This window comes from Akebia trifoliata, chromosome 12 (genome assembly GCF_017979445.1).
Source record: "Akebia trifoliata isolate Shusen 1 chromosome 12, ASM1797944v1, whole genome shotgun sequence".
NCBI classification, from domain to species: Eukaryota; Viridiplantae; Streptophyta; class Magnoliopsida; order Ranunculales; family Lardizabalaceae; genus Akebia; species Akebia trifoliata.
The window spans coordinates 4,077,491-4,143,825 of record NC_141386.1 but is presented as its reverse complement, the minus strand read 5'-3'; the positions used below and the strand labels follow the sequence as shown (position 1 = coordinate 4,143,825).

The 66,335-nt window shown below is 33.9% G+C and overlaps 4 protein-coding genes, 1 long non-coding RNA gene and 2 other non-coding genes across 9 annotated transcripts; 1 reads left to right on the top strand and 6 right to left on the bottom strand.

Annotated features, from left to right (window-relative positions):
• Positions 1-1,810: 1,810 nt before the first annotated feature.
• On the bottom strand, positions 1,811-1,942 carry LOC147388701 (small nucleolar RNA Z247). The gene has a single exon (XR_015171079.1). It is a non-coding gene; the product is annotated as a small nucleolar RNA Z247 (small nucleolar RNA).
• A 3,882-nt stretch (positions 1,943-5,824) lies between these two features.
• Positions 5,825-23,547, top strand: LOC147388700 (arginine--tRNA ligase, chloroplastic/mitochondrial-like). 3 transcript variants are annotated; one of them, XM_086417637.1, is made up of 18 exons: positions 5,825-6,012; positions 6,263-6,327; positions 6,434-6,567; positions 6,727-6,802; positions 7,843-7,944; positions 8,047-8,262; positions 9,409-9,489; positions 10,209-10,292; positions 10,530-10,634; positions 11,515-11,693; positions 19,156-19,240; positions 19,625-19,811; positions 19,974-20,043; positions 20,738-20,807; positions 20,978-21,067; positions 21,813-21,881; positions 22,087-22,185; positions 23,215-23,547. In XM_086417637.1, the coding sequence occupies exons 1-18, from the start codon at positions 5,919-5,921 to the stop codon at positions 23,323-23,325; spliced, it is 1,917 nt and encodes a 638-aa protein (XP_086273763.1). In that variant the 5' UTR covers positions 5,825-5,918; the 3' UTR covers positions 23,326-23,547. The 3 variants fall into 3 exon arrangements, with proteins under 3 accessions (XP_086273763.1, XP_086273762.1, XP_086273764.1); XM_086417636.1 differs by having other exon boundaries at positions 5,825-6,020; positions 6,259-6,327; XM_086417638.1 differs by having other exon boundaries at positions 5,855-6,012; positions 6,259-6,327.
• A 1,820-nt stretch (positions 23,548-25,367) lies between these two features.
• Positions 25,368-25,512, bottom strand: LOC147388699 (small nucleolar RNA snoR135). Its single transcript, XR_015171081.1, has one exon. It is a non-coding gene; the product is annotated as a small nucleolar RNA snoR135 (small nucleolar RNA).
• A 4,895-nt stretch (positions 25,513-30,407) lies between these two features.
• LOC147388698 (E3 ubiquitin-protein ligase RING1-like) lies at positions 30,408-30,854 on the bottom strand. The gene has a single exon (XM_086418372.1). The coding sequence runs from the start codon at positions 30,852-30,854 to the stop codon at positions 30,408-30,410; it is 447 nt and encodes a 148-aa protein (XP_086274498.1).
• Positions 30,855-34,227: 3,373 nt separating this feature from the next.
• On the bottom strand, positions 34,228-37,919 carry LOC147388697 (putative disease resistance protein RGA3). Its single transcript, XM_086417488.1, has one exon. It carries the CDS (start codon positions 37,858-37,860, stop codon positions 34,402-34,404), a length of 3,459 nt encoding a protein of 1,152 aa, XP_086273614.1. The 5' UTR covers positions 37,861-37,919; the 3' UTR covers positions 34,228-34,401.
• Positions 37,920-47,140: 9,221 nt separating this feature from the next.
• On the bottom strand, positions 47,141-49,829 carry LOC147388696 (uncharacterized). Its single transcript, XR_015170806.1, has 3 exons — positions 47,816-49,829; positions 47,315-47,723; positions 47,141-47,217 (listed from the first exon to the last, which is right to left on the bottom strand). It is a non-coding gene; the product is annotated as an uncharacterized LOC147388696 (long non-coding RNA).
• A 3,246-nt stretch (positions 49,830-53,075) lies between these two features.
• On the bottom strand, positions 53,076-56,282 carry LOC147388695 (putative disease resistance protein RGA4). The gene has a single exon (XM_086418371.1). The coding sequence runs from the start codon at positions 56,280-56,282 to the stop codon at positions 53,076-53,078; it is 3,207 nt and encodes a 1,068-aa protein (XP_086274497.1).
• Between the last annotated feature and the right edge of the window lie 10,053 nt (positions 56,283-66,335).

Sequence of the window (66,335 nt, the reverse complement as noted above, 5' to 3'; positions counted from 1 at the left end):
AGAAAATGACAAAAATATTCTCATCTTCAACCCTCGATTTTCTAAAGAAAAAATTAACTATGGTCTTCAACGCATTTGTCAACATTTAATTCTAGGTTTTTTTTAAAACTTTTTTGGTTTTAAAAACTATTGATTTGGTTGAATAATTTACCTACCCTTATTTCAAAAGTGTAATGATTTTATGACACCCCATAACAAAAACGTAGACCATTTCCTCAGGATACACATAATCATAAATCATTGTTTATGTATCCCGAGGCAAATGATCTACGATTTTGTGATGGGGGCCTATGTCAGAGAGGGTGTCATATTATCATGGCTCATTCAAAATTGACGATTCTCTTCCTCAATCTTTTAACTATTTAGACATCTCTCTACCAAATTAGTCCATATTGAAATACTCGTGTGTTTTCAAACTAATGAGATATGCCCCCTTTGACTATGTTCTTTCCTTTTAGATTAACAAAAAATAACCTAAATACCTTCATTTTCATCTTATAATAAAAAATCTTGAACTTTCTCTCAATAATACTACTCTTTTTTAACTTCTATATTAAATTAATTTTAATCTATTTAGATTGAAAATGAGAGGAATGAGGTCATTTGACATTTAGAGAAGATTGAAGTAAATGGGGAATGTAGATTTTGATGAATATTTTATATTTTTAAATTGATCAGGACATTACCTGCAATGACTTCAATCTTCTCTTGTAGAGTAAAAGGAAATGACCAAAATGCACTTTTTCTTTAACAAAAAAACTTTTAAAAATCTTCAAACTCCTCAACCTTAACGTTAACTATAGTCCTCTCATCATAACAATTTGAAACTCCTTATATAAATTACTCCATCATAACAATTTAGAAATCTTCTAAAACATCAAAAAATAACTCTCCAAACATATCCATAAATATAATACTAACTTTCTAATCCTATTAGAATTCAAATTAGACATTTCTAAAATTGGACATTTCTAAACAGTTTTTATTATAGCTTAAATAATAAAAATGAATTTTAAAATAAATTAAAAACTAACAAAGAATTGTACTCTTAACATAATTATGAAATATAAATCCCACTGGAACTAGAAATAAAAATCCTATTAAAATTAGAATTACAAAGACTAACTAGAATTGTAGATGTCCTACATCAAGTTGCCTCCCCAATTTATGATCCTTAGCACAAAAATAATTTGGATGGAATTCAAACATCATGTTATTATCACACGTTAATTGAGAAACCGTAAGCAAGTTTCGATTAGTTTCTGGAACGTGTAATATATTTTTAAGGAATATCTGAGATGAAGGTGTAGAAATATAGGAGGAACCAATGTTAGTTATACGCAGACCTGAGCCATTGCCCATTGTTACAGTGTCTGATTCAGTATACTCATGTGAAAATGACATTGGCTAGATCAGCCGTGAGATGATTTGTGGTGCCAGAATTGGAGAACCACTCTTCAATGTTTTGAGTCATGGCTTGATAAGCAGCAAATAGAAAGGGCGTGTCGACTTGGTAAGCATGGTTGAAACGGGGACGACACATGACTGTTGAGTGCTCAATGCGATTACAGAGTTGGCAAACTGGTTTTGATGTGGGCAATCCAGTTTGTGATGGGTTGATGAGGTGAGATCGTTGGTGTTGATGTTGAGTACGACCCCCAGATAAGTGATTTCGACCACGGCCTCTACCACGTGAGAAGCCATGTCCCTATCCACTATTGGAGTTTTTGTTGTTGCTTGAAACCAAATTTGCAGATGCAATGGCAAGTTTAGGATGGGCTACAATCTCATCATTGTTTCAAATTTCTTGGTTCACAAGCATGCCATGGAGTTCAGCAAAGGAAACATGATCACTATGAGTTGTGACCGATGTAACAAATGCCCCATAATCAGGACCAAGACCTCCAAGAGTATGGAGGATAAGATCTTATTCACTAATTGGTTTGCTGACAACTACCAATTGGTCAGAGTCTTTTAACCTTACAAGAGGTACTATAAAATAGATGAAGAGCCACATTTTACATTTTGAAGTTGTAGACACAGTTGCATAATCCACACCTTTGAGTGATTCGGTTATCTCTTACATATTGGTGTGCACTTTTAGAAAAGGGATGCAATGAGTGAGACTTTTTTATTTGTTTTGAAGTTTCTCTAGTAAAATGAGTGATTTTGATTTAATTACAAAGTGCTGATTCTTGATTTTGGTGAATATTTGGGAACTCCACGTATTCTCAAATTGTTGGCATACATCTTGTGGACTCTAAAAGAATCTTTTGTAAAACCATGCAAATATTTCATCAATTGGAAGTTTACCAACTCATGAGCTGAGTTTTGTTGAAATTATCCTTGAAGTATTTACCAAGTTAAGCTTTCTGGGTTCATCAAATGTTTCTAATTTTTAAGATGGTAAAATTTTAAAGTAAAATATCCTAAATATTCCTAACCATGTGTTGAACATCCTAAATATCCCTTTCTCCATAGTCCATTCGATAGATCCCCTTTGGCCCTGTTGAGACATCTATTGGGAGAAGTTGAACATAGCTTCGTATTTAATGGGCGTTCGTGCAAAACCATGACTTAACATGTTTAATCATCTAACATGTTCAAAGCACTTTTGCTAGCATCCCGATTTATTTTCTTTTGTTGTTCTCCATACCCTTCGGCTTGGAGACTTTTATTGATAAACTAATGAGGGACTTTCCACAGAAAAATGACAAGGACATCACTAGAAAGTATTAAATGGTGAAATGAAAACTAATTTGAGTTCTAAAAAGAAAGGGAGGCCTGGGGATTAAGGGCTTGAAAAAAACAAATAAAGCTCACTAGGCAAGTGGTTGTGGTATTTTGGGGAGGAAAAAGGAAATTTATGGAGAAGAATAATCAAAGCAAAGTATTGGGAGATATGATTCGGTTATGAGAGTGGGGAAATGAGGTCTTCTTATGGATGTAGTATCTTGAAGGAAGTCTTAAAAGTGTCTCATTAGTTTAATAGAGGGACCAAATTTAGAGTAGGAAAATGACATAAGTTGCACTTTTTGGAAGACAGATGGTGTGAAGGTTCACCTTTATCATTGCAATTTCCATGTGGTGGGAATGTGCAATCCTAAACTTTGAGGTTCATGAGGAACTATAATAATTGGTGGTCAACGAGGTTGCTACACTTCTAGAAATCATCAACTCTACCCACATTGTAAGGGTTAAGAAAAATAAGATAAAGTTGCGCAAAAATAGGGAAATAATCTTTTTAGTAGTCTTTTCATAAGGCCTTATGACCCACTTTTAAGTTTGCCTTCTACGAAGCGGCCATATGGCTCCTCGCATACCTTCAAGGTTGCTTTTTCATCTGGTTAGCCCTCTAGAAAGAATTCTAACTTTGGATAGCTTGATCAAATGGGGTTGGCTGACGCCAAATTTTTGTTGTCTTTGCAGGGCCAATGGAGAATCAGGGTGTCGTATCTTGATACATGTCTCCTATGTCTCTAAGATGTATAATTATTTCCTCTCTTTTCCACCTCGATTGGGTTTTCCCAAATTCTATTTTGTTTTTTTCCTTGAGATGGAGCTACAATATTTTCTCCAAGAGGAAAATATACCTTTTGGTACATCCCCCCCCCCCCCCCCCCCCCCCCTCCCCCTCCCCCTCCCCCTCCCCCTCCCCTTGATGGAGAATTTGGAAGGAAAGGACTAGAAGACTAGAAGAGTCTTTCAAGGGGAGGAGAAGTCGGTTCATGATGTCATCACATAAAAATATCTCTATTACTAGTGTAAATTGAGTAAGGACTCTGAGGGGTGTGTTCTTTGAGGACTTAATTTTCAGATGGGATGGGCTTTGCTCTTTGTATTGTTGAGCTTAATGGAGAGTTGTGTTTTATTGTTTTTCTTGTTTTTTTCCTCTTTAATTGCTTTGTACTTGAGACCATCTCAACCTCTTTTTTGATTTTTTTAATAAAATTTATAATTACAAAAAAAAAAATTTGTTGAGGATAAATTGTTGTATGAGTTGGATGGCTCAACTTGGCACCCATACTTATCTTAGTGAAACTCTTTCCTTAGTAAGATTTTAAGCATTGCTAAGGATCGTTTTGTTTGAATAGATTACCACATTAGTAATCCAACACAACCCTCTAAATCTCATAAAAAAAAAACCGAGATCAAAAAAAGAATGTTCAAAAAACAATTTGTTTTGGACTTAATCCAAGGTTTTGAAAATGGATGACTACCCGAACTTTCACATAAGTCCCAAATTTAAAATTGAATTCAATAGTGAAAGATAATCTTTTTTTGGAATTTTTTTATGTCAAAGTTCTTAGATTTTTGTCCTCTACAATCATGAAGCATTAGATCATGTTTTTGAATGCTGCAAGGTGATTCCAAAGACCCTTAGTAAGGGTGAAACTCCTTACTAACCCAAGAAAGCTATTTGGACTCTTTATTTTATATTCCCTTCGTGCACAATCCTTATAAAGGCCTATAGGAACAACATTTCGGATCATCCAATCGTACATTGAGTCATTATCAATATGATGGTTATTGTCTCCAAAATTGGTCCATTACCTATATAAATATTTTTTTTTGCATTGAATGTTTTTTATTTTTTCTTGTCATGGGTATTTGCACTCTTCAGGTGAGACTAATCCGACGGTTACATGCACTGCCCCCTTGGAAAGTCCTACGTGCAACTAGTTGAGTGGAGGGTTAATTCAACTAGACCCTGGAGGGTGGCCCCAAGGAATTCATTGCTTTGTGGGGTTTTGAACACGTGACCTACTTTTCTTGAGTGCACTGGATGTTACTTCTGCACTAGATTTGGGAGTCAGTCTCCATTATCTATTTTCATATAATGAAGCCTAAATTTGAAGCCACATAAATTGTGTTGGATAGAAAAGTTGTATTTGATCAACCCAAGTTGCATCCCTATTACCATAGTCACAACTCACAAGGTTCATAGAATTTTGACAATATTTGGAAAAATGTTGAAAAAAAAAGAGATAAGGTTTGTCCAAAAAAAAATGTTGATTAATCAATTAGTTAAAAGACCTAATCAAATTAACTAAATTAACCCCATTGATTAATTGCTGAGTACGAACTTCATTAATATGCCTATTACTTTTGGATTCGCTTTATCTATGTATTTTTAGGGTCAAGATTTATAGACTCGTGAATAGTGAAAACATATGTTCATACACAATCTTGACCATGTATGAACATAATTGATTTATCTTAGAGATTCGTAGATTTATCTTAGAGATCCATAATTGATTCTCTAGATACATATTTTCTCCCAACAGTTGGATCTCACATATACACGATCAGATGTGTGAACGTATGAATTCACTTTGCATGAGTCTACAGATCTTGACCCTTATCTTTCTTGCACGAGAAGTATTCAACATTCAACTCCATTAACCCTAGTATCTGAATTATTTTTTAATTAAATAATAAATATATATTTGTTCTTCACATTTTTTTTTAATTTGGTCAAATGGTGGTATATTAAGGAATGGAATTTTCAAATATTTGTTCTTCACTTTTTTTTATTGGCAAACATACTTGTATTCCTTCCTGTTTACTTTTAAATATTCATCATGTCACAAAGATTTGATTTGCCTAGATATATATATTTTTTTTCATTTTAAATTTGTTTAAAAAAAAAGTAATCAAATATTCCAAAAGAATAAGATTTGATTTGCCCTAGGTACTTTTTTTTTTCATCTTAAATTTGTAAAAATAACAGTAATCAAATATTCCAAAAGAATAAAATTAAAAAAAAAAAGGAATAATATATTCTTTTTTCCAAAAAGCCCTAACTAGTTACTAAGCACTAGTAGCAGAAAGAGAGGAAACCTCAGTAGTCAGTAGAGGTAGAGAGAGAAAAAAAGGAGTCGTGGAGAGAGAAGTATTTATTTGGGAATAAAGATATGGGCGGGTCGTCTGCCCTTTTCTTTCCTTCTCTCCCCCTCAGTCGCCTCTCTCATTTGCATCCTTCACCATCTCTTTCTCTCCCCAAAACCGGTAAAAAAGTCTCTCTCTCTCTGTGCGTGTGTGTGTTAAGTTAGGTTTAGATTAGTTTAACAAAAAAAAAGGAAGATTGTTGTAAATTGCGTCGGATTTCTTTTTTATCTTCTGCAAAACCCTAGCTTTTTCGACGCAATTTAACAACTTTATGTGTTTTTTTCTTCCTTTTGAGCTTTAATTTATTCTTCGTTTGTATTTGTGGGATTTCTTGAAGTAATTTAGTTTTGGGTGTTGTGAAACTAGACAGATATTTTAAGAACAAGTTCTAGAAGATTTGTTTCCACTACCAACACACCATCAATTTTCACCATGGTTAGTAAATTCCAACTTCGAACAACTCTGTTTTTCAAATTTTTTTTTCTTTCAAAAACCCAATTCAATGGCAATATTAATTTATTTCTAAATCACATTAAAACAGGATGAAGAAATTGTGGGGAGTGTCAAGCAACAGCTCTCAAAATTATTTGAAGTATCAATTAGAGCTACACTCCCACCTGAGTTAGTCGTGGAGCCATTGGTTGCAGCTTCAGCAAAGTTTGGAGATTATCAATGGTATTAATGAATTTTATATTTCTTTCTTCGTTTAGATTTACTATTTGTTTCTTGTTTAATTAAGTACTTGTTTATGTAATAAACAGTAGATTTGTAAAGTTATTCTTTTTTTTTGGTTAAAAAATCCAGTATGAGTTTTTTTTTTCTTTCTTGATTCAGTAATAATGCTATGAGTATATTTGCGAAGATAAAAAACAAATCATCTGAATTCAAAGGTCCTGCCGCAATTGGACAGGTAAGACTGATCTTCTTTAAAGGTCTCTTTTTTGTTGTTGTTTTGAATATAATAATTTGATTTTTTACTATCCGGGTGGTGGAGTAGTGGTTCAGTGTCCTGGGTTGCTTTTCAGCATAGTGACAAAAATCTGCAATTTTTTTTAAATCGCGATTAAATCACAATTTTAATAGTTATCGATTAAAGCACGCTTTTTTTCCTTCAAAAAATCGTCAACTTTTTGGAAAAATCTTGGTTAATCTAGATTTATCATTTTTAGCATTTTTTTAAATGTTATTTTATCATTTAATATATGAAATACATATATATATATATATATATATATATATTTTTATGCTTATTATTATTTTATTTTTTTGGTTTATCTGATGTTTTATTGACTTTTGCCAAATTTTTCGGAAGTTTTCTCTTGTCGAATTATTTTTGAACCCCGATTTTGTCACTATGCTTCCCAGAGACGTTAGATCGAGTCCTTATATTATATGTAGGGTCCCGTTCAGCAGCCAACGTTAAGGAGCCAACGCCTTTGTCTTATATGGGTTAGAAGTTTTGGAATGAGCTGATTTTTTGTGGTTTAGAATTGTGGACCGTTGATTTTTTTAGGTTAATTTGTGAACCAATTTTTATGGCGTTGGAAGTTTCAAATTGGCCTGATTTTTTTTAGGGCGATCTTCTCACCATAGAGACTACTCTCACAAAAGATCAGCCCAATTCAAAACTTTTAAGCCATATAGGACAAATTTTGGATCCCAATGTTGGCTGTCGAACGCTACCATATATATATATATATATATGGGTCGCCTTCAGGGGACAACTACAAGTGACAAATGTTTTTACATCTATCGGATGCCATCCATTTTACAAGATCCGAAAAAATGGATGGCATCCGTGTGGTTGTGTAAAAATAGTTGTCAGTTTTAGATGTCCCCCGAACACGTGCCATATATATAAAATTTGATTTTGGGAATTCACAATTTTGCGGATAGGATCTGGATTGCTTACTGTAAATTATTGTTTCTGTTCTTATGTTTTTTATGTAGGCTTTTGTGAAGAACCTTCCTCCATCTGAAATGATAGAATCCTGCTCTATTGGAGGACCTGGGTTTGTGAATATTGTCTTGTCAAGCAAATGGATAGCTAAGGTGCTATTGTACTTTACAAAAAAATTAAGTGATTTTTTTCTGTGTTATTTCATCATTTTATGAGATTTTATTTTTATTGGGATGATCCTGTTTCTTGTACAGAGTATACAAAAGATGCTAACAAAGGGTATTGGAATTTGGGCACCGAGGCTCCGGGTGACTAGAGCAGTGGTTGATTTTTCTTCTCCCAATATTGCAAAAGAAATGCATGTCGGTCACTTAAGGTCTACTATCATTGGAGATACTCTTGCTCGCATGTTGGAGTTTTCAAATGTTGAAGTTCTTCGGCGAAACCATGTTGGTGATTGGGGTACACAGGTGCACTACTTGTTGAAACTCTAACCATTCTTAGGTTAAATTGTGTACCAGTTTATAGCAAAGGCTTAAGCCATGTGCTTGTACTATCATATTTTTATTCCTTCATGCACAATAGAGTTGTTCTCTAGCTTTTTTATGGTCTTTCAGATTGTCTATATTATCATAAAGGTAGATACAAAATTTGACTGTAGGTCAAGTGTTCAGAACCTCACGATGCAATGAATTCCTTGGGGCCACTCTCTAGGGTCCGGTTGACCCTTGACTCAACTAGTTGCATGTAGGACTTTCTGAGGGGGTGGTGCGTGTGACCGTGGGATTAGTCTCACCCAAAAGGTGGGGATACCCACAATAAGAAAAAAAAAAAAAAAAAAAGTAATCAGTTTTTGTTATTATCTCTTTAGGATATAAAGTAATCAGTATCATAGTCACCAAATTTGACTACTTATTGAAAAATCCATGATTAAATTGTGAATTTTTTCCTTCACCATTTAAATTCCGGTTTATTGACATTTTCAATAGGCCACGACTTGTCAAACTTTGAAATTAGATCAAGAACTTCACAAGTAAATTGTGAACTTCGTAAACAAATTAGAAAAAAAAATTAATAGCACTATTTTAATATTGTTTTGGTAATCTGGGGGTATGTCAGCTTGGATAAAATTTCAGCATTCCCTTATCCATTCGGATGATTAATTAGTAAGAGGAGATGACATTGATAAGATGATGGTGACCATTTTACCGATGAAGCATTAGAGGATGAGGATGCTAATGAGGTTGACATTAAATTTGATGATTTTTGGTCAGTTGATCAATCCTAACTTGTATTCACGATTGTAATTTTTTTAAAATATTTTGAACAATATAAATCTTGAATGTGTTGCAGAATGTGGTTGCATTTTGTGGATGTATGGATGATATTTGGTGATTTATCAATATAGTTTAATATAGGGATTTTATGATATAATATAAGAACACTACTTAGTAGGAACTACTGCACAACCTTAACCCTAGCCTGATATTTTCCAAATTTTCTCGATTTTTTCCCATTCCCCTTGCCAACTTGTGAAACCCAACTTGGTTACTACGGTCTGTATGGATGCATATACCTTTTATGTCCGTGTTTAAATTATTACTTGTGTTTTGCAGTTTGGTATGTTGATTGAGTTCCTCTTCGAGAAATTTCCAAACTGGGAGGATACAAAGGGACAAGCCATTGGAGACCTACAGGTGAGCCAAGAATGTTTCTAAATTGTTTGGGTTCAGACATCTTGTTGATTTTTATTATTTTCTCCATGAAACTTAACAATCATGTTATCAAAAGCATTTCTTTGATGTGAATTTGAATTTTGAATCAGGCTCTTATGAAGAATATGTGAATCATGCTCTTAGAATGAGTGGAGTTTGGCCCTTTTTTTTTTTTCCTTTTGTTTTGTATTGAATAAGTATGAGTGGAGTTTACTTTGAAAATGACCCTCAACTGACGTGCTCTCAAACTGTAAATGATTTTGGAGAACACCAGTGATTTCATAGGGACACCACATTGTCACTTTTTAAGTGGTTCCTGACAGGAGTTCTTTGGGGCTTAGGAATTCTATGGTGGCTGGTATGTTTTCTGGTGGCTGCCTGGGCAGTTGTCCGTAGTAGTTGTCATCTCCTCTCACTTGTGGGAGTGAGATTTCACCGGATGACTTCTAGTTGGCATTGTGCTTGAGGGCTTGTTGGTAGAGTGTTGAAATATTTGTTGTTGGGAAGCTTTGTCATCGTTGTTCTTCAGGAAATTTGCAGCCAGGGCTGCAAATGTTTCTGTTGCAGTGGCAGCATCGGTGGGTTTTGGGTTGTTTTCATGTAACAACTATATTTTATTGTTCTTGCAATTATTAGCAATCGGTGAACAGTTGGAGTTATTGGATTGTTATTGTTTTTCTAATTTGATTAGTACTTCACAGGCATTCTACAAGGCATCAAAACAGAGGTTTGATGCTGATCCTGTATTTAAGGAAAGGGCTCAACAGGCTGTAGTTCGCCTACAGGTGAACAACTTACTTTTGTGACATAGATTTGTATGAAATTGATCTTTGTGATACTAACCATATATTGTACCAATTTCTCTATTCATGTCTTAACGTCCCTGAATTACAAATATGCTTAATGACAAGTACTATTACTATTCTTTTAAAAGAGAAAAGGATCAATGCTTTTCATTGTTGTTTTTTGTTGAATTTATCAAACTTTCTTAATATCTTTCCATAATTCAACATGTATCATAGGGTGGAGAAGCCAAGTATCGCAAGGCATGGCTCCAGATTTGTGAAATCAGCCGAAGGGAGTTTGATCAGGTCTATCAACGTTTGGGAGTTCATCTGGAGGAGAAGGTATTATTTGTTTTTTTCTTTCTTTTTGGTATAAGTATAAATTTATTAAACCAAATCAAAAAAGAAACAAAGCTAGAGGATGAGAAATCCACAGGAAAACAAGCAAAAAAAGAAAGGAAAAAAGAAACCCAAAGCAACAAGAAGATTTGTTGGAATTACAAAGAGCTCAATCCATGTTGTTCTCATCGCTGCACTCTTTTGTGTTGGCTTCAAAAAGTACCTCTACAAAGATTTTGAAGGGATCTGTTCTCCACCACCCCCCCCCCCCCCCCCCCCAACACGCACACACACACACACACACTCTCCCCTTCGAGTTATGTATATTGAGCAAACGAAAATGTTGTATTCATCTGATCTTAGATAATTAGAGAAGGGTGTTGCAATCATAATTTACATTTGGGAACAACATGGTGATTATGACTGTTAGGTGATGGTTTGAGTTCCTTGACTGTGCTTTTGTTCGTACCAAAGTTGTATCCTACTCTCATGGCTATAAAGATGAAGATGTCACATTTGAAATACTTCTTCTTTGAACTGTGGTAGATTTTTTATTCTTTATTTTTATTTTTCTTTTCATTTCTTTTTTGAGGTGGTGGTTATCTATTCTCTGTTGGAAAGGTTGGTACAAGTGTTGATATGACATTGGTTTAGGTACTTAGACATGCTAATGTCCTAAAAACATGTATAGTGTACGTTGGTATGCATATTCAGTTATTTGGTGGCTCTCTTTAATATATTGAGAAAAAACTATTCATGAATGATCGTGCGGTCATACTTTCCTTGTCTCATTATAGTTTGGCTGCTGATGTTATTTATTCGATTTTTTGGAAAGAGAACAATGAAGTGACGTGTAAAATTTATTTATTTATTTTTTGGCTAGGGTGAAAGCTTTTATAACCCATACATTCCTGGGGTTATGGAGGCCCTGACTAACCAAGGGTTGATTGAGGATAGTGAGGGTGCTCGTGTTATCTTCATCGAAGGGAAAAATATACCTTTAATTGTTGTGAAGAGCGATGGTGGGTACAACTATGCTTCGACTGATCTAGCAGCTCTTTGGTTAGTTTCTGACAATTAAATTGCCCCCTATTGATAGTATACTTTAAATTTGTAATGCTCATCCCTGTTCTTATTTGTCTTCTTAAGACTTCTGTGCAACAGGCTCACATATTAGGGATTATCAGTACACTCCTATGGTGGCTTTTATTATTTCTTGTCTGTTTCACACAAGGCATAAAATGGGTCAGATTTTATCTGAAATCCGAGTGTTCCAAATATATAAAAAATATATTATATTTTTATGTTTTTCAAAATATCTTTTTCCTACTACTTTAACATAACATGAATTCTTATAGAATAAAAGAAAAAGAATTATAGTAGTAAAATAGAATAATATTGTAATTAGAAAAGAATATAGCAATATTCTACAAAAAAAAAAAAAAAAAAAAAAAAAGAAAAGAATATAATAAGAAAATGTTGAAAGGTCTGAAATTATCCAACTTGAATCAAGTAAGTTGGTCAGGTTGGATCCAGATTTAGTGAAAGCAAAATGGTTCGGAGATGGTTTTAGCTAATAGGATCCGAGTCGGATTCAGATACCAATATGAATAAAAAATTTGGATCTAGATATGGATATACTCAGATCCGCCCCGAATCTTACCCATTTTAAGCCCTAGTTTCACGCCCGGGTTATATCATGAGCAATTGCAATTTCCATCAAGCATAACTGTTTTTTGTTTCGTTCACGTGTTTTTCATTTTATGCATTCCCCAACTGTCGCGTATTACTATTTACTAGTGACTAGAGCTTAATATATATTCATCGATTAAAGATGGATCAAAGTCATCTTGAATGCTTTTGGAACTTGCAGTCAAGTTGTACATCAGAAGTGTTGATGGTTTCTCAGTTGCTCCAATCTGTGAATTGCATATTGAGACATTGAACTTTATCTTTGACCCGGATCATGTTGGTTGAAGTAAAATCACGAGTTTCTTATATGCATAAAATTTTAAATGTTCTGTAGATGTGTTTGTCCATGGTTCAAAACAATGAATATATATTGGGTCTTGGAGATAATTCAGCTGCAATGACCATGTAAGCTACCTATGGAATTATATTGGATGGATGCATTTTCTAATGCCACCAGAAAGTAGTTTGATTAACTTTTATTCAATGTTGTGTAAGGAGCTAAGGATGCTCATGGTAATTCCACACTTGGGTTAGACCTGTACTTTTTGTTTTTTTTTTTGCAGTCTGCACCCTTTTGCAGATCACATTATAAACTTTTACTCACATGTTGCGGAGCTTTATAGACTCATTTTTTAAGACATTTCTTTTTGGATAAGTATAAATTTTATTGAAAGAAAAACAGAAGGAGGATGAGATTGTTAACATATATAATGTTTTATCTCTGTCCTTTTTGGTCTTTTCCGATTTCTATGTATCTCATATAAATAGGAAGTAAAGGAATAAAGAAAAAAATCTTTTCTCTGGAATTTTTCTCTTCTTCGCTCACTCTCTTTTTCTCCAAACCCTAGATTAAATCTTTACATGGTATCAAAGCACAAGAAGATCACGAGGGACCAAGAATCGAAGAGAACTGTACTTGAAAAGAACCTTAGGGCTGTCGCTCTCCATTTTTCAGATTTGTAGGGTTGTCTCCCTCCATTTTCCAGATCTCTAGAGCTGATGCCCCCCATTTTCCAGTCAGCAGGGACTGCTGCCCTTCACTGTTCAGACACTAGGTGCTGTCCCACTTGGATCTCCAACAAATAGGGCTGTTGCCACTCATTTTTGGTGCTGCCGACACCCAGTTTTCAGCCATAGGGGCTGTCTTCACCATCAATAGGGCCCTTGCACCCCACCAAAAATAAGATCTCTGCTGCTAAATCCTTCAAAGGTCAGATCTCTTCTTCTTGGGCTCCGTAGGACTGATCTGAACTCATCTTTTGGCTGTTAGAACCCATGTCACGGTTGTAATAGCCCTAAAGATCAATAAACAATTGTTTTTTGTTACCTAGAATGGAGAGTAGAACCAAGTCCAATGTTGGAGTAGTTGCTTAGTGTTTCCGAGTAGTACACACTTGTGATTTGGATTTTTTTTTAGAGTTGCTTTTCACCTGAAGTCATGTCAGAAGTCACTTTCGGACAATGGGTTTGGATCCTCACAAGTCAGAAATGAAAATCCCAATCTCCAGATCACCACAATCAAACTCGATGCCACAAATTATTTGGAATGAGCTCAGTATGCAAAGTTGACTATCCATGGGAGAAGAAAGGCCCATTATCTTAATGGGTAAGAGAAACAACCTAGTCCTTTACATCCCAAGTACGAACAATGGGATGCGAAATTTTTTTTGCTTGTCTTGGTTGCACTTAATGCAACCTCAGATTAGCGGAGGATATTTCTTCTTGAAAACATCCCAACAAATCTTTGGGTCAGTGACTCAGACCTATTCCCAGGCTCAGAATAGTGTTAGGATTTATTAGTTGGGACAGAACATATCCCATCTCATATAGGGGGATAAGACATTGTCAGGCTATTTTTTTGAGTTGCGCAATATGTGGGAAGGCTTAGATGACTGTGCACAATTCAATAAGCATGTTGAGAAACAACGTACCTTCCAGTTTCTAGCCGATTTAAATACCGGGTTTGAGATGGTACGAGTTCAAATTTTGAATAGAGATCACCTTCTTTGAATACAGTTTACTCATATGTTCAAAGTGAGGAAAGCTGACGATTGGCTATGGGACAATTGAATAACTTTGTGAGTGACAGATTTGCCATGGTAGCCAACAGACAGAGTGGAGGACAATTTTCAGGGGGTAAAATTTGGTAAATCTATACAGGGTGCATCCACACAGGGATTCAATGGTAGAGAGACTGAAACGTGATAATTGTGGCAAATTTGGTCACATTCGAGTAAAGTGTTAGGACTTGATAGGTCTTCTCGAATAATTTTAGCCTAAGAGTCGTTCCTCTGCAGCCCATCATGCTTCTAGTGTTGACGTGATAGATAATCCTCATAGTTTTGAGATGTTGACTTCGATGGTAAATTCACCATTCTCTCAGGATGATATTGTTCGACTTTGGGCTCTATTGGATGGTTCCACTGCGACTTCTTTTGCACAAGCAAGTATCTTTGCTTCCGCTCATCATGTTTCCTCATCTCAGTCCACTTCCTGGATTATTGATTCAGGAGCTTCAGATAACATGACAGGTATATCATCTTTCTTTCAGTTTTATGGTCCTTGTTCAGGCAAGGATAAAGTCCGTCTAGCTGATGGTTCCTTATCATCCATAGTCGGTAAAGGAATCATTACAGTTCCTAATAGTTTTCTTTTGTCTAATGTTTTACATGCTCCTAATCTTACTACTAATCTCGTGTCCGTTAGTAGTGTTACAAAAAATCTTAATTGTTGTGTTACCTTTTTTCCTTCTCACTTTGTCTTTCAGGACTTAGCGACGAAGAAAGTGATTGGCAATGGTTGTGAAGCAGATGGTTTGTATCTTCTCGACATTCCACTATCTCAACATCTTTCACAGACACATGTGTCTCAGAGTAGTGGTAATAGTAGTAGGGAAGTCAATAAATCCCGGACAATGCCATAACATATTCGATTGGGTCATATCTCTTTTCAGTATCTACATTGTTTATTTCCTTCTATATTTCAGTCCATGTCTTTGTTAGAGTTACAATGTGAAGTTTGTGAATTGTCTAAACATTGTTGCTCATCTTACCCAACAAGTTTGAATAAAAGTTCTTCATTTCTCTTATACATTCTGATGTTTGGGGCCTTTCTATGTTATTTATTTAGTTATTTTGTCACTTTTGTGGATGACTATAGTAGATGTACATGGGTGTATCTGATGAAAACTAAAGATGACGTCTACTCAATATTCACAAACTTTCATGCTATGGTCCTCACTCAGTATGGCAAGAAGATCAAGGTCCTTCGATTATACTTCAAGAATTTTGTGTTGGTCAAGGGATCGAATAACAAACCTCATGTGTCTCTACACCCAACATAATGGTATTGCGGAAAGAAAAAATCGTTATTTGTTGGAATTAAGGAGGGTCCTGTTGATTGGGTTACATGTCCCAAAACATTTTTGGTCTGAGACAGTCCTTATTCTGTACGACTTGTTATACCATTAATTGTACTCCCTCAAGTGTCTTGAACTTTCAACCTCTTTTGACAACTCTTAATCCAGATCGACCTTTATTTTCAGTGGTTCTATGAGTGTTTGGATGTATTTGTTTTGCTCATATCTTTGGCCATGCATGTACTGAACTTGATTCTAAGGCTATGAAGTGTATATTCCTTGGTTACTTCAATTCTTAAAAGGGCTATATGTGCTATCATCCACCTACTTGTCGTCGTTTTGTTTATGGATATCACATTCTTTGAGGACCAGCCTCACTTTCCTAGTTCTTACCCTCATCTTATTCAGGGGGAGTGGTTTCTTCCATCCATCAATTGAGAACCTCTTCCCGAGGTATCTTCTTCAATTCCATTGCCCATTATTCCCGACTCTACTGTAGAACATGTGCAACCAACCACATCAGCACTTAATTTTTTTGGACGCACCTACACAAGGAAGGGGAACAAGCCATTGTTGATGCACCATGTCTCCATAACTTCATCTCTGACATCTCTAGCTCCTAATGTGAATGTTTCGATTGCTTGCCGTAGAGGTAAATGTTCTTGTACATTGCACCTTATTTCTTAGTTTATTTCATATCATAGTGTCTCCTTATCGTTCCTTTGTAGCTACCTTGTCTTCTATTTCCGTCCCCTCTAGTGTGAAAGAAGCTCTCTCTAATGCCAAGTGGAAACAAGCCATGAATGAGGAAGTGAGAGCCTTAGACAAAGACAATACCTGGGTGTTAGTGCCTTTACCACAGGGGAAGCAATCTGTTGGGTGTAAAAGGGTTTTTACAGTGAAGTATAAGTCAGATGGTTTGATTGACAGGTACAAGGCTAGGTTGGTTGCTAAAGACTATGCATAGACTTATGGCATAGACTATTAGGAGACATTTTCTCCTGTTGCAAAGATGAATTTCATTCATGTTCTACTCTCTTTACCTGCAATTTATCTTGAGAACTTTACCAATTAGATGTGAAGAATGCATTCTTGCATGGTGAGTTGTAAGAAGAAGTATACACGGATGTTCCTCTGGGAGTTAGATTTTTCAATGCTGATGGAAAAGTGTGTTGGTTAAAGAAGTCATTATATGGTCTCAAGTAGTCACCGCGAGTATGGTTTGAGAGGTTCAGATCTATTATGTAGGATATGGGCTACAAACAGTGTTAGTTTTATCATACATTGTTTGTGAAACACAATGGCAATAAGACTATAGTTTTTATAGTCTACGTTGATGATATTGTTATTATAGGGAATTGTCCCCCTGAGATACAAAATTTGAAGAAAGGGAGAACGATTTTAAGTTAAATATCTTGAACCTCTCTATTTTCTGGGTATTGGGGTGGCTCGCTCCAAGACATGCATTTTTATCTCGTAACGGAAGTATGTCTTGGATCTACTTCAGGAAACTGGAAAACTTGGAGCACCGATTGGGAGAAAGTGATGGTGAAGTTTTGGAGGATATCAGTAGTTAATAACGTCTAGTTGGAAAACTGATATACTTATCTCTTACAAGACCAGATATTGCCTATACAGTGAGTGTTGTCAGTCAGTTCATGCATGCTACTCGTATGAGACATCTCAACGCTGCTTTACATATTCTTCAATACTTGAAAGGGTGCCCAGGAAAGGGGATTATTATTCCGATCGCATGGCCACATGAGAGTGGAGGCATGTACTGATGCTGATTGGGCAAGTTCAATTACTGATCGACGCCCAATTTAGGGGTGTTGCACTATGGTGGGTGGTAATTTGGTTACTTGGTGAAGCAAAAAAAATAATAATCTGTGGTTGCTTGCTCAAGTGCAATAGTCAAGTTCCGAGCAATGGCACTTGGTATATGTGAGTTGCTTTGACTGTAATTGTTACTACATGAGGTAGGATGCTAACCTCCCCAACCATTCCAGTTATACTGTGATAACAAGACAACCATTAACAAAGCTCATAATCTGGTACAACATGATCGCACAAAGCATATTGAGGTCGATCGTCATTTCATCAAAGAGAAGGTTACATCTGGCGAAATATGTACTATCTTTGTTACTCTCTTTGTATCTACGTCCCAACAATTAGCGGATGTCCTCAGTAAAGCCGTGGGTTGTGTTAGTTTTGATCATCTTATTAGCAAACTGAGTATGTGTGATATCTTTGCACCAGCTTGAGGGGGAGTGTTAACATATATAACATTTTATCATTGTCCTTTTTAGTCTATTCTTATTTCTATGTATCTCATATAATAGAAAGTAAAGGAATAAAGAAAAAAATCTTTTCTCTGGAGAATTTTTTTCTTCTTCTCTCACTCCCTTTTTCTCCAAACCCTAGATTAAATCTTTACAGAGATGTCTTCCTAAAAGAACAAGAAAGAAACCAAGAAGAACAAGCAAAACTAAAAAACACAAGTAGGCCTCTACACAACAAGAAGCTCCTCCCATCTAAACACAAAATCCTCGAAGAAAACCCCATCAAGATTTTTACTCAGTTAATGCCAAAAGAAGAGCAAGCCCAAAATCTCTAAAATCACATATCCTGTAGAATTCTCCTGAACTAGGACAACCCTTTTGTTCCTCTCTTTCCACAATCCCCAAGTGATGGCCCGTGGGTGGATCACTCCAAACTTTTTCTCCCTATGTTTGAAAGATGGGGAATCCGTAGATCATACTTTAATCCATTGCTCTTTTTCCCAAGGTATTTGGGCTTTATTTCTTACCTTGTTTTAAATGCATTGGGTTCTTCTTAAATCCTTCTTGATGATGTTAAAAGGGTGGCCTTACAATATCTTCTCTCATAAAAAGAGACATTTGTAGGATATTCTTCCTCCAGCCATTGCTTGAGGTCTTTGGAAAGAGAGAAATAACATGGTGTTCCATGGCAAGGAGAGTAATGAGCACATGGTGTTTATGGAAATCTTAGGGTTATTGTTTCTTTGGGCGAAGCTAAACAAGGAGTTCTTCGGGGTTTCTTTTGAGGATTTTGTGTTTAGATGGGATCATCTTTGTAACTTGTATTTTTGTTCTGGTGGGTCTTGTGTTTTTTCATCTTTTTTTGTTTTCTTGTTTGAGGGCTATTGCATCCTCTCCTTTGAACTCTCTTTTTGGTATTTATAAAATCTTTATACTTACAAAGAAAAAGGTGATGACAAAAGGGAGGATGACCCAAAGATAACTTTTCCTACCAGGGAATATGTTATTATTTCACTCAAGAAAAAGAGACTTGATAGACTTAGGAAGGACCCAATGCAACTGGAAGAGGAGAATAAAATGAGCCCAAATTTCTGAAACGAAAGCACAATTAATTATAATATGATTTCCACATTCCCCACTCTGTTTGACCACATTCTTCACTGTGTTTGATAACATGGGCTTCTATTTTCAGGTACCGTCTTAATGAAGAAAAGGTTGAATGGATAATATACGTCACTGATGTTGGTCAGTCGCTACACTTTGAAATGGTATTCAGTGTACGTATCTTCCGCCATCTCTACCTATGGAGCTGCTTGAATTCTACTTCTTGAACTACTTTTCTTTTTCTTCTTTCCTTATTATCCATCATAAGTAAGCTGTGATTAAATCTTTCATCTTGACATAAGGAGCATACTCCATTTGAGCTTTTGGCCTTAGTCCTTTTCTTGCAATTATTGATGCTTAGTATGTTATTGATTTTTGTTGACGTCTTTCTCTCATTTGATACTGTAAACAATTTTTATGTTTCTGGTGGTCATGTTATAGTAGTAGAAGCAGTTCTGCTTGTGTGAATTGCACTCTTCTGCTTAATAAAAATTGTCTCAATGCCGTCTGCACTTAAGGGTTAAAGGTGAAACTTACTTGGCACTATCCTATTTTAGGCTGCCAAACGTGCAGGTTGGCTTCCATCTGAAGATAATTCGTACCCAAAGACAAGTCATGTGGGTTTTGGTCTTGTTCTTGGAGATGATGGCAAGCGATTTCGAACTCGTAGCAGTGAAGTGGTTCGGCTAGTTGATTTACTTGATGAAGCCAAAGACCGCAGTCGAGCAGCACTTGTTGAGCGTGGTATATAACTGATCTATGCCTTTATTATTATTATTATTTTCATTTCTTGACATTTGGTTCTCTATATCTCACATACATTTTTAAATCAACTACCAATTTTTTATCACTCTTAACTTTTGACGCTACTGAATGTTGTGTATAATGTGTTCTATCTTTGACCAGGTAAGGCAGCAGAGTGGACTGCTGAGGAGCTCAAACAAACTGCTGAGGCCGTCGGTTATGGGGCTGTTAAGTGAGTTCCCTACACTTGTGCCCATTTTCAATTATACTCACTCTAGGAACTAGCCAAAATTTGTTTGTGGTGGCTTAATGGTTCTCTTATATTTATCATATTCATAGAATCCACATCATTCATCAAAAAAGTTTTTTTTTTTTTTTGGATAAGTATTATGGCTTAAGTTCAGATGGTAAATTGTTGTAGGAACCTTCTACCCAAGTCGCCATTCCTACTACTGCTTTGGAATCTTACTCTTGACCTTAGTGTCAAAAATGTCTTTCTTTTTTAAATCACATTTAAATGTGTTTTATCCATCTAGCAAATAAAATGTTTGCTCTGTAGACGTGTTTTTAACGTCCACGGCAGAAACATCTTTGGTGTTTCTGTGAGGTGAATTGTTGCTTTCTTGTTTGTTATTAAATATTACTGCAGGAGGCACATATTATATCCTTATAAAATTACTCATTATAATGGGATGCCAGGTCAATTTTCTTTATGTGATTAATTTTTGGAGTCACCTAATTTTTATTGTGGATGTTTATATTACAATATTCCTGAAACTGTTTCACACCCGAACTTTAAACGCATTCACTCAAGGACTTGGTTAATTTGTGTACAGCATTGAAGCTCCTTTTGTATCTGAGCATGTTTTCCTTGATCTGCTTGTCTTTTCCGTTTCTGACCTCCCTGTAATTTGTTGTTGCAACAGGTATGCAGACCTGAAGAACAACAGACTCACAAATTATACATTTAATTTTGATCAAATGCTTAGTGATAAGGTGTGTTTCTCTTCATTTTCAATGTACGATTTTGTAGGAAATTGTAGTAAAGAAGCGCACACAAGCACCTATACATCATTCCTAAATAGCAGTACTCTTTGATTCTTGTTTTTAAGTTCAAATTTTCTTTCATTTTCTTCTTAGCAATCTCTTCTTATTTCGGTGAACAGGGAAATACTGCTGTTTACCTTTTGTATGCACATGCTCGTATTTGTTCAATCATTCGGAAATCTGGTAAAGATATAGAACAGTTGAAGAATGTAAGTTCTTTCTTTAAGATATTTCCATGTGAAAAATTTATGTTGCACTCTCTTTGTTTGCAAGGGAATTGATCTTGGTTTTGGTTGCTGATTCGGCTATCACTGAAACTGATAAAATTTCATTCCTGCTTATAGCTAATATGCTGCCATGTTTATATGAACTGACCCATGATCATGGTTGTAAATCTTGTCCAAGACCGAGATGGCTCACCCGAGTCATCTCGGTATTGTTCAGCAACGAGACGGATATACAAGGGGTCCCAGCCTTCACACCATCTTATGAGATAAACAAGATAACTCGGATGATATTTTGAAAATCTCAGATGAGTCAGTAAAACACGGCTGAGTGAACCAGGATTTTGTAGATTTTGATTAAAATAATTGATTTTTTTAGAATTTAATTGTTTATTATATAAATAAAACATGATTTTATGATCAAACATCTTATATCTATCTTATTTTATAATAAAAAAAATTATAATTATTTTCATTTAAATATAAATAAATAAATCATTATAAACCAAGTTAAATGGCTTGTCTCGTCTGAGACAACTCGGTCTCATCCATGGACGAGAAGAGATGTCAAACCGGGTTTTGAAACCATGCCCATGATTGAGGCTAAAATATATTAGCAACTTCTATTGGTACTCACAAATCTAGGCAAACTTGGCTGAGATTTTAGACCATGATTGAGGGAAAAAGATTCTATGTTGTGAATTTGTTTCTCATATTCTATTTTGGACAGACCGGAACCATTGCTCTGGATCATGCAGATGAGCGCGTCTTGGGGCTACATTTGCTTCAATTTGCAGAGGTAGGAACCTGACCAACAAAGAAAATATTTGAATTTTCCGTCAATTCGTATTTTTCTTTGATTTATTTCTTTAGTTTGCATATTGGATTGCACTTTACTTAACCTATGTGTCGTACCACTGTATCCTCTCGAAGTAATTACATGGTCACCATGGCTTGCATGTAACTCTATATATGATTTCCAATATTTTAACTTTAATTTTCAGATCGTCGAGGAGGCTTGCACCAATCTCCTACCAAATGTGTTGTGCGAGTACCTCTATAATTTGTCAGAAGACTTCACAAAATTCTATACTAACTGTCAGGTAAGATTTCTCCATTCTTAAATCTCTCCATAACATATTTTTCTGTTTTTGCCGCTTGTTTTCCTCTCGGTCATGGTTTTGTTTTCTATATTATTGCTTTATGTATTTTAAGCGGGTCATCTTGTCCTCCTGTTTTCAAAATAAAATTTTGTACTTATTTAGAAAATAGAACACATACAGTTTAGTTGCTTGTAGACTGTGACAATTTCTTAACTAGGATTGGACAAACTAAGGAACTGAGAAGTTTTCTGATTCTTGCTTTGTTAAATTTAGAGAGATTCTATTGTCATACCAATTCATATGCAAGTCACCAAGAATTAGCACACATTTGGTGTGGGGTTAGGAAAAGTTGGTGTGGCAATAAAAGCTCTCTAAATTTAATGTTAGAAGTTCATACTGACGTAGTGGAAGCGTGTGAATCAATAGATTCGATAGATCGTGTTCAATGGAACACTCAAAATAAATTTGAATCAATAGATTTAATTGATAAACAAGCAATAACTTGAAAGAAAATAAAATATAAAGCTAAAAAAAGTAATTAAAAGAGAAAAGATAATTGAATTGATTATTTTCGGATTTGGAACTCTTTATATAGATAACTCCATCATGACAACTTGTAATCCAACTAAAATACTAAAAATTAATATTCCTAACCTATTTATAACATAATACGAACTTTCTAATTCTATTAGAACTCAAATTGGAGATTTCTAAGTACTAATTATCGTCTAAATAATAAAAACGAATTTAAAACAAATTAGAAACTAACAAAGAATTATATTCCTAACATAACTGTGAAATGGAAATTCTACTAAAAGTAGAAATAAAAATCATACTAGAAATAGAAATAGAAATTTAATAAAATTAAAAATTACTTAGAACTGTAGATGTCCTGCATCACATACTTTTCTTGAATATATCTATGAAAGAGGAAATGGGTTTTTATTGGGTCGGGAACGTGTTTATGTGTACATACTGTTAATTCTATAGCTTATTGATTCTTCTCGGGTATTTGGATGTGATGGGCAGGTTGTTGGGTCCGACGAGGAAACGAGCAGATTGTTGTTATGTGAAGCAACGGCCATTGTCATGAGGCAGTGTTTTTATCTCCTTGGAATTACGCCAGTCTACAAAATATAACAATATTATCATTTGAATTTTATTTTTGATACATTATATAATGTTTTATTACATTTGATATGGATTACATTATACAACACATGGTTTGTTAGAGAACTGCCATTGTTGACTTGGGAAAATTTTGGATTTGCAATCCATGATAGTTTTCAGGCTTGGTTATTAATTTTGGGGATAGTGGATTTGATTGAATGATTTAGAAGTGGCTTGTAACATTTTTTGAAATTTTGACTTCTCTCATGAGCATGAAATCCATGCCATACATCTAATTAAATTGATCGTATTTTGTAGTCTCTTAGAGCGTTCTCTTGATTTTTAATTGCTATACTCCTATGGCAGTATGACCCAAGAAGGTCAATTTAGAGCATGGTTTTAAATCTCAATCTTGTTCAGTGAACGATATGAATATACAAGGTGTCTCAGCATTCACATCATCTCGCGAGATGAACAAGTTGTCTCGGTTGATATTTTGGAAATCTCAGAGGAGTCGGTAAAATTTGTCTGAGTCAACTTGGATTTTGTTAGTTATTATTTTTGGACGGTAAACCCCCCATCGGATTAAATAAATAAACTTAGTCCTTGCAATGGTCATCCTGTTCCAAGATGCATTTTATTAAGGCCAGGGGAAATTCCTGAGGATACAAAGTAGTAGTTACTGTGGTAACCCCATGGGAGGCAAGGAAGTCAGTCGCTCAATTTGTCTCCCTATAGGTAAAAATTGGAGGGCCTTGATTTCATGGAGGATTCTTCTAACCTTCCAAGGGGTGATTCTGGCATTAATGATGCTTATTATATCAATAAAACATGATTTTATGAGTAAATATGTCGGCTTGTCTCATCCATCAAACTGAGTTTTGAAATCATAATGCTCCTGATTTTATTTTTATTTTTCTGGTTCTTGCTTCTAATTTAAATTTTTTTCTATTTATTGTAACTTTTATCATTTCTTTCAAAGGTGAGAAGTGCGAAGGCTGCGTTTGGATTGAGAGAAAAGGAGAGAAGGGAAGAGAAAATAAATGAATTTCTCTCTATTTCTCTTGTTTGGATTGTTTATTTAATGGGTAGAGAAGAGAAGAATCGAAGAGAATAGGAGAAAAAAAAGGCAAATTTTCTCACTCCAAAAATGATGAGAAGTGGAGAGAAATCTTTTAAAATATTTTATAATTTCAATTCTGCCCTTAGATCTCTTTCTATGGTATTTTTAAAATTTCAAAGTTGCCCCAAATTCTCTCGTCAATCCAAAAATGGTGAAGAGAAATTTCTCTCTTTTCTTGTTGAGTTTCTCTTCTCTCAACGCCATCAATTGTTTTTGTTTCCAATGGTAATTTTATTGAATTTTCCTCTACATTAACAAATGTTCTCAGGTCTCACAAAATCTAATGAAAGCTTCAATAACAATAACACATCACAAATTCATTCTTTTATATGGGAATGAGAAGCCAAGGACTGATCTTAAAAAATAAAAAAAAGAGCTACTTGTTTCCTTCTTCTCCCTCTTTTTTTTCTTGAAAACAATTCTCTTCAAAAATTGAAATCTTCATTTAGTATTTGATTTAAGATCCTTAATTACTTATAGTTAAAAGTTATTTTCAAGAGAGAGAGATTAGGAGAGACTTATAGAGCACCATATCTCGCCCAACACTCGTTTTTAATCTTTTTTTCATTAATTTGTTAAAAAAAATTAAAGAATATGGGAAATCACCCTATCTGTTTCTAATAATTCTTGCAAGAGACTTTCATTCCGATTTGAAAGAGGATTTCATTTGGTTTACAATGAAAGATCACACCACACCATACCTTAATCACCACCATGTAAGTGTGTGATCTGAAAAAGGATAATATACTTCTCTTCTATATTTCTAAAATCTTCATTAATTTTTATCAGACCTCAACCATTTGATCCAATTCAAAGTCACAAAAATATCCACTTCTACTGTAATTTTAAATCCCAAAAAGATAAAAAAAAAAGAAAAAAAGAAAAAAAAAGGGTAATCCAACACCATTTAAATGAAAATCATTTATTAATCGTAAAAATAAAAGAAAAGGAATGTAGGGAAAATGATTGTTGAGAAATCAATTAGATGAAATGAAATACAACTGCCCATTTTCCCAAATGAATATTGCAGAGAACTCTTTCAGCTACAAGTGCATTTTATTAAGCACATTGCCGATACACACAATCTCTGCTTTTCTCTTTTCAAATTCAAACCAAAAATAACTTTTTTATATAAATATGAGAAATTAATCTTTAGAGATAGTGAACATCGTTTAGAGAAAATAACAGAACGAAACAAATTAATCGAAGAGAGAAAGAAGATACGATAGAGAAGTATGGAGGGATGCTGAAGAAGGAGGAGCTCTAGGGTTTCTATGATAGATAAGGAGTGTATTGGAGGCTATATATAAGATAAAGATTATTTAGGGTTTTGTAGGTCTCACCTCCTTTTAGTAAAATTACCAATATACCCCCCTATATTTCGAGAAAATACAACGCCACTCGTATTGTTTCGTCTCGTTCATTCGCCCGAGTTAACTCGTTTCACACGAGATGCTCCATTTAACTCGGGTTATAATTATTTATTTATTGACTGCTAATTTTCTAATCAGAAAGTCTTCACTCGGTCAATAATATTAAACTGACGTGGCATGGATATGGAATCATCATAGATAGTTTTAGTTAGAAAATCATTATTCTAACTATCTATGATTTTGTGTTCATGCCATGTGAGTTGAGTATTGATCGGGTGAAGACTTTCTAATTGGAAAATCATTATTTTTATTTATTAGTAGATTTTTCTATTCAAATAATAATCAATAAGTTTCCAATATGAAAAAAAAAAAATCTTAATAAGTAAGAAAAGTTTTTTGACATCATCACCTTGTGGTAACAAAAAACATGATTTGATGAGGTTGTAGTCTTGTAGATTACAAATATTGTAAGAACTTTGATTATTTTATTTTTCCTTTAAAAAAAAAAATTTTATTTTCCATAATTTGAATTTTAAATTTCGATAACCATCCATTTTCAAGTCATGGATCTCAAATATGATTTTTTTTTTCTTCTTAAATTTGAGTTTTTCCATGAAATTTAGAAATTTGTGGTGTTGGATTTACAATGTAATAATCCATGTAGGGCCAACAACCCTTAGTAAGATTTGAAATCTTCCAAGTTAGTAAAGCTAACTAGGTTCTTTTAATCAAAGAACTTATGTTAAAAAGGGGAAGTGGTTGGAGGAGCAACCTTAGGAAAACCCTAATTCTCGTCCATAGTGATCCAACCAAAGTCGCCATTTTTTTTTTCTACAAGACACTACGCAAATTCGAAGATGATAATGAGATGGGTATTGAGTTGCAACCCAACTTCTGCCTCCTTTGTGGTACACTTAACACAATCTTTTGGGCAACATAAATCAACTTTATCATATAATTCTATCCGTTGGTTTAGAATATTTGATAAATATTAGGTTGAGGAAAAAACACAAAGGAAAATTTCAATCCCACACATGTAATGATGATTCCAATGACCAAAAATGATGATTTAGAATGATTTTATCTAAAATAATTTTTTATTTTTAAGTTAAATTGCACGACAAAGGCATCATTGATTCATCCTATCTCATACATGATTTCAAAACTCCTTCGAGATCGAGAGATATCGTCCAAGTCGTCTCGATATCAGGTATGGACGAGAAAGACAAACAAGTCAATTTTTCGAATTAGATTTAAGACCCCATATTCATTAATCAAATTTTGGAGCAAGACATCTCAAATGTATCGGAAAATCATCCGAGATGACTTGATATCTGACATGAACGAGATAAGACGCGAAATTGAATTTTAAAACCATAATCTCATATTAAGGGGTATTAATGGGATGGTTTTGGTTCTGAGTCCTTTAGGAGTCCTAATCGAAATCGTTAAATTTTATAGGCTTTAGAAATTAAATTGAAATCGTTAGAAATTTTTTAAAATAATTCTCATTGTTGGTTCTTATTAATTTCTCAATTGACTCCATTCCAATAGATTGTAATAGCTTCCAATAAAAAGGATTCAAAACCTGGGTGGGTACCCGTTAACACACCTATCCCAAAATCTTTAGATAGAGATTTTTTTTTTAATAAAAACATTGATGAATCAGTAGATCAGATAAACAGAGTCCACGTGGCACTTAAATAAGCCGGGAGCACAGACCAGCAAACTCTCCTCCAAAAACAGAAATGTAAAAAATTAAAAAATTAAAAAAATTAAAAAATTAAAAATTAAAAAATTAAAAATTAAAAAATCGAATAAACCAAACTCTGCGATTCTCAGAGTCTCACTGTCTCAGTTTCTCTTTCTTATTTTTTTTTCCCTTCCCCTCTTTCGTAGAAAAGAAAGAAAAACAAAGGAACAAAGGATCAAAGCTTTGAGATGGTTCGAGGCTTGTAATGTGGAGCGTGTTAGGAACCAAATCTTTGTTGATTTTAGTCATATTTTCATGGTTTTCGTCTGTCACAGCTTCTGTATCTTACGACGAAAAAGCTATAATCGTAGATGGGCAGCGGAGAATTCTTATTTCCGGATCCATACATTACCCACGCCACGAAGCACTCCTGAGGTATTTTATTGTAAATGTGGTTGATGGGTCTCTCTAATCTTCTTGTTTTCTGCATTTTTTGAAGTTTTTGGCCAATGGGGTTCCTCTACTTTTCTTGTTTTATGCAATTTTTTTTGTTTTCCTGGAATATTTCTCTAGTGGATATCTCTAATCTTCTTGTTTTCTGCATTTTTTCTTAAGTTTTTGGTCAATGGGGTACCCACCTCTGTTTTTATTGTTTTATGCAATTTTTGGTTTTTTCTGGAATTTTTCACAAAGGGGTCTGATCATCTTGTTTCCAGCATCTTTTTTTTTTGCTTGTTGACATTTTGCCCATATGGATACTTCTGTTTTTCTTCTTCTTTTTTTCCTCCAATTTTTCTTGAATTTTCACACTTGAATTTTTTTTCAAGGTTTATTTATTTATTATTATTTAAAAATGATGTTTTCTGGCTGGGTTGCAGATGTGGCCAGATCTTATTCAGAAGGCCAAAGAAGGAGGTTTAGATGTTATCCAGACCTATGTTTACTGGAATGATCATGAGCTTTCTCAAGGAGAAGTAATGGAACTATTCTAATTTTTCATTTATTTCTTAAATTTTTGGTCCAGAGTGATTAATGGGTGTTTTTTTTTTGAGAAAATACTACAAACTATAAATATAATATTCATGGATCTAGGATGATTTGATTTTCAACAAAAAAAAAAAAATAATAATAATAATCGAATTGAAAAATAATAAATATTAAAATACCTGAATTCGCTTTTCCGATAATTCACGAATAATATTTTGATCTTGATCTGCGAAGAATAGGCGTACTACCCCAACTCTACCTATACCTTTAGTGATGAGAACCTCTATTTCAATAATAGAATAATCTGTGTGTGCAGAGAGGGGAGACGATCACTTATATTTATAAAAGAGGATACTAGATTTTTTATCCATAGTAAAATTCTAGTATTAAGTGAATACTACTTAAACTTTGATAGGATGTTCAATAACACATCATATTTGATGTTGGTAACCAATGACAGACCACAAACATGATTTTCAATTTTATCCTTAATGTTTTGAATCAATTAGTATTTATATAAAATTTGCATATGTGAAAGGGCTACAAAATAATTTTAATAATGAAAATAATAATAATAATAATAATTCCAACATTTTTTCCTTAATTTTTTAATATTTGTAGTACTATTTTGAGGGGAGATATGATCTAGTTCAGTTTATTAAGCTGCTTAAGCAAACAGGCCTTTATGTTCATCTCAATATTGGTCCCTATGTTTGTGCTGAATGGAACTTTCGGCAATAATAATTCCAACTTTATGTTTATTTCCCTTTATAACTATCTTTAAAAAAGGAAAAAAAAAATTAATCTATTGGTGTTCTTGATGCTGAACAATCTGTTCTGTTTCTAATTTAGGGGATTCCCAATTTGGCTCAAATTCATTCTTGGTATAGCTTTAGAAGAGACAATGAGCCATTCAAGGTTGGGTACTTAGGCTCACCTCCTTGTCTTGCTTCTTTGTATCAATTATTTCTTGTTAATTTGGTTGTAATTCTTGAATGCTTGTATAATAGGCCGCAATAGAACAATTTACAAAAAAGATCGTGAACTTAATGAAAGAGGAAAGGTTGTTTGAATCTCAAGGAGGTCCAATAATTCTTGCTCAAGTAAACCAATCAATTGTCTAAGCTATCTATTCTCCTATTTCCTTGTTCTCAAGAAAAGGGGTTGTGATTCTTGGGTTGCCCAAACTCTGAATTACTCGAGCTCAATACGAATTAACATTATGCGAAAATTGAAAATTTGACTGGTCAAAGCTCACAAATTTTAGAAATTGAATTTTGATAGCCCACGACTGTAGAAATTTTTTATGTTCCCTAATTCGACGGCGTAGAGTCGACAAAATTTTGCCATCCTCATTAATTTGACGGTTTCAATCCTTCAAAAAATATATTTGACAATGAAAAATTTGATGTTTTGGTCAGTCAAATTTTATGAGATTCGATGGCCTTGGGCTGTCAAATATAGGGTTTTTTTTTCACATTGTGACTGTATCTTATGTGGGTCCTATCCCTGTTGCTTATCTTAAAATGCAAAATCTTTGTTGGATTTTCTTCTTTGTAGCTGCGGATATTTTGTTCCACCCTTTTCATCCGTAACAGTAGAATAATATTGCTAAAGCTATTAATCGAATTCCCAAATTAAGGATGTCAATGTGTCAGTTTTGGGTTGATTTCACATATACCGAGAACACGAACCTCAAAAAAATCTCGCTTCTAGTTCTTATCGATTTTGATTTCAAGTATGAGGTCCTTGGAATCAAAATCGACCCGATACCAATCGGATACAATTACTTATAAATGTAATAATTAAACTTGTAATCACTCAATTGAAAGTTAAGATCAACAACAAATTCTTTAAGCAAATTAAATCAAACATTTATTTATTATTGAAATTATATAATACATGGAAACAAAAAATGAATAAAAAACACTAATAATCAAATAGGCATCCCAAAACGACAAGTAGGGCATGTGTATCTCTTTGCCAACCACTTGATGATGCAACCTCTATGAAACAAATGCGAGCATGGCATACTTGTAACATCAACACCCACCACCAACCCATCTAAGCATATGGTGCAGCACATCTCTTCCAACTCGTCTGCTTTCTTGAATTTCTCTGTCTCTAACGTCTCAACGGAAGATTTTAATGCAGGAATCACACTTTGTTCATTAGTTCCAATCAATTCTGTCAGTTCTCTCACAATTTGTTGCATTCTTTCGTATTCTACGTCTCCAACGTTAATGTCGTGGAAAGTAGTACTAGTTAGAACTTCTATCTCTACCAAGATGTCTACATCTTTATAAAGTTTTTCCATGGCACATAATGCAGCTTTTTTAGCAAAATCGGATACAATTTCGCTGAAGGTATCCCAATAGTACATAGGAATAAGATTTGAGAGATAAAGATCAACAAAGAGACATATAGATCAGTTCATTGTCATGATGGATCAAAATATTGGGAAAATTTATTGGAAATGTTTTGATCACTGCAGCATCTTCAAATGGTCCAAGGATTAGGATGGGTAATCAGATGTGGATTCCACCCATTGATACATCCTTTTAACACTAACTACGATCTTCGCTTCGGCTTCGGTTTATAAAAATGGCTTCTCTGCATGTTCTTTGTATGACTATCCATGGCTTCTTCACGCAAACTCTCTCTCTCTCTCTCTCTCTCTCTCTAATTTCTATATTAGAGAAAGACACTTATTTATTGGGAAACTGATGAACTCCTTTTTCCATTATAATTCTAATCTTCTAATTTTATTTTTATTTTTCAATATTTTTAGACAGTTCTAGTTGTGATAGAATCGACCTGGTAATATTTAATTTTTTTGTAGTAAGATTATCCTTACTAATTTAGTAAGATTTCAAAACTTACTGGTCGTTTATCTCGTCTTGTGGAATCCAAATACATGATCCGATGTCACAGGGCCTTAGAGAGAAAATTCTTTTAACTTGAAAAAAAAATTAATTAATTTTCACCTTTTTAATTTTTAAGGATGTGTCATTGTGTATCCTGAGGGATACATTCTATGGTTCTAGCACAAGTCACGTCAGGGGAGTATTTTGAGTATGCCACATGAAAGGAGAGTCCAATTATTACGACTCTTAAATTTTTTAGTAAGATTATCCTTACTAAGAGTTCTTTTTATGGGATCCTTCGTTGAATTTTAATTTTAACATAAATAGTTTTCTTGATTTTTTTTAATTTGAGTTTTTCCATGAAATCTAGAGGACCTAGTGTTGGATTGTTGATGTAGAAAAAGTAATGATTTTCTCGCTCCCCCATGTAGCATATTCAAAATACTCTCCAGATGTGACATATGCTAGAACTGCATGTAGATCTATTTTTCTCGGGATACATAACTGCACATATTTATGGGGATGTGCAGATGTGTAGTTTGAGCCATAAAATCTATGGCTTTAGCACATGCCATGTCAAGAGAGTATTTTGAGTATGCCACGTAGGGGAGTTAGATTATCACGACTCATGTAGAAATCCATTTAAGTTCTACGTCGTGAAGAAAGTATTTTTCTTAATTTTTCCGAGTTATTAGAGTCCACCAAGTTCGTAAGATTTCAGGGTTGTTAGCCTCACCTCGTGCCAATGTAAACGACAAGGTTCTATGAACTTTGAAAAAAATATTAATTTTTTTATCATTGAATTTTAATTTTAAATTTGGGAGTTTCATGGAAGTCCAATTATTATCCATTTTGAAAACCATGGATCAAGCCCCTTTTGTTTTTTTTAATTATTTTTATTTCAATTTTTCCATGAAATCTTAAGGGTTGTGGTGTTGGATTGTCAATGTGATAATTGATTTGAGCAAAACGATCCTTAGTAAGACTTAAAATCTAACTAAGTTAGTAAGGAAACTGCTTTCCAAATTATTTATTATTATTATTATTATTATTATTATGATGAATTTTTAATCATTTAAATTACTTTTAAACATTATTAAATTTGAATTCACGTTTATCGGTCACCACTAAGATGGATTTACACCGCGTCTCAGACTTCACACCATCTCATGAAACAAATTAGAACTCAGATGTTATTTTGAAAATGTCAGTCGACATAGAGAAACTCAGCCAAGTCAACTGAGATTTTAATTTTAATTTTTTAATTAAAATAACTATTTTTTATGGTCTAAATTTTATTTTTTTAATAGAAAACAATCTTGTCATTAATGACCTTATAATCTTATTTATTTTAATAAAAATATTATAATTAATTCTATATAGATATATTTTAATAAATAGTTGTGATTCGAGTTTTATGATTTCTCTCGTAAAGCATGAGATGACTTATCCAAAATAACTCGGGTTACTAAACATGCCACTCCACGTTCATACCATGTGTTTTCAAACTAAATCGTTCATTCAATATGACCAAATGTTTGAAATCATGTTCTACTTATTTTATCTTCTTAATATTGAGTTCCAACTAAAACAAATCTTGAATGAGGACATGTTTTAAAATCCCTAATAGAAGATTTCAAAGCCGTAAATAGGGAAAAAGTTACAAAAATATTGGAAGAAATCACAAGTTAAATCTATTGAATCTCTCTTAATTGATTTATGGTCCATTACCACTTATTAAAATACAAGACACAAACATAACAAATCAAACATCATAGACGAGTCTTGAACATGATGATAGTCATGAAATTTGTGTCAACAACTGCTACTTCTTCTTTAGGAACATCTTCTATAAAATTCAGATCTTTTTAATTTGTTCTTTATCCTGGACAAAACAAATATTTTTTATGATTGTTAATGACATATTATAAAAACTATACAAAAACATTTTAAAGGTTTAAACTACCAAACATAGAGAAGTCATCACTTTAACTCTTAGCCAATGTGCCTTATCAAAAGAAGTTGAATGCTTCTACTATGAAATTCTCAACAGATCATAGATAGGTCACCTACTAATTCCATAGGTTCTATTTCATTGTATGAAATTCGTTTTTAAGAGAATAAGAATTCCTTGAAAAAATGATCATGGGAAAATGACTTCCGTTGTTTGATTGAAACCTTGGAAAATGCCAAAAAGAGAGTTGATTTTAGCATAGTTACAAAATCATCGTGTTAACTTCAAACTTGGTTGAGTCAACTCGAATTGATCGTATTTTGAGGGGATATGGCCCCAAAATTCAAAGAAACCAACTTGGAGGGTGTAATCAACTTGGTAAAACTTGAAAATGCACCTAGTCAAATAAAAAACTCGATCGTGTTATTTGATTATACATAATATTTTTGTAGAGAAATAAAATTAAATCTTTTATTTAGCTTAAAATAGAAACTAATTTTTTTTTTAAAATACTTTTATAAGTCAAATTTTATATTATTTTAAGTTGTTAGGCTTGACTCCACTGGATGGCCATCCAAGTCGAAATTTTTTACTTTTAAAACCTAACGTTTAGTAGGTCTATCAATGGATAGTCAATTATCCAAGTTCATATTCAAATAATCAAATATTATTCAAAGATTTTGAATATAGATTTGAATTTGGATGGATATATATATATTTTTTTTGTAAAAAAAAATAAAAAATTGACTTATTACATTCAATTTTTGTATAGCACTCAAATCAAATCCAAATAGATATGATAGTTATTATATAATATAATATACTTATTTTCTTATATACATATATATATATCAAATCCGAATCCGATAAGTATCTTATCAAATATGAATATTGATTTAAAATGACCATCCCATCATCTGAACCGTTGGCATGTGATATGATGTGATGATGAGAGCAAACCTCAAATCAACCAATTAGGAGTGGATTTAGTTTCTTTTCTTAATTCAAAATTCAAATGTAAAATCTTACTTAATAATTAAAAACGAACTTTACCTCTCACAGATCTCGGTGGAGTCATGATGCATGCGTGTTTCTAATATTAAAGCCCCTCACTCTCTTTTCAAGTCCCTGTTGTTGATCTTGATGTTGGGGATGTGTGATATGATGCTCCAGTCCTCTCCTACCTCCTTTTGGCAACGTGCTTCCATAACAGAGGACCCAGTAATTGACAAGCTTTGAAGCGAGGTGAGCTGTTTCAGCTCCTTAGACATGCACATCAAGGAATTAGACTCCTCGATTGACAAGCTTTGGAGCGATGTAAGATGAGCCAAACCTTCAGGGAGTGATGAATGTGGTGAAAACTTGATAAGTAGAGACTTGAGATTGTTGTTGCTATTGTTAACTTGGTTGGTGGGCAATGACCTTGAAAGAACACCTACATCCCTTATTAAAATCAACAGTTCAAGGAGTGGAGGAAGGCATGGTGTCCAAGTCAATTTTGGGCAACTAGCAATGGTCAGTTTCCTTAGTGAAGCAGGGAATATGTAGTGAGGTAGCTCCTTTAACTTGGGGCAACCATAAATTGTTAATGTGTGGAGAAGTGGCATGATGATGATTATATCTTTTCCTCCACTTCTAGCAACATATTCTTCTTCTTCCCTTGTCAACATCTCCCACTCCTGCAACTCATCCATATCATACAAATAAAGTTCTTTCAACTGTGGGAATGCTACCACAACTCTTGATTCTTCACCACCTCTTTTTGTATCATCATCATCAACATCCGCATTAATTCCTAAAAACTCAACACCTACATATTTCACCGAATTCATTTCTCTTATATTGAGGCTTTCAAGGACTGGTAAATTTCCAAGAGCTGGGAAAACCTGAAACTTTGGAAAGTTCCCAAGGGTTAATTTTCTGAGACATGGCATAATCACTCCATCTTCTACCCTTAAATCCCACTCCTCCAAGTTAACCATACCATCGATATAAAGTTCTTTCAATTGTGGAGGAATTGTCACAATACCATCATTACCAGCAATTCTACCAAACACCTGACCCATCAATTTAACCTCATACATGTTTCTTATGCTGAGTTTCTGAACAAATTGAAACTTCCCAATAGCAGGAAATTCCACACATTTCTTGCAATCAATTATTTCAAGAGCGAAGAGTTTGGGCAACATTGAATCCTCCATCCAATTAGGGAACTTAGAACCAAGGTAACCTTTTATTTGCAATTCCACCAAGTTTCGATGTGGTTGGAGGCCTTCCAGCACACCCTCAATCCTCTCGATCTCGCCTTCTCCTACGTTGCCCAAATCCCAAACCTTGAAGCTCAAACATAGACCATGGAGATGTTGCTTATTCTTCAATTGTGCTTCATTAGCCTCATTTACATCCGCAACTCTTTCCAACTGAAATATTTCTAGATCCCCTTGGAGGTGATTGAGATTTTTTAATTCTCCAATTTTGCATCCACCTCCCATCGCATCGCCAACAATGAACTTAGACAATGTTCGAAGGGAACTTAATCTACCAATTCCTTGAGGTAGGTAGCTTAGTTCATAAGTTCCTTCAAGTTCGAGATGCCTCAGCTTAATCATTTCCCCAATCCCTTGAGGTAGTTTACATAGCCTGTCACAATAGTTGAGCTTCAATGTCTGCAAATTATACAATCTACAAATTGTTTCAGGCAATTCCTTCAACCTTGTAATAGACAAGTCAAAGTATCTAAGATGTATCAACTTCTCAACCTCATGTGGTAGTTCTTCAAGATTACGAATGCACAAAGATAGTTCTCTAAGACATGTCACTTGACAAAACAAATTAGAAAGAGCTGGAGAAGATTCTGATTCCCATGCATCTCCATCGATGATGAGAGTCCGTAGATTCTTTGCCTCGTAAATGGAAGGAAGGATGGAACTTAAATCTGTAAACTGTGTAACGTTTAAATGGCGGACCTTCTTGCTATTGTTGTTGAATTCTGTGTTGTTACCATCCATGATAAAGCATTCAGTCTTGGTGAGAAATTGGGCAAAATCATGAATAAGATCATGCATCTTGCAGTAAATTATGTTTCCATCGTCATTTCGTTCCATGTTTTGAAAAAATGAGCGTGTCAGTAGTTCATTGAAATATTCAGCGCCCACTACTGCCAATTCTCTTCTTCCCGTGGAGTTTAGAAGACCCTGCGCCATCCACAACTTGATTAACTCATCTTTTATTATCCTATGATCTTTTGGAAAGACAGCGCAATACATGAAGCAACGTTTCACATTTGAGGGCAATGCATAATAACTCAACAAGAGAACAGGCAAAACTTCCTTTTCAACATCTTGTAATTCCCATGCATCACTTTCCAAGACTTGTTCCCACTCTGATCTGGTTTTTTTAAAGAACATGAGACCTCCCAAAGCCTTGACGAAAAGAGGCACACCGTTGCACTTTTTTACGATGTCCACGCTGATATCTTTCACTTTCTCACACTCTTCTTTGCTCCATCCGTGAAAAGCAATATGTTTAAACAATTCCAAGCATTTCTCCTCGGACAATTTCCCCAGATCATGAGTGTAGGCCGAATCCACCATTGATGCAACTTTCTTACTGCGCGTAGTAACGACAATTCTGCTTCCTTGTGCACCAGCCTTGAAAGCAAGCTTCAATGGACTCCAGTCGGCGTGCTTCTCAGTCCACACATCATCCAACACGAGTAGAAACCGCTTTCCCGTGATAGATGTATATAATTTTTGAATCAAAACTTCCCACTGAATGAAATTAGTGACGTCCTCACCAGCAGCTTCAATGATCGATTTGACAAGCCTTATTAAATCAAAAGGATCAGATACACACACCCACATTCTCTTCTCGAAATGGTTTTTCACCTTATCATCATTGAAGACCATTTGGGCAAGAGTAGTCTTCCCAATTCCCCCAGGTCCACATATAGAGATGACAGCTGGTACATTACTTATTTCTTCCCGACTACTCTCGCTCAACAATTTGCTTAGTATAATATCTTTGTCGTGGTCACGACCGCATACATTTAATACATCAATCATAGAGCTAGTCATTCGAAATATTGGTGGTTCCGCAGTAGTAGTCCTCATCCCACTCTCGATAAGCTGGAACTGGTCTTTCTCCTTTGCAATCACATCTAGTTTGTCCTTTATTTCTTTTATCTTATGGCCGATACTACGACGTAAAGAAACTTGATTGAAGCAATTCCAATTGCAATTGCAAAGAGAGAACAAATAGTAGCATATCTTCTCTAATACACCAACTCCCTCGATTTCCGATCTGAGAATTTCAGTGCTCCATTCGTCCAACACATCTTCCATGTCGTAGGCCACGTCTTTGAGTTTTTCTAACCAAAGCTTCACCGTTTCTTCTTTTACTTGTTTCTCCTCTGCATCTATGAGTACGGCTTGAATAGATTTGAGTGTAGAAGTAAAGTTTTCAACTTCTTGAGGGGTACCAAACACCAGTCCCACCTCTTTCTTCGCTTCTTCAAGGATGATGGATCCCAATTCCTTCAAAACAGTGGAAACGAGAGCATGCGCCATACTTGAAAATGAGAGAGACAAGGTTGAGGCAAATGGATCAAACTGAAGCAAGCAATGAGGATGAAGGGTGAAAGTCAAGAGAACAGAACATGAATGAAAGATTAGAATCTGTCATTGTCCCTTCCATGAGAGCTGTTATTGGCACTCCAACTTTTACTTAACAAACCTTAATTAAAAATAAAGAATTTTCTTCAAAACGTGCACAACTTTTGTCCAAATTCCAATTAAATACCCTGCTCAATTTAATTTCAAAAACATGTTTTTGAGTGAATTTGTCACTTTTATAATCAATGAATTCACTTGTATATTCACACATTCGTAAATATTAAAATTGACAAATTCACAAGTTCGTAGATTATAAAAATGACAAATACATGCCATGGGCATTGAAATAAATTGTGTACTTGACTCAAAAATTTTAATGCACGAAATGGATATTCACCTTTCTTCTATTTTTTTTAATAGATTTTTTTTATTTTTTGGATTTAAGATTTTATTTGAGCCTAGTCATAATTATAAACAATTACTAAAATTGTGATCGACTGTTATAATGTTTTATTACATCAAGATATAATTTGAGGCAAACCTTTCTAGCATTTGCATGGTGAGTTTTAATCTTTAATTAGGGTATGTAAATAATTTTAAAAATGAGACTGTAATAAGTAGGAGTTGGGGTGCCACTAGCGTAGTTTTCCTTTGTAAAATTTTTAATTATTTCTAAGGGACGTGTGAAAGACGTTTGAAAGTGGCATGTGGTGTGTATTGCATCAACATCTCTCTATTATTTTACTAACACCACAGATAAATAAATTTTGATTTGAGAGATTTACCGGGCAGACCTATCTGTAGCAATTTTTTACTTAAACAAAAAACCCCTTACTTCATAAGTTTTTTTAGTTGACCAAATCTTTATTAATCATGCTACCATGACTAACTTAGTAAGATTTTAAATCTTACTAATGATCGTTGGGCTCACATAGACTATCAAATCAGCAATCTAACAACAAGGCCTTTTAGATTTTGTGGAAAAACTCAGACTAAAAAATAAATAAATAAAAACCCTTTTAAACTTAATCGTAGGTATTTAAAATTGATGGCTTTTGCACTCCTAAATTTAATATTAAAAAAACTGTGAAAATTAAAATTTAATATTAAAAATAACTGTGAAATGTTCAGCACCAAACATTTTGGCAAAACATTTTTCAAAACATGGGTTAGAAGTTTTGGAATGAGTTGATTTTTGGCGAGGATGATCTCTACGGTGAGGAGATCATCCTCACCAAAAATCAGCCCATTCCAAAACTTCTAGCCCCATGTTTACAAGTTGAAAAATCGTGGATTATCCATTTTTTGTAAACCATTTTTGATGGGGTTAAAAGTTTTGGAATGGGATGATTTTTGGTGATGATGATCTCCTCACCGTAAAGATCATCCTCACAAAAAATCAGCCCATTCCAAACCTTCTAACCCACGTTTTGAAAAATGTTTTGCCAAAATGTTTGGTGCTGAACATTTCCCTATATATATATATATAATAATACATAACGGTAGGTCCCACTCTATGTCTTAAGATTTTTACCGTAAACAATGTATCTCGAGGAAATTATCCCTCCTCCTTTCTCTTGTTACTTCTTTCCCTTCCCAAGATTATCCTCAACTTTGTTGTCTTTAATCTTCTATCATTTCCACAATAACATCTACAAATTTTTATATTGCTTTCTTCTTTTTCCCTTTTCTAATACTACCTTTCCAAATTCTTTTTTTCTCTTTCGCTCCATTAAGCCCCAAGCAAACTCTAGTTTATATATGATTTGAATAAGATATCACGAGATATTTGATAATATAATAAAATATTTATACTATCCATCAAATTTCGGATGTCGTAAATGTTTTCCAGATTTAAATATTCATGTATCCATTGAACGTCCTACTTGTGAAAAACTAAAATTATAATTATTTTAATTTAAAAATAAATATAAACTTATACAAAAAATTGAAGCCTTGATGTAAAGTGTGATCACAAACAATTTGACATAACTAACTGTGAAAAATCTAACATGGAAAGTCAAGCGTAAAAAATGTGTTAACAGTTAACACAAGTCCTCCAAAAGAAAACTTATTTTTCTAGCCTTAACCTATGTCATCAGAGTTGATAAATATATTGTTCAAGTTCCTAATTATTGTGTATCTGTCCAATTTTCCACGGCGATTGCTTGCCTACTTGAATGTATAAATTATTTTATTTTTCAGACTTAACTATTGCCACTTGATCCGGTAGTTGTTCTTGTGCTTCATATTTATATTTAAGTCAAATTCAGTTATGAATTGATCAATAATACTCTTACTTCCCCAAAGTAGGCAATGGAAATATTGGCGCTAGGGCCAATAATGGGTGGGTTCAAGCCGGGCTTGACTATATGCCCTAACCCAGTCTTAAAGTGATGAACTGTAATTTAAACCTGTCCTAAAATCCTATCGAGCTTAAGTAATCTGCGGCACCCTAATAAAAATTTAGTGGGCTCAAGTTGGAATCAAGTCTTATAAAAATATTAAATTCATGCGTATTTTGAAGTCATTTTTAGATATTGGGTATCCCTGTAGACATGTGCCAAGTAAGTTAGGGTGCGCCCTCATGGGTGGTCCCTGAGGAATTTAATGCTCATACTGGGTATCAAACTCACGACCTATAGGCATTAACCGCTTATAAATTGCCATTAAGCCAACCCCTCAGGTTATTATTTTTTTTATCATAATTAGTTTTAAGAAATTATGTAAATGGCCTTATTTGAATCATGTCTATTGCACTGAAAAGTAATAATATTCCTTTGTCAAATAGGACTTGAACTTTCTCAAATTGGACTTGGATCTAACTGTTGATTCTGATTGTCTAGGTTCAATCCGTGGAGAATGTACCACACTACTGTGTATCTTGTAGCGTCGATAGCAGTCCAACTCCTTGGTTCGTAGGATCCAGATGGACTATTTTATGATCAATTGGATCAAATTCAAGGCCCTAGGTCAAGTATTCAAAAAAATTTTAATGGAAGAAATATTACGGAGATAATAAAAAATACACCCCTAATTTCTTTATTTATTGCCACTTGCTTAGTTGATTGCTCACCTGCTTCAATTATAATTCTATAATCTATGTTTAGTCGGTGGAACCTAATCCTTCAATAAGATTCTTATTGTTTTCAAGTTGACTAGCTTAACCTCGAGATTCTAATTTCAAATTTTAAGAATTATGTAATAGTCAGGATTATAAGATGATATTTATATTAATATCCTCCTAGCTGGTGTTTGTACTTATTATGTTAGTTTAGTAAACACCAATAGTCTCTGTATTAGGTGGAGGCACATTTGAATAATTAAGTTGAAAGATACCATCCCCACTTGGTTTGGATTTTTGGGTGATTTGGCTCAAAACTTATTCTAACCAACTCATAGAACCAACTTGGTAAAGTAGCGTGAACTCAATAACTAGGTTGAGTCAACGTGAAAATTAACCCATTTGGTTCAGAATAATTAACTAGAATTCAGGGTATTATATTTAACATTTTCTAGGAGAACAAAATAATAAATATTTTTTATATTATAAAATACATGTTAATAATATAAAATATTTATAAATATTTTATTTAACTTATCTGAGTCCACTCGCAATCCATCAAATTGATTTGACTCCATGAACATTTGAATCGATTCAATTGAAAAGTCAAACTTTGTTGCATCGTTCGAAGTTAAATGATATGAAGCTAAACACCCATCACATAGGTCTCTCATCAGTTTGACCAAGAGATGAAAATACGTGGAAATTAATTATATAACATGAAGATGAAATATATTAGCGCATGTGATTTGGTTACAAATGGAAAGAGTGCCAATACACAAGGAATTTTGAATATGGCTTAAAAGTTTCGTATTGGGATGATCTTTTGTAAGGATGATATCTATGATGAGGAGATCATCCTCACAAAAAATCAGTCATATCTGAAACTTCTAAGTCTATCAAAAGTGATTTACAAATTTACGGTAAAATATCGACGGTTCACAATCCTATAGCCATACCTCGAACTTTTCTATTCCTATTACTTGAAAAGCAAAAGCTATTACATGGGCAAAACCCAAAAGACTAGATTCGAATTCCTGCTTATAGTTAAAAGACAGAACTTCCCTAAAATACAAAACTAGCTCAAGCAGTTACATTGAGGGAAGCCCATCAAATGGTATACTCAACTTCCCAATTCTAACTCCTTCTAAAGGACAAATTTAATTATCTTGTTTTTATAGTTATTTAATTTCAATATGATTGATGCGTTGTAAGTAAAAGATGATGTGCTAATAGAATCTCTCTTATATAATAAAAGAATCTATTGTAAGGTTGGATGTTACAATGATGTTGCATTTTACACTTATTTGGATTGAGAGAAGTGGAGAAAAGAGACGAGAAGAGAAACTCAATTTCTCTCCACCATGTTTGGTTTGATAAGAGAGAAATTGAAATAGTTTTAAAATTTTGAAATGTCTTGAAAGAGATCTAGGATTAGAGTTGGAATTATAAAATATTTTAAAGAGGCTTATCTCTACTTCTCGCGAATCTCTCCATTTTTGAAGAGAAAGAAAACTCACATTTTTTTCTCTTTTCTCCCAACTTGACAATCCAAACAAGAGAAATGGAGTGAAACTCATTTATTTTCTCTTCTCTTCTCTCCATTTCAAAAAATAAAAATAAAAATAATTGATTTCAAGAGAAATTTAATGGTAGCAGCATATATTTAAAAATGTGTGGATTAAAATAATATTTGGGTTAGCTATATAATCCTCCTCCCCCCAACACTATTTTCAAGTCCTTAATGACGATTGGTATATATAAAGGAAAATCCTGGGGGACATTGTTTTTCACAATGATTTTCTCCGCATTGATGTCATAGACATAGATGTGTTTCCTTGAGATATTTTGTGACAGTCGTCATGCCCCGTTATGAGATTTTATTATGCCTAAAGAATATATATTTCGTTACAAAGTCCCACAAACTAGCCGCACACACACCATATAAAAACATCATCATATACAAGTTACAACAGGAAGAGACTATCTGCCTAAATGATTCTTCCACATTCAGTAAATATTTGCAGCCGTGGATGGGCATTCAAATCTTGAAGATCTTACATTGTAGGGAGTATCCATGTGTTTTATATACATCCTTGATCGGTCAGAGCTTGAGCAAGAGTTAGGAAAGCAGAGATTGTTGATCAGTGTGCTAAAGCCCTGCAATGTAACAAACCATTGTAGGTTGTATTATTGGAAAACAAATGTGGTGGGGAATGCTAACATACCCATGAGGTCTCAGACGTTAGCATTCCCTTATACATACATATATATATATATATATATATATATATATATATATATATATATATATATATATATATATATATATGTTGCGTTCGGGGGACATTTACAAATGACAATTATTTTTACATCTCTCAGATGCCATCCATTTTACAAGATCCAACGGCATCTAGTAGTGTTGTAGAAAACATTGAAAAAAATGGATGGCAGTCGAGTGGTTGTGTAAAAATAGTTGTCAGTTTTAGATATCCCATTATCACGTTCATATATATATATATAAGGGAACACTAATTGGACATCATGGGGACTTTAGCAACCTCCACAACATTTGATTTTCCAAAAATACTCCTACAAAGTATTTATTAATGTCTTTTAATGCAAGAATGAAAGAAAAAATGATACGGGTATCTTGGCCATTGTGCAATGGCATTTTTGTAATCTCAAAAAAGTAATTTATAAATGGAGTGACTAAGAGACCGGTGCTTTTTACACTAAGGGCGTGTTTGTTTATAGGGAAAATATTTACCTGGCAACTTATTTGCCAAGCAAATCATTTTCCACTGTTTGAGCACATCATGGAATATCATGCGGAAAACTAGATTAATTTTATTTTTAGCATTTTTTAAATGTTATTTTATCATTTAATATATGAAATTTTACATTTAAAAATGCTAAAAATAAATTAATCTGTGATTTTAAATGACATTATATTGATATCATATATTAGATATTTTTTAATTTAGGTTTGTTGCCTAAATTAAAAAATGCTAAAAATAAATACAAAAAAATAACATTTAAAAAATTCTAAAAATAAAATTATTTTTTTATTATTTTAATTAAACTAAAACTACTACCTTCTACTTTTTTTTTTTTTTTTTTTGTTTAGGATCTTTTTTCTTTTAATTAAACTAGAAGCTATCTGGCTGGATAGATATATCTTTTGCTCTTGGCCTCTCTCCCTGAGAACTAGACTCACCGGTACGGAATGAAACTTCAGTTCGGCTTAACTGACTCCACTAGTGCGCAAAAAATGTAGTATATGCAAAAGCACATGTATCAAAACGTCTTGATCGTAATTTAAAATATTGATTAAAGGGTTTTTTAATATTATATAGTAAAAAAGGATATTTTTGTAGTTTTCTTGAATAAATTCAAGGACACAATTGAAGAAATTCTAACCATCAAGGGGAATGGTTTGTGAATTCCGAACAGCTATAGTGGATAAACCTAATAAGATAGCAGTTACAACCCAAGAAGTGACAAGTACATGGGCATCGACTTAGAAACCTCCTATTTGCTCATAGAAATGTTGGCCTACTTCCACACCGGTCCTGTAACTCTTTTAGTATGTTGATGGGACATGATAAAACATGAATATTGACCTCTAGAGTCTGGACTAATATAACCACCTTGATTATAGAGTCATGGGTCGCAATTTTATTGATTTTACCAAAATGACCTTGATTATACTAAGTTTAAAAGCAAAAGTGGAGGGCATTAATGAGATCCAAGTTTTGGTCTCATGTGGCAAATCGTTTTCCTAGGAGGGAGGGGTGAGAGATTTTTCACCTGAAGCGGCAAATCTGATGGCCAAGGCAAGTCTTTTTTCCCATGTTTTTAATTTACTTTGTTGGCAAACATGGTAAATTATTGGGCAGTGTTTGCCTTGCAATCAAACACACCCCAAAAGACAAAATAATGAAATATTTTTCAGGTGCATTTATGAAGAACCCAAGGTTGTGGAGGTTGTTAATGTCCCCGTGAAGTCTTTGGCGTTTTCATATAAATAGTATATTGCAAGGTGGTGAGTATGGTTTGAGCACTTACTCAGGATTCTCTTTTGAATATCCAAAGTCAATTGCTGCTTGATCGTAGGTATTTAAAATTGATGGCTTCTGTATTTCTAAATTTAAAACTAAAAATAACAGTGAAAATTAAAATTAAAGGCTTCCATAATCCAGAACCACAACCCTCTAAATTTCATCAAAAAACTCAAATCCAAAGATATTAAAATCAATTTCTTTTTTTGAGCTCAATCCAACATTTTGAAATTGGATGGCTACTGATCTTCCACCTAACTCCCAAACTTAAAAATAAAATTTAATAGTGAAAAATAAGAGTTTTTCAATATATATATATATATATATATATATATATATATATATATATATATATATATATGGAGTTCATCTAATTTTGTCGTTACAGCCTTGAAGCATCTGATCATGTTTTTGGATGTCACAAGGTGAGCTTATGGACCCTTATTAAAGGTGGAATCCTTACTAAGTGGGGTTAGTCGGAGTTTTAAAATATCCCACCATTAGTATCTTATTTGAATATGGTTAAATATATAATATATTTTTAAATTATAATATATATATATATATATATATATATATATATATATATATATATATATATATATATACATAACCGTAGGTCCCACTTTATGTTTTAAGATTTATACCATAAACAACGTATCTCAAGGAAATTATCCCTCCTTCTTTTGTTTTGTCACTTCTTACCCTTCCCAAGAATAACCTCAACTTTCTTGTCTTTTTTCTTCTATCCCTTCCTAAATAACATCCACAAATTTTTATGATGCTTTCTTCTTTTTCCCTTTTCTAATAGTACCTTTCCAAATTTTTTGTTTTTTGTTTTTCTCTTTCACCCCACTAAACCTGAAGCTACTCTATTTTATATATGATTTGAATAAGATATCCGAGATATTTGATAATATAATAAAATCTTTATGCTATCCGTCAAATTTTAGATGTCATAAACGTTTTCAGATTCAACCATTCACATATCCATCACTACAAAATTTTAGGTTTTTAGCGGGGGGTCAAAAACCGCCGCTATTATTAATAGTGATGGCCACGTGTAAAGCCACTATAGGTGGTGTAGGTAAAGGCCATATGGAGCCCTATAGTGGCGGTCAAAAACTGCCGCTAATATTACCGTCGCTATAGATATGAGTGAGTCCTATAGTGACGATCATAAACCGTCGCTAATAGTGTATTACCGTCGCTATAGATATGAGTGAGATCTATGGTGGTGGTTAAAAACCGCCGCTAATTAGTTTTTTACCGTAGCTATAAATACAATTTTGAATGCCTATAGTGGCGGTAATGGCCACCGCTAATAAGATTTTTTTTTTTTAATTTCTTTTATTTTAAAATTATTTCTAATTACATACCTATTTTTATACAACCTGTCAATTAAATACAATTACTTAGTAAATCAAATTAGTTAAGAGACAAGTATAACAAAATAATAAATCGATTGAATTAAGAGTCAATGCTTATAAATCCACGTTTGATGCTTATAAATCCATGTTTATCACTCAAAAAATAAAAACTATCTATCATGGTTGTTGTTGTGGACACTGATCATTGTCGGGTTAATTGTGCTGCTCATTAACCTACAATTCATATACATTAATCAAATTAATCATATCAATAAATATTTATTTATTAATAAAATATTTTAAAACACAACATATTCTATTATCAGTAAGAATCTACCTTTCGCATTAGAGTAATAATCAATTCCTTGAGTCTCTCCACCTCAACATCTCTCACAATCTGTTGTTGCTCCAAAGACTCTAGTTTCTTCTTCAACCTATGTACCTCAGCAGAATCGCTAGAGGAATTTTTAGAATATGATACAAATAATTTGCTAGGAGTCAGTCCCCGGCCGACACCAGGAACACGACCATGTCTATCAGGACCCAAGACCTGAGATAATACATCATTTCGACCTGTAATATCTTAAGAGCCTTCTGGTAATAAACTCAAAAGTTCTTTTATCTTATCCTACAAAATATTTTAAAAATTCTTAGTATCTTTAAATTCAGATATTAACATAATTGATTAATGCTTGATGAAAATTATCTAAAATTAAACTTACAATCTTCTCCGTTGTGGCCAAATCATTGGGCTTGTTTTCATGAGAAATAAGATTGCTCGACTTGGCTTAGTATTCGTTGAACTCTTTAATTTCTATGTGCATTACATTAAGACAATGACAACAAGATTAGTTTATAATATAAATAATTGGGCACGGAATTGATAGACAACATAATAAAGATATATATACCTCATCATATCTAATACAAACTATACTTTTCGTCCCAATCATATGGGTCATTATCTGTTGAGCACGATTTGCCTTATTTCTATGACTTCGAGACTATACATTAAATAATTTGTGAGAAGTTAAATGTATGAGATATAGAGTACCTTATCATTTGTTTGCAACTTTTCATAACTCAATATGTATAACTTTCAAATACAAAATGTACTTGCCCCTCCTTCGAATTCCAAAAGACTACGAGAGAATACCATTGAGCCTCCAAAATATAGGATGGACGATCGGCACATCGGATTGCATCATCTTTGTATTTATTATAGAATTTGATTTTCAACTTACATTTATGATCCCTCTACTTCTTGTCGATAGATTGTAACACAACTTGTTTAAGCGTGGGCGGGATATCAAATTTGGCCTGTATCAAAAATCAATTGAAAATTATAGAGTCAAAATTGTTCAATACTAAACTCATAAATTATCTAATATTATATTATAATTAATTTATACCAATGTTATCTGCCATGCATTTTCCTTCATTGATTCTGGCATTGCATACCAATCAAGGATGTCAAGGGGAAACATATGACCATCGCGGGCCAATATACCCAATTATCTTTGGAGCTTAGCCACATGCTTCCCCACAGGCTGTCCATGGCTATCTCGCACTATTTCAAACATTTCTCCTGGCTTTAGATTCTGTAATGAAAGGCATCGAGTGTGGCCTCTTTTTCTCTTCGACTTTGTCCTCTCACCTGATGAACTTTGTCTAGGTTCCATCTGCAAATGAAAAGTGTAATAGAAAAATGAATTATTTATCTAGATAATTATGTTTTATGTACTAATTGTGGAAAAGCATATACAACAAGTTATGCTTTGTTTACTACTAAAACAAGTTAGATTCACTAACACCCCATACAAGGACTAGCATTAAAGAGAAAAATTTGTCAAGTTGTTAAGTTGAGTCAATATAAGGTTCAATATTCTCACATGAGTCATAAATGAGAAAACAGAAGCATTCATGATATGAAAGATTTCTTAAAAAATTATCACAAATGCTAACTTTCATCCCTAACTCTTCACTTCCGAACAGGCCCATGCTGTCATAGACAGGTACAATGAATGATGATGATGATTTGAGAGCTTTCACAAAATTCAACATAAAAGAAAATATCAAATAAAACTCTATAAGTTCAAAGTAGTTCTATAAGTTCAATTGTAAGAATTTCAATAAAATATTCTATACAGAGGCCTTCCACACTAATAAGTATCAGAATGCACATGTTCAACTAACAATAATTTCACAGCTAAAGCACTCGCAAGTTATTAGAAATCTGACTTTTAATGTCCCCTTAACCTGGGACTTTAATCTCCTCGAAGGATAAGGAGAAGGAGAAAATTAAAAATGCATTGACTTGTTCTAATCCACCTTGTGCCTAATTCCACACAAAATGCTCTGCATAAACCTTGAAAATCAAGTTATTGGCTCCTATGAAGTAGTCACAAAAAACCAATTCAGAATTCCTATTCTAACGATAATCTTGAAAATCAAGTTTTGCGATACCCATTCTTACAAATAATCTTACCAAGAAACGCAAAACCCACTTTGCTCTACTGTGAACCGCCAAATGGCGAGTCATAAAGCACCTTTGGATCTAAACACTGAAATCATAACCCTTTTCTATTCTAGGATGACAACTTCTTGGAATCTACTATCTACCAAATTGTCCAGCCATTTTGTTGCATAAAATAGAAAATGCTTTGTTTAATCTTTTCCAATGTATCATCCATTGGCACTAGCATCTTAAAGGCCAAAATGAAGCATGATGAACAAATTGAGAAGCATCTGCTATGAAGGTAATGCATGTCCAAAATGAGATATTTCTAAGCCGGCATCCTAAAGGGGAAAATGAAGTCTGTAGAGCAAATACATATTGGACAACATCTCATTCTTCCTGGACAGCATCAATGTATCTCCACATAATTCCCATGGTCTAGAAGTTAATTAGATCAATATGAAAAGTGTTTCGGTTTCTTTTTTCCGTAGTTAAAGATTATGAGGTGGAATTCTTGTTTTGTTTGTACCAAAGTTGTTGTAGGTGGAAATTGTTGGGGACTAAATTTAGCTGTTGGCAGCAAATGAAGGAATTCAGAGAGTTTTTGTGGACCACCAAAACTTGTATGATAGGGGCAGGACAAGACCTACAGTTGGATGTTTTGCATTTTTTGTCTTTTTTTCTGTTCCAATACAAAAGGAAGGTTGGTAGAAGATATCTATACTTCTGAAAGCTTGCTGCCCATCTTTGTGACATTAATCGACAAATTTTTTTTGTCCAGATAATTAAAACTAGAGATTAGATATCAATGATCTGTGGGTCTAATCCAAGTTAGTTTTCTTTATCACCAGAGATGAGACAACCTCTCTACACAAATTGAATTTAGCTTAAGCAAGTGTTTTCAGATAATGGCAAATTATCTGCTTAATCGGTTGAAAAATATGAAGTAGTAATCCATGGGACTTGACTTGCTTCCGTGGATGTAAATTCTGATCAAGAAACATGAAATAACTAATAACAATAGGAAACAACTTAAAATCATCATATTCATTGAAACCTCATCCCAAAGCATTGGAGTCAGATGAATAGATCATGCCAACAAAGCATAGCCAATCTTATGTTGTCTCATAAATTATTATTTTATTTTGATTGGGGGATCTCAGTTACATAGAACTTCAAAAGTACACCTATATGAAGAAATGTTTCATAAATAATGTGAAACTGAACTTATAAAGATTCAGCAGTGAAAGAAATGTTTCATAAACTCATCAAAATGGAATAACTACAAGAAAGTGAATAACTTTGAACTTGAATTTTTTTTTCACTGTGTAAGGCTCTATTTGGGAACAGAGAATCATCTGTAAATTGATACCAAAATGTCTCAACCAAAACAGTCTAAAATGAAATAAAACTTCAAACCATGGGCTACGACCAACCCAAAATAAGAACAATTTAGATCTACCAAGGTGGGATAAGTGTAATGTATAATTTGATCTCAAATCTAAAACTGATTTGAGCATTTTGATCTTTAAATCAATCTATAAAATGGAATAATTGAGATCGATTTGATCTCCAATCAAACCAAAGTGGAAATTGCCATTTGATCTCAAATCAATCTGAAGTCTTAAATCGAGTGGAAACATTTGATTAAATCGAATGAGAAGATACATAGAGAAAGAGATGAAGAAGAAGATACTTGTTAGAAAGAGTAGATTTCCGCCATTAATTCCGAAAACCCTAGAATCGTAGCTGGATAGGAGAGGAGAAGATACAGAGAGTAGAGAGAGTGAGATGATTTCGTCCATTTTGTTTAAGACGAATGAGAGAGAGAGAGAGAGGATACCTCTTCTACCAAATTTCCGCCATTAGCAGAGGAGAAGATACAGAGAGAGTAGAGAGACTTTCGATTTAGTAATTTTCGCGCGAATAATTTTGTGAATAGTTGCATGGAGAAGTGATTTGGTAGATGGGCAACAGCAGAGGTAAGTAAAAGACGAGCCCTATAGTGACGGGAATTTTGGCCGCCACAATAATATTGTCACTAAAAACTCATAATTTTGTAATGCAACTTCGTAAGATTTCAGAATTGTTAGCCTCACCTCATGCCAATGTAGAGGACAAAATTCTATGAACTTTGAAAAAAAAAAAATTAATTTTAAATTTGGGAGTTTCGTGGAAGTTTAGTTGTTGTCCATTCTAAAAACCATGGATCAAGCCCATTTTTTTTTATTTCAATTTTTTCATGAAATCTTAAGGGTTGTGGTGTTGGATTGCCAATGTGATAATTGATTTGAGCACATCTTAAGGGTTGTGGAGACTTAAAATCTAACTAAATTAGTAAGGATACTGCTTTTCAAATTATTATTATTATTATGAATTTTTAATCATTTAAAATACTTTTAAACATTATTAAATTTGTATTCACGTTTGAGACAAAGTCATCTAGGCGTCGTTCACCACCAAGATGGATTTACACTGCGTCTCAGATGTCACACCCTCTCATGAAACAAATTAGAACTCAGATGATATTTTGAAAATGTCAGTCAACATAGAGAAACTCAGCCAAGTAAACTGAGATTTTAATTTTAATTTTTTAATTAAAATAACTATTTTGTATGATCTAACTTTTATTTTTTAAATAGAAAACATTCTTCTCATTAATGATCTTATAATCTTATTTATTTTAATAAAAATATTATAATTAATTCTATATAGATATATTTTAATAAATAGTTGTAATTCGAGTTTTATGATTTCTCTCGTAAAGCATGAGATGACTTATCCAAAATAACTCAGGTTATTAAACATGCCACTCCACGTTTGTATCATGTGTTTTCAAACTTAATCGTTCATACAATATGACCAAATGTTCGAAATCATGCTCTACTTATTTTATCTTCTTAATATTGAGTTCCAACTAAAGCAAATCTTCAATGAGGACATATTTTAAAATCCCTAATACAAGATTTCAAAGCCATCCATAGGGAAAAAGTGACGAAAATATTGGAAGAAATCACAAGTTAAATCTGTTGAATCTCTCTTAAATGATTTATAGTCCATTACCACTAATAAAAATATAAGACACAAACATAACAAATCAAATATCACAGACGAGTCTTGAACACGATGATAGCCATGAAACTCGCGACAACAACTGCTACTTCTTTAGGAACATCTTCCATAAAATTCAGATCCTTTTAATTTGTTCTTTATCCTGGACAAAACAAATATTTTTTATGACTGTTAATAACATATTATAAAAACCATCAAAAAACATTTTAAGGGTTTAAACTGCTAAACACAGAGAAGTCATCACCTACTAACTCCATAGTTTCTATTTCATTGTAAGAAATTCGTTCAAGAGAATAAGAATTCCTTGAAAAAATGATCATGGGAAAATGAATTCCATTGTTTGATTGAAACCTTGGAAAATGTCAAAAAGAGAGTTGATTTTAGCATAGTTATAAAATTGTCGAGTTAAATTCAAACTTGGTTGAGTCAACTCGACTTGAGCGGATTTTGAGTTGACATGGCCCCAAAATTCAAAGAAACCAACTTGGGGAGTGTACTCAACATAGTAGGACTTGAAAATGCACCTAGTCAAATAAAAAACTCCATCAAGTGATTTGATTATACATAATATTTTTGTTTTGAAATAAAATTAAATCTTTTATTTAGTTTAAATAGAAACTATTTTTAAAAAAATACTTTTATTAGTCAAATTTTATCTTTTAAGTTGTTAGGCTTGACTCCACTGGATCCAAGTTGAAATTTTTGGTCTATCAATGGATAGTCAATTATCCAAATACATATTCAAATAATCAAATATTATTCGAAGTTTTTGGATATGGATTCGGATTCTGATATTGAAATATCCTCTCAATAATATTCATTTCAAACCCAAATAGATATAATAGTTATTATATAATATAATATACTTATATTATATATATCAAATCCGAATCGGATAAGTATCTTATCAAATTTGAATATTGATTTAGAATAACCTTCCCACATCTGAACCGTTGGCATGTGATGTGATGTGATGATGAGAGCCACCCTTAAATCACAACCAATTAAGTGTGGAGTTGTTTCTTTTCTTAATTCAAAATTCAAAATTCAAATGTAAAGTCAGTCTTAATTAAAAACGAACTTTACCTCTCTCAGATCTCGGTGGAGTCATGATGCATGCGTGTCTCTAATATTAAAGTCCCTCACTCTCTTCTTATGTCCATGAAGTTGATCTTGATGTTGGGGATGTGTGATATGATGCTCCAGTCCTCTCCTACTTCCTTTTGGCAACGTGCTCCCAAAATATAACACTCTTCAATTTCCAAGTATTGAAGCGAGGTGAGCTGTTTCAGGTCCTCAGACATGCACATCAAGGGATCACAGAAAAGGATTGACATGCTTTGGAGCGATGTAAGATGAGCCAAACCTTCAGGGAGTGACGAATGTGGTGAGGAATAGATAGACAAAGACTTGAGATTGTTGTTGTTGTTGTTAACTTGGTTGGTGGGCAATGACCTTGAAAGAACACCTACATCCCCTCCTAAATTCAACTCTTCAAGGAGTGGAGGAAGGCATGGTGTCCAAGTCAATTTTGGGCAATTACCAATGAACAATCTCTTTAGTGAAGCAGGGAATATGTAGTGAGGCAGCTCCTTTAACTTGGGGCACTCACCAAGTTCTAATGTGTGGAGAAGTGGCATGATTATATCTCTTCTTCCTCCACTTCCAGCAGCATGTTCTTCTTCTTCCCTTATCAACATCTCCCACTCCTCCAACTCAGCCATACCCCACAATTGAAGTTCCTTCAACTCTGGGAATGCTAGCACAACTCTTGATTCTCCACCACCTCTTTTTGTACCATCATCATCAACATCCACATTAATTCCTAAAAACTCAAGGCCTATATGTTTAACCGAACTCATGCGATCTATTCTGAGTTTTTGAAGAAATTGAAACTTTCCAAAAGCAGGAAATTGCACACATTTCTTGCAATCAACTATTTCAAGAGCGAAGAGTTTGGGCAACACTGAATTATCCATCCAATTAGGGAACTTAGAACCAAGGTAACATTTTATTTGCAATTCCTCCAAGTTTTGATGTGGTTGTAGGCCTTCCAACACACCCTCAATCCTCTTTATCTCGCCTTCTCCCATGTTTCCCCACCCATCGCACTCAAATATCAATTTCAAACCATGGATATGTCGCTTATTCTTCAATTGTGCTTCGTTAGCCTCATTTACATCCGCCACTCTTTTCAACCCAAATATTTCTAGATCCCCTTTGAGGTGGTCGAGATCTTTTAATTCTCCAATTTTGCATCCACCTCCCCTCACATAGCCAATAATGAACTTGGACAATGTTTGAAGGGACCTTAATCTACCAATTCCTTGAGGCAAGTAGCTTAATTCATCAGTATCTTTAATTTCAAGATGCCTCAGCTTAATCATTTTTCCAATTCCTTGAGGTAATTTACATAGACTGTCACAATGGTTGAGTTTCAATGTCTGCAAATTATACAATCTGCACATTGTTTCAGGCAATTCCTTCAACCTTGTACTTGACAAGTCAAAGTATCTAAGATGTATGCATTTCTCAACCTCATTTGGCAGTTCTTCAAGATTAGGAATGCACAAAGATAGTTCTCTAAGACATGTCAATTGACAAAACAAATCAGAAAGAGCTGGAACATATTCCAATAGCCATGAATGTCGTCTATCGATAATGAGAGTGCGTAGCTTCTTTGCCTCGTAAATGGAAGGAATGATGAAACTTAAATCTGTAAACCGTGCAATGTTTAAATGGCGGACCTTCTTGCTATTGTTGTTGAATTCTGTATTGTTACCATCCGCGATGAAGCATTCAGTCTTGGTGAGAAATTGGGCAAAATCATGAATAAGATCATGCATCTTGTAGTAAATTATATTTCCATTGTCATCTCGTTCCATGTTTTGGAAAAATGAGCGCATCAGTAGTTCATTGAAATATTCAGCGCCCACTACTGCCAATTCTCTTCTTCCCGTAGAGTTTAGAAGACCATGCGCCATCCACAACTTGATTAACTCATCCTTTCTTATCCTATAATCTTTTGGAAAGACAGCACAATACATGAAGCAACGTTTCACATTTGAGGGCAATGCATAATAACTCAACAAGAGAACGGGCAAAACTTCCTTTTCAACATCTTGTAATTCCCATGCATCACTTTCCAAGACTTGTTCCCACTCTGATCTGGTTTTTTTGAAGAACATGAGACCTCCCAAAGCCTTGACGAAAAGAGGCACACCCTTGCACTTTTTTACGATGTCCACACCGATATCTTTCACTTTCTCACACTCTTCTTTGCTCCATCCGTCAAAAGCCATACGTTTAAACAATACCAAACATGCCTCCTTGGACAATTTATCCAGATCATGAGTATAGGCCGAACCCATCATTGATGCAACTATTGTACTGCGTGTAGTAACTACAATTCTACTTCCTTGTGCACCTGCCTTAAAAGCAAGCTTCAATGGAATCCAGTCGGCGTGCTTCTCAGTCCACATGTCATCCAACACGAGTAGAAACCGCTTTCCCCTAACAGATGTATATAATTTTTGAATCAAAGCTTCCCACTGAATGAAATTAGTGACGTCCTCACCAGCAGCTTCAATGATCGATTTGGCAAGCCTTATTAAATCGAAAGGATCAGATACACACACCCACATTCTCTTCTCAAAATGATTTTTCACCTTATCATCATTGAAGACCATTTGGGCAAGAGTAGTCTTCCCAATTCCCCCAGGTCCACATATAGAGATGACAGTTGGTACATTACTTATTTCTTGCCGACTACTCTCGCTCAACAATTTGCTTAGTATAATATCTTTGTCGTGGTCACGACCGCATACATCTAATACATCAATCATAGAGCTAGTCATTCGAAATGTTGGTGGTTCCGCAGTAGTAGTCCTCATCCCACTATCAATAAGCTGGAACTGGTCTTTCTCCTTAGCAATCACATCTAGTTTGCCCATTAGTTCTTTTATCTTATGGCCGATGCCACGATGTAAAAAAACTTGACTGAAGCCATTCCAATTGCAATTGCAAAGAGAGAACAAATAGGAGCATACCTTCTCTAATACACCAACTCCCTCGATTTCCGATCTGAGAATTTCAGTGCTCCATTCGTCCAACACATCTTCCATGTCGTAGGCCACGTCTTTGAGTTTTTCTAACCAAAGCTTCACCGTTTCTTCTTTTACTTGTTTCTCCTCTGCATCTATGAGTACGGCTTGAATAGATTTGAGTGTACAAGTAAAGTTTTCAACTTCTTGAGGGGTACCCAACACCAGTCTCACCTCTTTCTCCGCCTCTTTAAAGATGACGGACCCCAATTCGTTCAAAACAGAGGAAACGAGAGCATGTGCCATACTTGGAAATGAAAGAGACAAGGTTGAGGCAAATGGATCAAGCTGAAGCAAGCAATGAGGATGAAGGGTGAAAGTCAATAGAATAGAACAGAAATGAAAGATTAGAATCTTTTATTGGTTGGGTGGAAGACTAAGAGTTTCTCTTCCCTCCCCTTCCCTCAATCCAAACACAGCGTAAAGTAATGATTCCACTGTCTTGTACAGTGTTAGGCTGCTAGCTTATGATACTTTTTGACTTCAGTAATTATTATTTAAATTATTTCTAGTAAAGCTGTCATCACCTTTCTTTTTTCTTTTTCTTCTTTTCCCTCTTCGAGAGTTGTTATTGGCACTCCAACCTTTACTTATCAAATCTTAATTAAAAATAAAAAATTTTCCCCCAAACGTGAACAACTTTTGTCCAAATTTTAGTTTCAATACCTATTCATTTTAATTCCAAAAACATGTATCTAAGTGAATTTGTCACTTTTATAATCAATGAATTCACTCGTATATCTACAAATTCATAAATATTAAAATTGACAAATTCCCAGATTTGTAAATTATAAAAATGACAAATACATGTTTTGGGAATTCAAATGAACGATGTACTCGACTCAAAATTTTCAATGCACAAAATGGAGATTCACCATTCTTCTATTTTTTTTTTAATAGGTTTTTTTTATTTTTAAGATTTAAGATTTTATTTGAGCCTAATCATAATTGTAAATAATTACAAAAATTGTGATTGACTGTGATAATGTTTTATTATATTAAGATATAATTTGAGGCAAACCTTTCTAACATTTGCATGGTGAGTTTTAACCCTTAATTAGGGAATGATAAATAATTTTAAAAATGAGACTGTAATAAATAAGAGTTGGGGTGGCACTAATGCAGTTTTCCTTTTTTTTTAATTTTAATTATTTCTAAGGGACGTGTGAAAGACGTTTGAAAGAACTCTCATTAGCCTGTCGTAAGGTGTCTATTGCACCGACATCTCTCTATTTTTTGACTAACACCACTGAGGTAGGTAAAGCAACCACCAAGATTAGGTTTACTCTCTATACGAGATAAGTAAATTTTGCTTTGACAGATTTACCGGGCAGACCAATCTGTAGCAATTTTTTACTTTGAACAAAAAAAAAAAAAAAAAAAAAAAACTCTTACTTCATAAGTTTTTTACTTAAACAAATCTTTATTAATCATGCTACCATGACTAACTTAGTAAGATTTTAAATCTTACTAATAATCGTTGGGCTCACATAGATTATCAAATCAGCAATCCAACAACAAGGCCTTTTACATTTTGTGAAAAAACTCAAACTAAAAATTAAAAAAATTAAAACCCTTTTAAACTTGATCGTAGGCGTAGGCTTCTATACTCCTAAATTTAAAATTAAAAATAACGATGAAAATTAAAATTGATGGCTTCCATAATCCAGTACCACAACCCTCTAAATTTCATCGAAAAACTCCAATTCAAAGATATTAAAATCAATTTCCTTTTTGAGCTCAATCCAACATTTTGAAACTGAACGACTACTAATCTTCCACCTAACTCCCAAACTAAAAAATAAAATTTAATGGTGAAAAATAAGAGTTTTATATATATATATAGGGTCTCGTTCAGCACCAAACGTTTTAGCCAACATTTTAGCCAACCATTTTTGTCCTACATGAGTTAGAAGTTTTGGAATGGGCTGATTTTTGGTGAGGATGATCTCTACGGTGAGGTGAGGAGATCATCCTCACCAAAAATCAGCCCATTTCAAAACTTCTAGCCCCATGTTTACAAGTTGAAAAATTGTGGACCGTCCATTTTTGTAAACCATTTTTGATGGGGTTAGAAGTTTTGGAATGAGCTGATTTTTGGTGATGATGATCTCCTCACCGTAGAGATCATCCTCATCAAAAATCAGCCCATTCCAAAACTTCTAACCCATGTTTTGTTAAATGTTTGATGCTGAACATTTCCCATATATATATAGGGAAATGTTCAGCACCCTAAGCTTTACCACACACTTTAACAAACGTTTTTTGTCGTACATGGGTTAGAAGTTTTGGAATGGGCTGATTTTTGGTGAGGATGTTCTCTATGATTAGAAGATCATCCTCCCCAAAAATCAGCCCATTCCGAAATGTTTAGCCCCATGTTTACAAGTTGAAAAATCGTGGACCGTCCATTTTTTGTAAACCATTTTTGAGAGGGTTAGAAGTTTTGGAATGAGCTGATTTTTTGTGAGGATGATCTCCTCGCCATAGAGATCATCCTCACCAAAAATCAGCCCATTCCAAAACTTCTAACCCATGTAGGACAAAACACGTTTGTTAAAGTGTGTGGTAAAGCTTAGGGTGCTGAACGGGACCATATATATATATATATATGGATCAGGTTCAAATGACAACCATTTCACCACACATATAGACAACGCGTTTTGTCTTATATGGGCAAAAATGTTTGGAATGGGCTGATTTTTTGTGAGGATGATCTCTGTGGTGAGGAGATCATCCTTGCCAAAAATCAGCTCATTATGAAACTTCTAGACCGTCCAATTTTTGTTGAAAAATTATAGACCGTCCAATTTTTGTAAATCAATTTTTATGGGGTTAGAAGTTTTGGAATTTGATGATTTTTTGCCAAGATGATTCTCTCATCACAGAGATCATCCTCACAAAAAATCAGCCCATTCCAAACATTTTTGCCCATACAAGACAAACACGTTGTCTATATGTGTGTCGCAATGTGTGTTGCAGGAACCCGACCCTATATATATATATATATATATATATATATATATATATATATATATATATATATATAGGGTCCCTATCCGTAGCCAACAGTTTGGCAAACACTTTTTCAAAAAATGGGTTAGAGGTCTTGGAATGGGCTGATTTTTTGTGAGAATGATCTCTACGGTGAGGAGATCATCCTCACCAAAAATCAGCTCATTCCAAAACTTCTAGCCCCATTTTACAAGTTGAAAAATCGTGAACCGTCCATTTTCGTAAACCATTTTTGATGAGGTTAAAAGTTTTGGAATGGGCTGATTTTTGGTGATGATGATCTCCTCACCATAGAGATCATCCTCACCAAAAATCAGCCCATTCCAAGACCTCTAACCCATGTTTTGAAAAATGTGTTTGCCAAAATGTTTGCCAAACTGTTGGCCATTGAACGCTACTATATATATATATAGGGGGGCGTTCAATGGCCAACTTTTTGGCAAAACATTTTTCAAAACATGAGTTAGAGGTCTTGGAATGGGCTGATTTTTGGTGAGGATGATCTCTATGGTGAGGAGATCATCATCACCAAAAATCAGCCCATTCCAAAACTTCTAACCCATGTTTACAAGCTGAAACATCGTGTACCGTCCATTTTTTGTAAACTGTTTTTGATGGGGTTAGAAGTTTTGGAATGGGCTGATTTTTGGTGAGAATGATCTCCTCACCGTAGAGATCATCCTCACCAAAAATCAGCCCATTCCAAAACCTCTAACCCATGTTTTGAAAAATGTTTTGCCAAAAAGTTTGCTAAAAAGTTTGCCCTTGAACGCTACCCATATATATATATATATATGGGAAATGTTCAGCACCCTAAGTTTTACCACACACTTTAACAAACGTTTTTTGTCCTACATGGGTTAGAAGTTTTGGAATGAGCTGAGTTTTGGTGAGGATGATCTCTATGATTAGAAGATCATCCTCCCCAAAAATCAGCCCATTCCGAAATGTTTAGCCCCATGTTTACACGTTGAAAAATCGTGGACTGTCCATTTTTTGTAAATCAATTTTGATGGGGTTAGAAGTTTTGAAATGAGCTGATTTTTGGTGAAGATGATCTCCTCACCATAGAGATCATCCTCACCAAAAATCAGCTCATTCCGAAACTTCTAACCCATGTAAGACAAAACGCGTTTGTTAAAGTGTGTGGTAAAACTTAGGGTGCCGAACGGGACCCTATATATATATATGGGTCAGGTTCAAACGACAACCATTTCAACACACATATAGACAACGTGTTTTGTCTTATATGGGCAAAAATGTTTGGAATGGGCTGATTTTTTGTGAGGATGATCTCTGTGGTGAGGAGATCATCCTTGCCAAAAATCAGCTCATTAGGAAACTTCTAGACCGTCCAATTTTTGTTGAAAAATTATAGACCGTCCAATTTTTGTAAATCAATTTTGATGGGGTTAGAAGTTTTGGAATTTGATGATTTTTTGCCAGGATGATCCTCTCATGACAGAGATCATCCTCACAAAAAATCAGCCCATTCCAAACATTTTTGCCCATATAAGACAAACACGTTGTCTATATGTGTGTCGCAATGTGTGTTGCACGAACCCGACCATATATATATATATATATATATGGGTCATGTTCAATGGCTAACAGTTTGGCAAACACTTTTTCAAAACATGGGTTAGAGGTCTTGGAATGGGCTGATTTTTGGTGAGGATGATCTCTACGGTGAGGAGATCATCCTCACCAAAAATCAGCTCATTCCAAAACTTCTAGCCCCAGTTTACAAGTTGAAAAATCGTGAACCGTCCATTTTTTGTAAATCATTTTTGATGGGGTTAGAAGTTTTGGAATGGGCTGATTTTTGGTGATGATGATCTCCTCACCGTAGAGATCATCCTCACCAAAAATCAACCCATTCCAAGACCTCTAACCCATGTTTTGAAAAATGTGTTAGCCAAACTGTTGGCCATTGAACGCTACCCTATATATATATATATATATATATATATATATATATATATGGGAAATGTTCAGCACCCTAAGTTTTACCACACACTTTAACAAACGTTTTTTGTCCTACATGGGTTAGAAGTTTTGGAACCCAAAAATCAGCCCATTCCGAAATGTTTAGCCCCATGTTTACAAGTTGAAAAATCGTGAACCGTCCATTTTTTGTAAACCATTTTTGATTGGGTTAGAAGTTTTGGAATGGGCTGATTTTTGGTGAGGATGATCTCCTCACCATAGAGATCATCCTCACCAAAAATCAGCCCATTCCAAAACTTCTAACCCATGTAAGACAAAACGCGTTTGTTAAAATGTATGGCAAAGCTTAGGGTGCTGAACGGGACCCTATATATATATATATATATATATGGGAAATTTTCAGCACCCTAAGTTTTACCACACACTTTAACAAACGTTTTTTTGTCCTACATGGGTTAGAAGTTTTGGAATGGGCTGATTTTTGGTGAGGATGATCTCTATGATTAGAAGATCATCCTCCCCAAAAATCAGCCCATTCCGAAATGTTTAGCCCCATGTTTATAAGTTGAAAAATTGTGGACCGTCCATTTTTTGTAAATCATTTTTGATGGGGTTAGAAGTTTTGGAATGAGCTTATTTTTGGTGAGGATGATCTCCTCACCATAGAGATCATCCTCACCAAAAATCAGCTCATTCCGAAACTTCTAACCCATGTAGGACAAAACGTGTTTGTTAAAGTGTGTGGTAAAACTTAGGGTGCCGAACGGGACCCCATATATATATATATATATATATGGGTAGTGTTCAAGGGCAAACTTTTTAGCAAACTTTTTGGCAAAACATTTTTCAAAACATGGGTTAGAGGTTTTGGAATGAGCTGATTTTTGGTGAGGATGATCTGTACGGTGAGTAGATCATCCTCACCAAAAATCAGCCCATTCCAAAACTTCTAACCCTTGTTTACCAGTTGAAAAATCGTGGACCGTCCATTTTTTGTAAACTGTTTTTGATGGGGTTAGAAGTTTTGGAATGGGCTGATTTTTGGTGATGATGATCTCCTCACCATAGAGATCATCATCACCAAAAATCAGCCCATTCCAAAATCTCTAACTCATGTTTTGAAAAATGTTTTGCCAAAAAGTTTGCTAAAAAGTTGGCCATTGAACGCCCCCCTATATATATATATATATATATATATATATATATATATATATATATATATATATATATATATATATATATATATATATAGGGAAATGTTCAGCACCCTAAGCTTTACCACACACTTTAACAAACGTTTTTTGTCCTACGTGGGTTAGAAGTTTTGAAATGGGCTGATTTTTGGTGAGGATGATCTCTATGATTAGAAGATCATCCTCCCCAAAAATCAGCCCATTCCGAAATGTTTAGCCCCAAAACTTCTAACCCCATCAAAAATGGTTTACAAAAAATGGACGGTCCACGATTTTTCAACGTGTAAACATGGGGTTAAACATTTCGGAATGGGCTGATTTTTGGGGAGAATGATCTTCTAATCATAGAGATCATCCTCACCAAAAATCAGCCCATTCCAAAACTTCTAACCCATGTAGGACAAAAAACGTTTGTTAAAGTGTGTGGTAAAACTTAGGGTGCTGAACATTTCCCATATATATATATATATATTCATATAATTTTGTCGTTACAGTCTTTAAGCATTTTATCATGTTTTTGGATGTTACAAGGTGAGCTCATGGACCCTTGGTCTATTAAAAAAAATGATTTTGTATATCTATATATATATTCATATAATTTTGTCGTTACAGTCTTAAAGCATTTTATCATGTTTTTGGATGTTACAAGGTGAGCTCATGGACCCTTGGTCTATTAAAAAAAATGATTTATACAAAATCTTAAACCTAAAACAAAAGAATCTAAGGAAAAAAAAAAATGAGAGTTTCTATTGGCACCCCAACTTTTACTTATTCTCAACTATTCACCTATTTTCTTTAAAGATTACTAAGATTTGCCTCAAATTACAATTTCAACATAATAAAATATTATATCACTCATTCAAATAATTTTAATAGTTTGTTACTATTGAAAAAAGATTCATATAAAAACTTAAATCCAAAACAAAAGAATATAAGCAAAAGAAAAGAAAAAAATGAGAGAGTTTCCATTGGCACCTCAACTTTTACTTATTCTCAACCATTCAATTGTTTTCTTTATTTTTAATTGGGGTGTAATAAACAAAAGTTGGGGTGCCAATAACACCTATCTTAAAATATCTCTCATAGTAAAATGTCGAAACACCTCCTTTTATTTTTGCAGGTTATTTAGAAAAATATTTTTCATTCATTATTATTTTTTTTTTTTCATTTTTTTATATGAATTTTCAAGGAAATCATTTTCATTCAAAAAGCATTATTTGTTTTACATAAATTACTTTTTTGATTTTTTTTCATAATAAAAAACGTTGGTATTGGATTGCCAAATTTGATAATTCATTTGTGCTCAATGACCCTTAGTAAGATTTCAAATTTTACTAAGTTAGTAGCAAAAGTGCTTCTCTAAAATACTTTATTGTGTCCAAGTAACCTTGGGCTCACCTTGTGACATCCAGAAACATGATCAGATGCTTCAATATCAGATTGGACAAAAGTATATAAATTTTGAAATTACAAATCCCAAAAAAGTAGTTATTTTTTCACCGTTGTATTTTAATTTTAAGTTTGGGAGTTATTTGAAAGTTCGGTAATTTTCAAAAACTTACATCACGCTAAAAAAAAAAAATTGTTTCTTGAATTTTATTTTTGCGATCTGAGTTTTTGATGAAATATAAAGGGTTGTGGTAGTGTTGGACTGGTGATGTGATTATCCATATGAGTAAAACGACCCTTTGTAAGAATTAAAATCTTACTACATTAGTAAGACAAGTGTTTTGTTATTCCAATTGAAAATGACGGTGTTTGGATTTGTATTTAATTAATAAAAAGTATAAGGATTATAAAAAAAATTAAGATGGGGAGACTGGTGCAAAAAATTTCCAAGCAATCCTCCAATAAGATTGCGCGGTCACTATGGGTCAACAAAGGCTGCTAGCTTATCCTCTTTATGACTTCTATCACTATTATTTGATTTAGGTCTAGTAAAGCGGTCATCGTCTCTTTTTTTTCCTTCCTTGAGAGCGGTTATTGGCACTCCAACTTTTACTTATCAAACTTTAATTAAAAATAAAGAATTTTTCTCAAAACGTGCACAATTTTTGTCCAAATTACAATTTCAATACCCTGCTCATTTTAATTCTAAAAACAGGTATTTGAGTGAATTTGTCACTTTTGTAATCAATGAATTCACTCGTATATCCACAAATTTGTAAATATTAAAATTGGCAAATTCACAATTTCATAAATTATAAAAATAACAAATGCATATTTTGGAAATTCAAATTAACTGTGTACCCGACTCAAAATTTTCAACACACAAAATGGAGATTCACCATTCTTCTATTTTTATAGTTTTTTGAGTGGATTTTTTTATTTTTAGGATTTAAGATTTTATTTGAACCTAATCATAATTATAAACAACTATTAAAATTGTGAACGACTGTTATAATGTTTTATAATATTGATACCTAGTTTTAAGGCAAACCATTCTAACAATGGTGAGTTTTAATCTTTACTTAGGGTATGATAAATAATTTTAGAGATTATGAGTTGTAATAAGAAAGAGCTGGAATGCCACTAGCACAGTTTTCCTTTTTAAATTTAATTTTTTTTTTTTTTTTTTTTGTTGTTGAAACAGACGTGTGAAAGACGTTTGAAAGTACTCTCAGTGGTACGTGGTGTGTATTGCACCGCAAGATTGTACCTCACACATGGTTTTTAAACTCGTCCGAGACCGAGACGTATCGCCCGAGTTAACTCGGTATCGGAGCCTAACGAGACCAACTCACAATAAGTCATGAGACGACCGCGTATCGTGAGATAAGCGAGTCGTCTCGGACAATATTTTCGAAAAACTCGGGCAATACGAACAAGATAAACGAGACAGCGCAGATTTTGTTTTAACTCGTGAGATAAACGAGTTGTATCGGATGAGATTTTCAAAATCTCGACCGAGTTAACCGAGACAACCGAGTTTTGCCTCAATCCTCAATTATTTCACCCCCAAATCGATTTTCCTCTATTATTTCTTCATCTTCTCCACCAAGTGAACAACTGAGTTTTTTTTAATTTTATATTTTTTGAAGCGCTTCATGCCATGCCTTCAAATATTTAAAAACATTCTTACAAGCAACATCAATGTGCAAACATTTATGGATTGCATGCTTTTTTTTTTTCTAGAATGTAAAAATGTAATATATTCCACAAGGTCATAAATGCCATTTAAAGAAGCATGACAAACAACACTGCAGCTATGATTGTTCATCCATCAACACAATAAACACTTTTTTTAGAAAAAACATGGAACTCAATTTATTTTGATAGGTATATTATGATTTTTTTTTTTTTTTTTATATTTTTTTTGGGTTTATTTTTTAATAGGAATTATTTTTGAATTTTTCCTGATTTTTTTTATTTTTCAGATTTTTTAAATGGTTAAAAACCATTGTCTCAATGTCAAACGAGACGAGACGTATCGTTCGAGTCAACTCGGTATCAGAGCTGAACGAGACGAGACCAAATACCTAGTTTAAAAACCATGACCTCACATCGTAACATGTGGTGTTTATTACACCAACATCTCTCTATTTTTTCACTAACACCACTGAGGTAAGTAAAGCAACCACCAAGATTAGGTTTACTCTCTATAAGAGGTAAAGTAAATTTTGATTTGAGAGATTTATCGGGCAGAATTATCTGTAGCAATTTTATTACAAAAACTCCCTTAGCTCGTAAGTTTGCTACTTAAACAAATCTTACTTTATTAATCATGCTACCATGACTAAATTAGTAAGATTTTAAATCTTACTAATGATTGTTTGGCTCACATAGATTATCAAATCAGCAATCCAACAACAAGGCCTTTTAGATTTCATGGAAAACTTAGACTAAAAATAAAAATAAATAAAAACCCTTTTAAGTTTGATCATAGGTATTTAAAATTGATGGCTTCCGTAATCCAAAACCACAACCCTCTAAATTTCATCAAAAAATTCAAATCCAAAGATATTAAAATCAATTTCTTTTTGAGCTCAATCCAACATTTTGAAATTGGACGGCTATTGATTTTCCACCCAACTCCCAAACTTAAAAATAAAATTTAATGGTGAAAAATAAGTTTTTTTTTTTCCAGATATATATATATATATATATGAAGTTCATCTAATTTCGTCATTATAACCTTGAA

Coding starts and splice junctions, on each gene's coding strand:
- LOC147388700 (XM_086417636.1), top strand. CDS start 5,919: ATGGGCGGGTCGTCTGCCCTTTTCTTTCCTTCTCTCCCCCTCAGTCGC. Junction 6,328..6,433: donor CACCATCAATTTTCACCATG/GTTAGTAAATTC, acceptor ACATTAAAACAG/GATGAAGAAATTGTGGGGAG. Junction 19,241..19,624: donor ACTTTGAAATGGTATTCAGT/GTACGTATCTTC, acceptor ATCCTATTTTAG/GCTGCCAAACGTGCAGGTTG.
- LOC147388698 (XM_086418372.1), bottom strand. CDS start 30,854: ATGTACTATTGGGATACCTTCAGCGAAATTGTATCCGATTTTGCTAAA.
- LOC147388697 (XM_086417488.1), bottom strand. CDS start 37,860: ATGGCGCATGCTCTCGTTTCCACTGTTTTGAAGGAATTGGGATCCATC.
- LOC147388695 (XM_086418371.1), bottom strand. CDS start 56,282: ATGGCACATGCTCTCGTTTCCTCTGTTTTGAACGAATTGGGGTCCGTC.